Source organism: Sparus aurata, chromosome 8, assembly GCF_900880675.1.
Source record: "Sparus aurata chromosome 8, fSpaAur1.1, whole genome shotgun sequence".
Taxonomy (NCBI): Eukaryota; Metazoa; Chordata; class Actinopteri; order Spariformes; family Sparidae; genus Sparus; species Sparus aurata.
This window is the reverse complement of record NC_044194.1, coordinates 13,616,227-13,688,315: the sequence shown is the minus strand read 5'-3', so window position 1 is coordinate 13,688,315 and position 72,089 is coordinate 13,616,227. Positions and strand designations below refer to the sequence as shown.

General features: G+C 38.9%; 3 protein-coding genes across 4 annotated transcripts; 2 read left to right on the top strand and 1 right to left on the bottom strand.

Annotated features, from left to right (window-relative positions):
- Positions 1-2,582: 2,582 nt before the first annotated feature.
- saal1 (serum amyloid A-like 1) lies at positions 2,583-7,594 on the bottom strand. Its single transcript, XM_030425551.1, has 13 exons — positions 7,442-7,594; positions 6,783-6,982; positions 6,301-6,402; positions 5,623-5,706; positions 5,424-5,503; positions 5,269-5,328; positions 5,075-5,190; positions 4,429-4,594; positions 4,251-4,333; positions 3,960-4,145; positions 3,604-3,761; positions 3,389-3,481; positions 2,583-2,992 (listed from the first exon to the last, which is right to left on the bottom strand). Exons 1-13 carry the CDS (start codon positions 7,443-7,445, stop codon positions 2,915-2,917), a joined length of 1,410 nt encoding a protein of 469 aa, XP_030281411.1. The 5' UTR covers positions 7,446-7,594; the 3' UTR covers positions 2,583-2,914.
- A 4,636-nt stretch (positions 7,595-12,230) lies between these two features.
- Positions 12,231-31,997, top strand: LOC115586438 (mucin-2). 2 transcript variants are annotated; one of them, XM_030425504.1, is made up of 44 exons: positions 12,231-12,322; positions 12,469-12,724; positions 12,822-12,936; positions 13,514-13,604; positions 13,694-13,821; positions 13,919-14,135; positions 14,525-14,650; positions 14,781-14,895; positions 14,989-15,139; positions 15,253-15,366; positions 15,456-15,525; positions 16,698-16,835; positions 17,053-17,217; positions 17,368-17,462; positions 17,547-17,673; positions 17,777-18,032; positions 18,151-18,203; positions 18,291-18,394; positions 18,579-18,730; positions 18,852-18,990; positions 20,024-20,134; positions 20,256-20,435; positions 20,551-20,790; positions 20,885-21,041; positions 21,713-21,841; positions 22,276-25,992; positions 26,041-27,608; positions 27,782-27,956; positions 28,058-28,305; positions 28,473-28,656; positions 28,746-28,956; positions 29,067-29,242; positions 29,419-29,488; positions 29,635-29,735; positions 29,835-29,866; positions 29,949-30,126; positions 30,243-30,347; positions 30,436-30,476; positions 30,619-30,738; positions 30,870-30,968; positions 31,096-31,224; positions 31,305-31,344; positions 31,430-31,553; positions 31,657-31,997. In XM_030425504.1, the coding sequence occupies exons 1-44, from the start codon at positions 12,247-12,249 to the stop codon at positions 31,865-31,867; spliced, it is 11,034 nt and encodes a 3,677-aa protein (XP_030281364.1). In that variant the 5' UTR covers positions 12,231-12,246; the 3' UTR covers positions 31,868-31,997. The 2 variants fall into 2 exon arrangements, with proteins under 2 accessions (XP_030281364.1, XP_030281363.1); XM_030425503.1 differs by having other exon boundaries at positions 22,276-27,608.
- Positions 31,998-36,695: 4,698 nt separating this feature from the next.
- Positions 36,696-70,436, top strand: LOC115586568 (mucin-2-like). The gene is made up of 47 exons (XM_030425714.1): positions 36,696-36,733; positions 37,129-37,167; positions 37,271-37,532; positions 37,689-37,803; positions 38,473-38,563; positions 38,646-38,758; positions 38,842-39,055; positions 39,145-39,270; positions 39,979-40,096; positions 40,188-40,326; positions 40,456-40,560; positions 40,696-40,768; positions 40,885-41,022; positions 41,120-41,284; positions 41,370-41,464; positions 41,565-41,691; positions 41,781-42,036; positions 45,950-45,999; positions 46,103-46,203; positions 46,305-46,456; positions 46,541-46,679; positions 46,756-46,863; positions 46,958-47,137; positions 47,216-47,455; positions 47,601-47,757; positions 47,849-47,977; positions 48,224-48,374; positions 50,550-50,587; positions 50,716-50,840; positions 50,931-59,543; positions 62,428-62,599; positions 62,734-62,978; positions 63,420-63,603; positions 63,730-63,934; positions 64,029-64,204; positions 64,303-64,372; positions 64,993-65,114; positions 65,202-65,233; positions 65,319-65,487; positions 66,778-66,870; positions 66,994-67,034; positions 67,235-67,357; positions 67,924-68,025; positions 68,554-68,682; positions 68,902-68,941; positions 69,442-69,565; positions 69,717-70,436. Exons 2-47 carry the CDS (start codon positions 37,131-37,133, stop codon positions 70,012-70,014), a joined length of 14,682 nt encoding a protein of 4,893 aa, XP_030281574.1. The 5' UTR covers positions 36,696-36,733; positions 37,129-37,130; the 3' UTR covers positions 70,015-70,436.
- Positions 70,437-72,089: the final 1,653 nt, after the last annotated feature.

Genomic DNA, 72,089 nt, shown 5'->3' with positions numbered 1-72,089 from the left:
TACATGCTTGAGAGGGCATATTGTAGATCAGCCAGCCTTTTAAGGGCTTCACATTTTTTATAACTGTGTTGCTCAGGGCAAGAAAAACATGTTGACATAATGTCAGACGTTCTCAGTCTCCAAAAAAAGGCCTTTTTATCCCGCTTCATCACAGGTTAGAGCCTATTTGTTTATTAACCACATCCCTTGATTGACCTTTGCAGATATGTCAAAATATGAATAACCTTCATGGGTGTGAGAAGCAGTTTTATATTTTTTACCAGGTTATGTAAGGCCAGATGGGAAGTTTCACACAAGTGTGAGACAAAAATGGAACACGTTTCATCGTAAGGCCAAACATCGGGTCATTTAATAGTACAGCAAGTTGAGTGGGCAGAGATAAACAGAAAAAGATGTAGCTGACACTAGGCATCATCATCAGACAGGCCTGACATGCCTCAGCGTCACCGATGTGTAGAAAGCACTGGCCACACGTGGAGCGTCTCGCTGTGATGTGTGCACAGAGTCAGATCATATCAAGCCGCTGTGAAGACTGGCAGACTGACAATGAAGTTTGGCAGGGCAGCAGCAAACATCTGGGCTTCAGCCTGATCTCTGTGACATGACACGCCCGGGAGTGAGGCCTCAAGGCAGAGCACCCAGCAAAGTGCAAGTCACTGGCCACAAGCAATCATGAAAGGCCAAGCACGATTACGTCCACATCATTCGAGCCATTTACAACACAAAGACGACATGACTCGCAGATCAAGGCGCCGGCCAACTATGTGCATCAAGCTCGTGTCTAGAGACAGACAGCAAGATTAAAAAGACAGGTTTTTTTTACCCCCATAGGATGTTCTCTGCCTTACTTGAGCTTGAACCATCTCAGGATTTCCATTAGAAAGAGTGTTCTACATATCAATCCAAGCTTTAATTAAAAAGCTGTTATATTCACAGAGCCTTCATAAGCTTGCTGGAAATGCGCAGGTTGTCCTGCTCTTCTCCATGAGTGGGTGAAATGGTGCATTTGGAAACCAAATGAGTTCATTGTTGCCAGGCTCTAGCCTTTCATCTAATTTTATTGTCGTTACCGAGTGACTGTCACCCTCTGGTAAATACTTGATGCTGTCATCAGCATTAGTATCATTACTCATATGCTTGAAAGGGTGACTCAGTCCGCACTCAATGCAGGTGCTTCCTATGTAGAAAATGTATATTTTCCTCGTATAGAAAAGCATGATCAAATAATAATATATATTGTGACAGATGTATTTAATGCTTAAAGCATTACTTTACTGACAGGCCAGTGTGCCATTTTAGAGTGAAAACTGATATTTTTACAGATGAATTTCTGGATTTCTGGATGAAGATCAGACAGAGGAAATGTGCCTGCATGTGACAAGTTGATGAGGAGAGAAAAGAAGTAGTCAATAACAATATAATCATCAAAAAGGTTATACTTACATGGTAAATATTTACAATTCTGTGATGTACAATATCGATTTATTTACATTTTTCAATAAAGTGAAAAAATTTCCTCAATTTCTGCAGACTGATGTGTGTTCTGTCCAGATCTTTTTAAATGCTGTTGTTGGATGTAGCAAATGGTACGTTTGCATTATTCATTACATAGATCAGGTGTGCCTAGTTTAAGCTTAACGGCAACAAAACATGGAACAAAATCAGTAACGTATCGTATATCTTAATATGTAATCATATAGTATTGTTAAGATGCAAAAGTTCCAATAAGTAATTGACTTTCTGCACAATGTGTCACTCCACCTGCCATATTTAGATTATGAAAATAATAAGTACAAATCTTAAATATTTAAACCTATTTACCTCACAGAAAAATAAATATAGCATCAATTATGTAGAATTTTTTCACTAGAAACTTTGTATATCAAACAAAAGTTATGCATTCCAACTTTGGTCTGTGGGCCCTGCTTTGGCGAGCCCTGATGTAGATTGTATCATATTGCAGTTACACTCCACAGAATGAAACTGATAAGGATTAGTTTTTAATCTGGGGAATAGATATAGAAACTTTACTATATCATATTGAAATGTAAATTAGTGAGACTGTTCTTGTTGAACGTTATGGAAGTCCTCAGGCCTTGGTTTGGTTCAGGACACAGTCTGGTCCTTGTTTTGTTTATTAGGGGAAACATCTCAAGTATCAAATATATCAAATTATTAATTTTCTGATATCATGATGGATTAGCAGCCTCATCAATAAATGTTTCATGTGAAAACAGCTCAAAATTTCAAAGACGGGATGTAATGGTAGGACTGCATTCTGTATTACATGATTATTTGGAAGATATGACTTCCTCCTGGGATATTTTTTAGTCATAGAAAATAAAAAACAACTTTTGCCCGTACAAATATAAGTAAGACTTTTCCCATAAAGTTGACATTTTATTTTCTTTTTATTGTGGACCGAATCTCACATGTCTGTATGTCCTATCATTTAGCTTTTATCTTATTTTTCTGACATTGTATGTGTACAAGTGTTTCATGCTTCCTCGTACCAACACTTTTTTTTTTGTTTTGCTTAAAGCGTTGCATCAAGGCAACATGATAATAATGATAAAAGTTTCTAAGCACAAATTCTTCAAAGAAGGATCTTTTTTAATAAAAGACAAGTCAGTTATTTATTACAAAAATAGCATTCAATTCCCAGAGCAATAAACAAAAAAAAAATTAAGCAATTACACAATTAAATCTTAGGGAATTTTGTTAAGTTTGGCTCAAAATATGAATGAGTCTTTGTCACTTGTGACGGAGTGAAAACCTTGTCGAGTCTTCCCATCGGAAATCCATATAGTATGCATGACTTGAGGCAGGATCTTTGGAAAGGTTGCAGAGGCCACTACAAAAAAAGCAGCGACGAGAGTCTGGATGAGTGCTGAACACTGATCTGCTGGGCGCCTCAGACAGGAAACTGTTTCCTCACAACGTCTGCCAGTTGGGGATCAGTCTCTGACAACATGGACTGCAGGTGCTGAAACTGCATGAGAGGAAAAGAAAGGGCGGAAGGGTGGAAACATAGTGTTTATTTTCCACAGGAGCTCGTGGACTACAGCAGCAGTCCATCACACATCCTCATCTGACACAAGCTCTAAAATAACTCCTGTAGACTTTAATAAAACGATGGCATCACTGTTTGCACACGTGAGGACTATGCTATTCATGAAGAAATGTGTTGACAAGAAAACATCTTGTTATTAGATTAGATTTAAAATGTTCTGACTTTTACAAAAAACTTGTCTTTCACAGTAAAATGAAGACAGCATGATTATCTTCATGGATAGGCCCCCCTCAAATTTTTAAGGTTGGATATCTTTCATTCTAGCAACTCCTCATACATACACGTCGGACTGTACTTTTTCGAAAAAGCACTTACTGAAGTCTTAAAGTTCGGCACTAAACTGCTTGCGGCTGTGAGAGAAGTCTTCTCTGTAAGGTAGCCTTTCGCCACCAAATCTGCCACAGTGTCCTACAAAGAGTAAAAAAAACAAAAAAAAACCCAGAATGATTAGACACTTCTTTTGCAATCTGGTCCAGTAGGAAAACAGGGTTAGGAGGAAGCAAAACAAAGAAAGGCTCCTTTGGTTTTACCTTGGGAATCTGAATACAGATGTCAGCTAGAAACTCAGCTGTGATCTCTGCTAGAGCCTGGAGCTCTTCGTCGCTTGTGTCCTCTTTGCTGGCACTGTCATGTTTGCCCTCACTGTGGTATTGAAGCACCCGCAAAATGGTCCCAATAAGAGGAAGACCTAGAGGAAAAAGATCCCAAACATATCATAAATTTCTTTTGCTAATACCAGAGACAATATGGCTAACGCTAAATCAACATTCAGTATACCACATGCATTAAAAAGGCTGATTTCAGAGCTGGTGTCATACAATGACCGCAACTGAATCTGTGGTAAAATGTGCAAACTGAAGAACCACAGGGTTGATACAAAACTCACTTGTGTCTCTTTTGCTGCACCACTGGTCCTGGCATCTATATAGAGCATGCAGCACAGCAAATGCCTGAACCAAAATGCTCTTCTGCTCTTGCAGGACAACTGGAAGATCATTTGGCTGGCACAGGTCCTCACACACAACGTCACAGACAAAATCCCATACTGCTTTGCCGGGTCCATCAGGGGCAGCTGGAGGAAACAATCAAACAATGCCACATGTGTCTTGTGTCATCTCTTATGGTAAACACTTTTATCTTCTGAAATGATGTTACAAAGGCTGATTGTGGCACTTACCAAAACTCTGAATCCCCTCATCTATGGTGGTGAGAAGTTGGAGGGCGTGAAGGTATACCTCTAAGCCATTAGGACTCTCTGATCTGTGAAAGCAATTTAACACTGATGAATACTGAATGTCCACTAAATTATCAGCAAACACTAGGCATTCTCCAGAATTACAGTTTCTGATTCCCACCTAAGCTGCTTGGCAGCCTCAAGAAGACACGAGGCCACGTCCAGACGGCTTTCTACATCACCCCCCTCCTCTTCACTTGGCTGAGCTGTGATCCAACTCTTCATCAGCTCTTCATCAAGGTCGAACAGTTTGTTGACCAGCTCTCCAACCTTCTCAATAAGGTCGGCTGTAAAAAACACAGGGTAATGTCAAAAGAACCATTTTAGAATGCAAGGGTTACAAACATTTAAATGTGTATAACTTTGAGGTCTAACAAACGTGTCGGATTCAAGTATTTTAAATCCTGCATTGTTTGCTTGCAAGCAGTTTCTTTTCTGTTTTTGTTGGCGCATTTCAGCAAATCTTGGTGTGTTACGGCCACCTGTTAATTAGTGGAATAGTGTAAATCTATTTTGGAGGTTGTGTATCATGTCAGCCGTGTGTGCACAGGCATGCGAGTCCCGATCACACGATACACAAAACACTGAACCAATCATAATTAACACTACTGGAGGTCAGAAACTCCACAGGGAACCTTTAAGATAAACAGCTTACAGGGACTTAAGGGTAATATCATCTTGGCATGTCAAAGAGATATTTATTTTTAAACATGATTGACAGTTCGTTATCTTATTATAGGGGGAGGGATGAGTAACAACAACTGTACTGTTGGTAGAGCTGCACATGATGAAACAGAGGTTGGAGCGCACAGACGTCTGCTGTTGTATTCGCTGAAGCCACAAGGAACAGACATCTTTCTGAGAGACACAAGTCAGCAGCAATCTGCAAAATCATCAGAAGGGTCAATAATTCTGTCTCACTCTCTCTGTTTCATATGTCTACAGAAAATACAAATGTCACCTGCTTGTTTCCAGGATGGTCGGAGGATCTGTGTCTCCAAGAAGAAGCAACAGCACAGCTCTGTGGATGCACAAGGAGCTGCATTGTTTACACTGAATCACAATCATGCAACAAAGACTATTAAAGGACAATTACTCATGATGACTTCTACCCACCCCAAGTCGTCATTTTGGCTGAGAGTAAGACAAGTGTCGGGAAAACAAGCGATGTTTCCCAGGATTCCCACACAAATTTCCTGGACAAGAAAACTCTATGAAATTCTCAAAGCCAAAAAATTTGGCAACAAAACTTCCGTATATCATATAGGATAACATTTTGACACAGAGAGCTAGAACTGCACAGGGTTTCACTCACAGTGAGACGTGGACAACGAGATTTGGCTATCACCCCTAGAAGGATATCTGTAGCTTTGAATTCCTGCAAAAAACCAGCCACGTCCTGCACACAGTTGGGAAAAATCAGTCATTAGTAAATATGCCAAGCTTTAACTTTGAACTGCAACACACACAGTCACCAGTTTTCAATTCATTCTCCTTATAGAGGACACAGTTTGCAGTGCAGCTGAAGACACATGATACACTAATACACATGATAACAGGTATAAAGTTTAAACACTTTTCTAAAACAGTTTTAACATAAACTGAACATGAAAGGGACAGCTGACTCTTTTTTAGACTACATTAGTTTTAGCTAGGTGTACCTAATAAACTGTAATGCCATACGTATGTCAGACACAAACACAGTAGCAGCATAAATCCTAATTAATGGTTACATATCCGGATTTCCAAGAATGTATAGCTACAGTTAAATTTCTATATACCTGATGTATATTTTATACACCAATAAATAAACTGCAATATACAAAATTATCTACAGAATTAATAATAAAATGACACGTTTTGATCCATTTCATTTTTCTTTTAATTGTGTTGAAGTTACCTTTATGAATACAACAATTCTGTGGGAGCGAGTGTTCATTACACGTTCCAATAAGTAAAAAAGAAAGTCTTTAAGACGGATAAAGAACTTTACCTTATCCATCGCCATATCCCAGACTCTACACAGATCTTCCTCCTCATCATCAGGGAGCTGCATCTGACCCTCAGAATCCACTTCTGAATGCTCTGTGACCATCTGCAAGAACATTTTGTAAAAATTTAAGTCATGTTTTGTGTTGAGAGCGACAGCACAGAGGAACAATGAGTTGAACAGTTAAGCTGATCCCATCAACAGTAACTGGAAGCATTTTTATTCCAGCTGACTTGATCATTGATCAACATCAGTGATCGATCGAGATCAATCTTGATCTTTATATAGGTCAAGAAAATAAATGAAACTCATACTGTGTGTCACTGACTGATCTCACGCCCCATCAACTTTTTCAAACAAGTCACTTGGTTACTTTCAACCAAGTCAGTGAAGTACTACATGAAATCTCACGCTTTCATTATCAAGTGCATGGTGAAATGGCCATGCCTCAAATTTGTTGACATTATCGATAACAGGCAGCCTACATGGATGAGACGAGTCAGCGTGCTGAAAAGCCAGTGTTTGCTGTATACGGTGTCTCCAATGGCATCCAGGTCTCCGTCCTCCTCTCCGTCGGCTGTGTCTGGAGGTGGTGATGGGTTACGGTCCATGACAGGAGAGTGTATTGCAGTCGGAGATGAGGATCCCTCAGCCTCCACTTCATCAGCACCGTCACATCTACCGTCTAGGGGGGGAAGTAACAGAGTACAGGGTGTTAAGAAAACAGTGCCACAGATTAGAGTAGGGTGATATGACTATATTATGAAGAGACAGAGATTTATCAACAAGTACATATGTTATTTTGTTTTTACTAGATAGATAGATAGACAGATAGATAGATAGATAGATAACTTTCTTAATCGCTGAGGGGAAATTAGCAATCATAGCAATTAAGTACAAAGCCACTCAATATTGTAGCTCATAACTTCAGAAGGTGTAACACCATCAATGAATAGGACTTTTTTTTAAGGAAGTTTTGTTGGACGTAACGCACCACATGTTTGATGCAAACTTATCCTCGCTTAACTGAGTCGATTCAACGTTTAGGACAACAATTGGGGCTAGCAGATGCAAGTTCGCCATTAAAACGGATTACTATCTAGCTATCACACCCATAAACAGTACTTCTAGCATGTTAACTCACCCATAGTGACCGCTCTCTACACAAACTAACTCTAACTGGTAAATATGAAACACATTATCATCGTGTGTAGTCACTCTTCACAGTCCAGCAACCGGTCTCCAGGCGACATTTCAAGCAGCCTCCATTTAGTACAGGGAAGCTGAATGCGCATGCGCAAGCTTCTTCGTGTAGTCTGCCAAGTCAGGTTAAAATGAATGGCGCCACCTGCAGTGCGCTGCGCGAACGACAGGCTGTGCAGGGGACTGCGCGTCCTATCTGGGCTGCATTAACATTTAAGTTTTAGCGATTTATCGAGAAAAGTGTTAATGTCAGGCGGCTGCAAAGTAACAGTATTATTTATATATTAATATATACAATATTAATGTTTATTACAGATTTGATATACTGTAAAAGGGTAATGGATCGAAAGTCATCACTAAATGTCAATTGAAAAAAAAAACCTCAATTGTCATTATGTTCAAACCTGGACCTGTCAGCTTTTATTCATTAAGAAAATATTGCCTTGTAAGGCAGGTAAGACTGATGCTGCTAAGTGTTTTACAATGCCCCTTTTCAATGTGTAAGCAGCCTGAATAATTTTGTTCAAGTTAATCTCATTGGGGTGGCGGCAGACATGCTAAGACAGGACACTGGTGTAAGGGACAACAATTTATTTGGTGGATAGATGCCAACTGGAGCAGGTTTGTGATTGTTTTATGATATGTTCATGAAACAACAGGACTCGACACAATGGTCCTCAAATATTTGCCTTCTCTAACGCCAGATATGTTAGCCAGCCACCAATGGCGGTTAGCTAGTCTGGGCAGCCATCTTGTCAGCAAATTTTAGTTCAACCAGAGACGTTCTACTATTGTTGACTGCTAATGGTTCCTCGGTTTGTAAGTAAGTTAGCTCCTAGCTTACAGAAATGTTTGGCTAATTTTAATCATTTTCAGTTTTACACGGTTATCTTCAGTGTTGTACAGAAATATTCACACTGGCATAAATTAAGTAAATTTAGACATTCTTTGGTTTTCACAGCTGTAATCTTCATTAGCTCCGTGTCAAAGCCACAAATAGAGTGTGCATTTTTCAGAGCTGAAGTCTTATTTTCACTTGTTTTTCAAATTTGACAAAAGCAAAGCTAATATTACTTGTCGGACAACAAGTAATTTCACGATTAAAAAATAATATTAAGATTTTAATATCATAATAGCATGTCTTGCAAATTTAAGACGTAATATGGTGATGTAATAATAACAAATACTGAAATGACTGAATCATTAGTCTAGACATACAAAACTTATCTACAACAATTATGATAATTAACTAATTGTACAGGAATTTTACCCAAAAATGTCATAAATGCACTACTAGCAGCTTCTAAAAATGTATATTAACTGGTTTCCTTAACTAGTTAGTCTTATGTGACAGCTGTCCTGAGGGGAAAATTACAGATTACTGTTTGAGGCTAGAAACTTGGCAGTGTCTGTCAAATATAAAGTAAAACAGTATGAAATTACGTTTTCTTTTAAAGTCAGTTTGTTTATTCAGTTTACACAGTCATGAAAACTTTTGTTTATTTACTTTGTTTAGACATAAAAAAAAATGATGGTCTTTCTCTTAAGATTAAAATATCTTCCCAAAACGACATAGTGCAGCTTTAAAGTAGACTCAATCCATTTATTGATGAAAATAATATTTAGTTGCAGTCCCAGTATTTACTTAAGCTTTAGCAACAGGTGTATATGACTGCTCAACAAATAGGGCTTAGGGTTAGTTTTATACAACCAAGCTTTCATGCAAAGCACACCAACTTAATGACTTTGTTTGGTTTCTCTTTGTTTCTCTTTGTTGTAACAACGTGTAACACATGTAGTGTTGTCTTTGCATAAGGTCCTGCAAACAGAAAAGCTAGCTCTGTATGAGTTGTGACACAGTTGTTTTATTTCAACATCCTGACTAAAAGCATACAAAGTATTTCTTTTGTAGGCCTATCTACTTTTTTATTACTTCATACTTACCTTTTAATAATAATTATCTTTCTCCTCCTCCTCCTCCTCCTCTTCCTACTGCTACCAGTAATGATAATAATAATAATAATAATAATACCACTTTCTGTTTCCTTCCTGTTCTATTTCAAATCTTGTATTGTATTCTGACACACCACTGTGGTTAAGGTGTCATTTCAGTCTGTGTCATGGGGAATGAAGAAAGTTAAACAGTAATATACCAACATAGATTACAAATATTTAATTGTCCCACCTCTAATCAAAACTGTCCTCTGGTAATTTGGCGAGTATAATGTCCTCCCTGTATCAACATAGTGTGTTGCGTCAGGCAGAAATAACAAGACACGTTCCCCATCATGCAGCTGTCCTGCTGTGGGATCAGCCCTGTTTACACTTGGAGGGGCATCCAGTGAGCAGCAATTTGCAAACATGAAAAATGACTTTATGTTTGTTTTCCAAAGTGGAAGGTGCTTGATCAGATGTTAAAGGTCAACCTGCAACCTTTAGTAATCAATAACCTCCTAAACTTTTAAGATATTTAACAGAAGTGAGTACTCTGTTTAAGCATCTGTCACAGTCTGTTGTCGTCACTTTAAGAGTTGGAAAGTTCACAGCTTGGTATGATGCCAAGTCTCATATGTACTGACGTGACACTTCAGGTAGAGGATGACTGCAATCAAGGATGTAATACAGTCAGTTAAAGTGCATATCCTGGGCTTCTCAAGATACAAATGCAATTAAGATAATGCAGTCTGTTCTCTTACCACAACTATTGACTTTAAGTTGTATGATTGTACATGAGTATTTTAAAAATGGGTTTCATTATTGGTTGAGTGTCCTGATTGTATCATAATCACAATTTTCAACAAAAAAAAGATGGTATTTAGATTACATATACAGTATATCAGCCCATATAGACACTTCTTCAAAGAGCATTGATTAATGCAGGTATTGAAATAATTAACTTTTGTTTCAAAATCTGCCTTTCTTCCTTTCTTTTGCTGTATTTCTATGCAAATAGTGCATTAACTGTCAGATTAAATGTGTATTGCGTCACCCAGCTGCTCATTAGTGTCATGGTCATGTCTGTCTCGTCTTACTGTGTTTTTTGTGGCATTTCTTACGATTCCCTTCTGTGTTCTTGTTCTTGTCCCTGTCCTGTTTCTCCTCCTACACCTGCCCTGCATCAGCCTCATTGGCCCTGCACTGTTCCCAGTGTTCATCACAGCCATGTTCATCTTCTCATGTTTCTTTACCTCATTCCCCTCAACTGTGTTCCTCTGCCAATCTTTCCACCTGCACCTCATCCACTTGTCAAATTATTTTGTGTTTAAATCAAGTTGTCAGATCATTTTTTTTTCAAGTCTTCTGTTCTGTTTACATGCCACTGTCTACTGCATCTTGATCCGCTTTATGTGACCAAAACATTACTCCACAGCACTGCTATCAGTCAAAACTTCACAGGTTACCTTTAGTGTATTTCAGTTTTTGTTTTACTAGGTAATCTACAAAAAGGTGAAGTAATATCTGTAATATTTTGGAGAAATGTGGCTAAATGATGACATTGTTAATATTAAATATTTTTTGTGATTTATATTTGTTTAACACATCAGCATTTTTTTCCTGCCACATTACAGAATCTCACAGGTCATATTGGCATCACACCAGCTTAGATGTTTCTGGAGGATCATCCTGAGATCAAGTAGTGTGGATGGTAGACAGAAAAAAACAAAATAATGTAGGTACAAGTGACCTGACGACATGTTTTGACTGATACCATCGTCAAAATGAACTCATGTGGTAGTATTTATGGTTTCATTAAAAATTGCAAATCACAGTCCTCCTGAATCTAAAAAATATTGAAGGAATTGCTTTAGATGCCCCAAGGAAACCGAAACATGAACCGCTAAATACATTTTCATCAGCTCAGGATATGTAGCATAATGATATTGTCAAAGCCTTCGATGAATATGATTTGGAATAGAAAGTAACTGCTCTGAAAAGAATAAGATCCTTCATGGAAACACTGAATCCTGGTAACATTTAACATTGTTTGATAGTTTAATGATCCACCGCCTATCAAACGTAAGCAGATGGTGTGACGCAGGCTCTGTTTGAATCACTTTTGTGCTCATCACATTTTTTATATTTTTATGAATTTATCTAATTCTGTATGCATTGATATTTTACATAATTATTAGTTGACATAGTTATGAATATCATTAGAACATATGCTTCAAAGTTTGCTGAAAATAAAATATAATTTTGTGTTTTTGACACAGAGGCTGTTCATACATCTGATCTACAGCTGCTTATCAAAGCTGACATTGGGTGTGATGGTGTTTGACAGTAATCCAATATTTCTAATATTATTTCCTACCCAATCATAATTCTCAATCACGGCTAAGACATTTTTATCACTAAATTAGATTGTTGAATAGTACAGAAATCTGTCATAGCATGGCCTCTTCAAGACTTCATTCAGATGTTTCTCCTTTTAAAAAAACTTGCATAAACCTTTCATCAAACTTTTTTTTTTATAGCTGCCCATTCATTGAGGAATAAATATTCTTAATCAAAGTGCAAACATATTTGTTCATATTTGTAAGAGATAAGGAAGATGTAATGGTAATTGTACTTGTGAAGGGCGTGAGACATCCATTCAGCACATGTTTGCTATGGCCTGGCAATAAATCCTCACCTCCCTCTTAGTAAGAGGGTGGGAGCAAAGAAATGTACCACCTTAATATAAAGGCCTGTCAGGTTTAGCCTGACTATTACCTACTTTGGCACAGTAAGCCCACGGTGGCAACGATGAGGTGGAGTTGTGTGTGGCTGTGTTTCCTTGCTTTGTCTGTTGGCAGTGTTACTGATGTCCAAGCCAGACTGGGTAAGATTCGTATAATTTTGGATTATTGGATGTATTATTCTACTTTATGAATACAGGTAAATTAATAATGAATAGCACTGTCTGTAATGTCAATGATTTAGAGCATTTGTAACAAACTTTTTTATGCACTCTAAAATCTTCTGTAGTTCGCAACCATGTCAGCAGCATCTGCAGCACATGGGGCAGAGAGCACTTCAAGACGTTTGATGGAGATGTGTATCAGTTCCCTGGTACATGTGAATACAACCTGGCCTCCGACTGCCATGAGACCTTCCAGGAGTTCTCAGTGCATATGAAAAGGAAAGAGCATGATGGAAACCCCACAGTCAGTTATGTGGTGGTCACCATCAACGACCTTTCATTTCACCTTGGCAAGAGTCTGGTCACTGTGAATGGCATCCCGTGAGTAAAAAGCTGTGTTTTCTCCAAAAGCAACTGTACTTTTTGTTTCTGTGATAATTTTGCACTGAAATATATAAAACTTTCTCTTTTTCCCTAGTGTCAAATTGCCATACTACAATGCAGGGGTACAAGTGGAAAGAAACGTGATTTACTTGAAACTCCAATCTAAAGTCGGTCTTGTCGTCATGTGGAATGGTGATGACGCAGTCATGGTAAAAAGAAACTTGTTTTTCCTTAAATATGTTTGTTACATCCTGTGATGAACTGCTGACTTGTCCAGGGTTTACCATGCGGATGGCCCTGTGTTGGCTGTGATCAGCTCCAGCCACTAGGTGAACCTAAGTGGTTACAGACGATGGATGGATGAATGTTTTTTTGCTAAAAATGATTGTTGTGTGATACACCAGACAAAAAAACACAGACACAGCTCTCCTCAAAGCCATACACTGTTTCGTCAGGACCCTTATGATGATTCTTTTTAGTATCTAACGTTGGAACCCATTTATCTTTCATTGACATGGAATAGATCGACTCATCAGAGATACAGTCATGTTTATATGTTTTTCTTGGTGGTATTTAAATGAATTCCTCAGAATGTTGTGAAGAAACTGAGTGAGGTTAACTACTACAGCATTGGTAATTACAGTACATTAGCTCAAACTATGATTGTATCACAATTTGTATTCCATTCATGTCATTTCATAAAGCACTACATTTGAATTTAAATGTTGTTTATTGTTATATGTTATTTAAATGTGAAACTTGTAATAACCTATTGATGTGTTGCAGGTGGAAGTGGATCGTGACTATGCCAATCGTACTTGTGGACTTTGTGGAGATTTCAATGGTGTTTCTGTCTACAATGAGTTCATCCATAATGGTATTTATGCTTATTGACTTTTTATATTAATACATTTCAACAATCATCCACTGTATCTTTAACCTTTGACATATTACAATAATACGCAGATCGCAAAATCAGCTCCATTGAGTTTGGCAACAAACACAAAGTCCACCGTCCAAATGATGAATGTGAGGACCCCTATGAAGAGGAAGAGGAATCAGCTGAGGCTTCGCTGGAGTCATGCAAGGAGTTTGTGAGTTTTTTTGTATTAGCAATAGTGATACTTTGCAATATAAACATTTGCAACAGAGTAATGTTGTCTCTTTTGTTTGTCTCCTTTCCCCTTTCAGCAAACCACCTGTGACCAGATCTTGCGTTCAGAGCCCTGGAGCTCCTGCACCAATCAGATAAACCCCGAACCTTACATCCAGGCCTGCGTCCAAGACATGTGTGGCTGCACCAACAGTACAAGTGACTTCTGTCTTTGTAGCACGCTGTCTGAGTTCTCTCGACAGTGTTCCCATGCCGGAGGGCAACCTCCCAACTGGAGGACACCTCAGTTCTGTGGTAAGCATTGTGTTTTGTGATCATATCTTTACATGTGTTCATAATATATTACATATTACATATCTTTTATTTGAGAAACACATGGGTAAAAGACTTAAAGAAAGGGCAGAAATGTCTACTTTTTCTATGTGACTGTGTCAAATCAAACATCTGCATATTTTTTCCCAGTTACTGACGCTCATGGACAGCTAAAAAATAAGTTCTCTGTTGATTTGATTTGCAACAAAAATATATATAATAAATCATTTCTAATAAGTACACAATAAAATCTACTTTTGTTACACTTAAGGAAAAAATCTTCTGAGTTACTTCCAACCTTGATATACCTGAATAATTCACATACATTTACACCTACCTTTGTTTATTTCAACTGTACCATATATTCACAGCTAAACAGTGCCCATTCAACATGGTTTATGAAGAAAGTGGTTCCCCTTGCATGGATACATGCACACATCAAGATACAAGTTCCCTTTGTGAGGATCACAAAATGGACGGCTGCTTCTGTCCATCCGGTTAGTGCTGTTAACTTGTGCATACTATGATAATGTCAAATATACCATATTATATTTAATGCCACTGAAGATTCTATTGGACTTCATTGTCCTTGTCTATGAGTGTTCATGACTCGTGTGTCTACTTCAGGAACTGTCTTTGATGATATTTCTATGAGAGGGTGTATCGCTCAATCTGAGTGTCAGTGCAAACACAACAAAATCTATAACTCTGGCGAGGTTTACCGGCAGAACAGTGAGGAATGGTGTGTCAAAAAATTCATTATGTCAACAGAATTTTGAATACATGATCATTTCTTAAACTCTTTTTTGTTAACTTTAATAATCTGTTGTTTCAGTACATGTTTTGAGGGTCAATGGGCTTGTAAGAGCCTTCCAACACCTGCTACATGTGCAGTTGAAGAGGGTTCACATGTCACAACCTTTGATGGCAAAACCTACACCTTCCATGGAGAGTGTTACTACACCCTAGCCAAAGTGGAGAGCAAGGTGAATTGTTCATCATTTTGTCCAATCAAATTGCAGAAAATAAATAACCAGCTGATGTTAAACATTTTTTCATTTTATTTAATTCTACTGACACTTTGTTCTGTTTTTTTCAGGATGATGCAAGTCCAAAATTTACCCTCCTGGCTCAGTTGGCTCCATGTGCAAATCAGAAGTTTGACACTTGTCTTAAGGCTCTTAAAATCGTGCTGAACAATGACAGAAATAATGTGAGTTGAGATAGTCATTTGGAAGACTGTGGTTATCAATCAATCACACTGATGCCTGCAACACTAAGGATCAATTCTGTTTTATTCAGGTATTAATGTTCACTTCTGATGGCACAGTGAAGCAAAATATGCAGACCATCACTTTGCCATACCAGTCAGGTGGGTCAAACAATAAGAAACTCTGAAGAAAATATATTATTGTCATATTTCATTAATGCTATGACTAGGGCTGCGGTGGTGTTTCGACAATTACTGGGATTAATCAAACTTTTTCTTTTTATTACTTGATTCTTATAACAACAATTTAAATAAAGTTTTAAACCTTCTCATTTATAGTTAAATTTTTTCTTTAATCATTTTCAATCATTAACAAAGTTTTACTGGTAAACTTGTCATCCTGATAATTATCACGTTTTTGGTGGGTACAAAGAATAACTCTTAGTAGTAGTAACTAGTAACAGTCATGTTTAACCTACCGTGGCATGACAAGAGATCATAAGCAGAGTAGAACGGGGAATGAGGAAACACAACGGATATTTAGCGTTAAATGTAACTTTTACTTAGGTTCAGACTTGTCCCCTAGTTTAAAACACAGCAATGCAGGGGCGGTTCTAGGGGGGGGGGGGGGGGCAGCAGGGGCCAGTACCCCCGTAACTCTGAGTCTGGACCCCCCTGTGGCCCCCCTGACAGGGAGTCTGCATTAAGAACACCATGACAGATTTTTTGCAATGATTTTGTTCTGAAGGGAAAGGCAGAAATAAAGTGTCTCAGCAGTTTACTACCCAATCAAAATTGCTGAAATTGTAAACACTGCTTTGTCTGAATGAGGGATTTGTCCTTTTTTCCGGGTTGTATGTGCCCCCTAACAAAAAAAGCCGGCCCCAACCTGGCCCCCCTATTAAAACTGGTCTAGAACCGCCACTGCAGCAATGATCTGGCTCATCCTGGTTTTTTACTATTAATTTTAAATCTGTCGATGTGAACAAACAATCACTAGTAGGACCGCAAAAACATAGCAGCTTTGTCGTTTGGCAAACTGATCAGCGGGGGTTCCCAACACATCATACAAGCAGACCATGGAGTGATTTCCACACCAGCCTGCGCTGTTTTGCTGCACTGCCAGATCCAATGTGAATCCAGCCGCCTCGGGATGCTTCCGCTTCAGTAACTCGATTATGGCGGTAGTACTGCTTTATCCAAAGCATCAACGCATGTTGCGTAACGTGTAAAACGTAGTGTTTACGCAATCGATTGTGCCGAAGCGCTGCATCAGCCTTAGCTATGACACTAGCAACTAATTTGACTGTTGCTGTATTTCTCTTTATTCACAGTGGACATCAACATATTCCATGCTTCATCCTTTCACATCTTGCTTCAGACCAGTTTTGGGTTGCAAATTCAGATCCAGCATGTACCTATAATGCAAGTTTATGTCAGTCTGGAACAAAGCTACCGAGCAAAGACACGTGGTAAGCTTGTACATATGTCACATGAATTAATCCTATTCCTAACCCAATTAGCTATCATGTCCATTTTGAAAATGTTTTTCACAATATTTACACCTTGTATTTTCCTCTCTATGGTTTCAGCCATTTGTTTATTTTATTTAAGACCTGACTACTAATTGAATTGTAAATTAAAAAATTAAATGTTAAAATTAAATGATAAAATATTTGGTTTCTTAAGGTTTATGTGGAAACTACAACATGGTCCTGTCTGATGACATGAAGACTCCCCAGGGGATTGTGGAAGGAACAGCAGCAACTTTTTGTAACTCCTGGAAAGCTAACCTCATGTGTGGAGACAGACAGGAAAGACTTGATGACCCCTGTTCCCTCAGTGTGGAAAATGGTAAAACACACTGGCTGATTATTCTACTCTTTATCTACTTTTATTTTATTTATTCAAATAGCTGTATACACTAATTTCTTATCTTCAAGTAGACAGTGCAACACATTTAAACACATTAGAAATTAAAAATTATTGATCATCTACTCATAGAGAATTACGCCAAACACTGGTGTGCCTTGCTGCTAAGTCCAGACAGCTCCTTTGCCCAGTGCCGTTCAGCTGTGGATCCTGAGATGTACTACAAGGTATAGCAAAACCTCTCTTTGTCTATCATTTAATTACATTTTGATGGAATATGTTATTTTCTGAAAGTGTGCTATCTTCTGCAGCGATGCATTTATGCTAGCTGTAACTGTGAGAAGAGTGAGGCCTGCCTGTGTGCCGTTTTCTCTTCCTACGCACGAGCTTGTGCATCAAAGGGAGTTTTCTTGACAGACTGGAGAGAGAATGTGTGCGGTAAGGATTTTTTTCATTATGTTGTGGTAAAGCTGAGTAATTATTTCTCATTAGTTAGTCATAAAACTACTAAGTAACCATTGTCATATTGTGCACAAAACAGATAAATACACAAAGAGCTGCCCAGCATCTCAGACCTTCTCATACAAGCATCAGAGATGCCAGTTGACTTGCAGATCACTGGGCTCACAGCAGCAGAGCTGCATCTCTGACTTTTTGCCAGTGGATGGCTGCTCCTGCTCGGATGGTCTCTACCTAAACGAAAATGGCATCTGCGTTCCCATGGCAAAATGTTCCTGCTACCATGATGAAGTCTACGTTAAGCCAGGAAAGTCTATCAATATCAAAGACGAACACTGGTGAGTCAGTTTTTAGCATGATTGTAGTGCCTTCAATATATTAGATTTACTGAACAAATCCATGTTGTTTTTTAGGTAACTTTTCATCTCGTTTTAAGTTTTGTATATCTTTCTCTAGCGTGTGCACCAATGGAATGCTTCATTGTCGTTCTTGGAGAACCCGCTCATCAAGTAATTTTTGTTTTGTTTTGTTTTCCATCACTACGTGGGGTTGATAGAATGTGCTGCATATTAAATCCATTTCTACTTTTGTTGTAGCCTGCCGTTCTCCAAAAGTGTTCTTCAACTGTTCCACTGCGGGCACGGGAGAAGTTGGACTGCAGTGTGCTCGAACTTGTTTAAACCTGGACAGCGATGATTGTGTGAGTTGTTTTTGCCACTATGTCTTTAATAACTGGATCTCTCATATATGTCCTGAATTTAATGGTGGGCTGTATATTGTGGATGTAGCACACTGTGTATAGTTATACTAGTTTATACAGTTGTTTTTAACAGTAACATCAAATGTTCTTGCATTTTATCACTGTGATCTTACTGTCTTCCCAGGAATCCACAGAGTGTGAATCTGGCTGTCAGTGTCCAGCTGGGCTTCTTGATGATGGCAAAGGTTCTTGTGTTAAAGAAAGTGACTGTCCATGTCAACATGATGGGCATATTTATGCCGTTGGAAGAAAGATCCCAAACCAATGCAACACCTGGTATGACCTTAGTCATTTGTATCATATAGCATGCTGAAAAATATTACCATATCTGCATGCATGTGTTACTGTTGCTGTTAAAAAAATGTTTTGTAATTTTAACCATTTCTGATGCATCTAGTGCCTGCAAAAGTGGGAAGTGGGAGTGCACAGAGAAAAAATGTCCAGGAACTTGTGTTATTTATGGGAGCGGTCACTACAGTACATTTGACAAGAAAACATATGGGTTTCAAGGACATTGTGCCTATGTTGCTCTTAAGGTAAATAATGCATATCAAAATCATTCAAATGATGATGATGTGTCCGAATTAACTTTCCTGTTCACTGATTAGTTATCCTTGTATTAGGTGACACTCAATATTTATTTATTTATTTGATTTAAATGAGATATCTTATATCTATAACTGAGTGTCATATTTTGGGGGAGGAATTTTCTGCAGAATGTAGTTTAGATGCTATGGAAGGTATTTTTTTGTACTGTGCTATAAAGTGAATGCATTTACACATACATAATTAAGTGAATCAAATAAAATGTCAGACAGTAAATTTACTGCAGTGCACTACATAGTACATTTTGGGACAGGCTGACCTTCATGCTTTAATTTAATCCCAGGCTTAATTTTAGAAATTCATAGACATGACATTTATCCAATTCTAAGTGATAATCTTAAACATCTGACTGGAAATACAGTCAATATTTGATGTTTGCATCAACTATGCTATGTTTATGTTTCACTTAAAACTTCCAATGTGTAAGACCTGGTCAGAATCTTAGTGTAAAACATTCATTAATTAGTTTACATTACTAACTGAATATGAAAATCATAGTTTTGGCATTATGTCAAAGACGTCTGTGTTGCAGAGATGTCTGCTGACGTTGGCATCCTAACCACCTAGCCCTGGCTCCTCCCTGTGTTGTAATATCACACAGTACCTCAAGTCAGCTTAGGGCCACTAACTGCATGGCTAACTGACTCAACTAGCTAACGGCAGCTAGTAGCTACAGCAAAGAATAAAGTGACCAGCTGTTTGCGGTTACTCTGATGATGTGCTGCCCCCTATCAGTCTGGATTGATCTTCGACAGACTACTAATTCTTACATGTTGTAGCTTTAAGATGAAGTAATGAATGAAAAATGATAATTATATGATCTCCCAGGGACTTAATATGTTCTAGACTTCTTGAAATATTGTGGACTAGAAAAGGCTAAGCTGAATTTTAATGTGATCAGTGGTCTTTGTACACTATTAAGCAAAAAGACTAAACATGTTGAATGAATCTCTCTCTTTTAAGAACAAGTGCGGGAATAAAACAGTACAGGAAAACTTTGGAGTTATCACAGAAAACGTACCATGTGGCACTACAGGCACAACATGCTCCAAAACTGTCAGAGTCCAACTAGGGGTAAGGGCTCATACCAACAACTGACATGTATTCTGTTCCATAAAGTATTTAACACAAAAAAAATATTAAATACATCAAACTGCAATGAAAGCAACATAAAACATCTTTCTTAACATTACAGCGAAAGGAAGTCAAACTATCAAAGGGTACCTTTGAAGAGGTGGACCTGGAAGAAGGCTCTGTGATTGCGTACAGAGTAAGGAGGGTTGGATTGTATCTGGTGGTAGAATCTGAAATTGGTCTGGCAGTGATGTGGGATCGCAAAACAACAATTCGCATCCTCCTGGAACCACAGCACAGCGTGAGTCACAGTATTTGTTTGTTGAGTGATGATGACTAAAATCTCTCAGAAAGTATTCAGAGATTTGATATGGTATGTAAAAGAAGTAACTGACTCCCTTTCTCTGACTGGACAGGGAGAGGTGTGTGGCCTGTGTGGAAATTTTGATGGTGATGGACAGAATGACTTCACCACCAAGGGTCAGATGGTAGTGAGCAGTCTGTTAGAGTTTGCAAACAGCTGGAAAGTGTCAAGCAACTGCCCAGATGTGGAAACAATTCCTGACACCTGTGAAGCAAGACCCAATCGACACCACTGGGCAAAAATGATGTGCAGCATTATCACTGGAGAGACTTTCAGAGACTGTCACAAAAAGGTAATGACCAATTTGTCCCTAATTTGTATTATTAAATCACAGGGTCAAATATTGGACACATTTTTAAAAAATTAATAATATATTTTGACAACAGGTTGATCCCCATCCATTTTATGAAAACTGTGTGAAAGACTCTTGCGCCTGCGACTCTGGAGGAGATTGTGAGTGTTTCTGCTCAGCGGTGGCAGCTTACGCTCAGGCTTGTAACGAGGCCAGTGTCTGCGTTGCCTGGAGAACTCCAGAAATCTGTCGTAAGTATACAACAAATTTACCCTCATATTAATCTGAGCCATTTCCTGCCAAGACCCTGTCATTAGATCCACAAATTCTTATGAACCCAGCGTTTAGATATTGATGGCAAGATGTTGTATGTGTGATGTACTGTAGGTATGAATATAGTTCCTTTTCTTTATAGACAAGAAATATGATATTCATATCATATATAAATTTTTAATTGTGGTTAAATATTTCATATGTAAATAGACACCAAATGTAAGTAAAGCGGATATGTATTACAGAGACTAGTGTATGTTGCGTCAGTGCATGCTTAATGAAAAATATATCATCGAGACTGCACTGATTTCAAATAAAATTTCTAGTTCAATTTGAACTTCCAGTAAGTGTAATTTTGTATTACAAAGTATTATTGTTTTTTGTTTTTTTTTGGCCTGATGGATGTGATTCAGAACTAAACCTTTCCCTTTCTGATGTTCGGTGGTCTTTTACGTATTATGGAGTGAATGATAACTTCCCAAATCTAGCTTAAACTAGATTTAATCTTCAGTCCTAAAAAAATATGATGTGAGAATGTATCAGGGGGATTTTTAAGATTGAGTTTTCTTTAACAGAGATTGAAATATGTATCCGAATCAACAATTCCTTTGGTAAAAAAAAATGCATACCTTGTATCTTTTCCTACTAGCCGTCTTTTGTGATTACTACAATGGCCCAGAAGAATGCAAGTGGCACTACAGTCCCTGTCACACACCTTGCTACAAGACCTGCTTAAATCCACAAGGAATTTGCAGCAACCCTATACCCAACCTGGAAGGTAAGAACATCTCACCTTACTTACCTCTGGTTAGTGACTAGGTCAAGATCAACTTCATTATCCAAGGGGGGCAATTTGTTTCACAGCCAGCAGTGAACAAAAACAATGATAATCACACACACCAAGGTACACTCAATAAACACGTAAAAGAGACTGAGAATGACATGGTGCTGTCAAATCTTAAATGTCAAACTGATCCAATTTGGCTAACCTTATTTGACAAAGTAGGAAAACAATTGACCAGCTGGCCAGCTTCAGTGTTAAAGATTTAAATAAAATGTAAGCAACAATTACACCCATCAGCAAGTGGCAAAGCTGTGCTAGTAATTAGATGATCAATGATATTCACCTGTCAGAAGGTTTAATGTTCTGTCTGATTGGGGGAATTTACCCTCAAAATGTAATTTGTGTTGTTTTATGTTTTATGTTTACAGGCTGTTACCCTGTATGCCCTGAAGACAAACCCATATTTGACGAGGAGACTCAAATGTGCGTAGAGGCATGTCCCATTACAACTGTCACACCAGCTGTATCTACTGCTTCAACTACAACACCACCAACGACTGTACCTACTTCTCCAATTTCAACACCAACCACAACTACAACGTCTAAGCCACCAACAACTGCACCTACTACGCCAACTACAGAATATACAACACCACCAACAACAACTGGACCTACTTCTCCAACTACAGAATATACAACACATCCACGAACAACTGTACCTACTTCTCCAACCACAGAATATACACCACCACCAACAACAACTGGACCTACTTCTCCAACTACAGAATATACAACACGTCCACCAACAACTGTACATACTTCTCCAACTACAGAATATACAACACATCCACCAACAACTGTACATACTTCTCCAACTACAGAATATACAACACCACCAACAACTGGACCTACTTCTCCATCTACACCACTAACCACGGAATATACAACAACACCAACAACTGTACCTACTTCTCCATCTACAGCTGAAACCACACCTACAACACCAACCATAACCACAAGGTCTACACCACCAACAACCGTACCTACTACTCCAACTACAGAATATACAACACCACCAACGACTGTACCTACTTCTCCAATTTCAACACCAACCACAACTACAACGTCTACACCACCAACAACTGCACCTACTACGCCAACTACAGAATATACAACACCACCAACAACAGCTGGACCTACTTCTCCAACTACAGAATATACAACACATCCACCAACAACTGTACCTACTTCTCCAACCACAGAATATATACCACCACAAACAACAACTGGACCTACTTCTCAAAATACACCACCAACCACGGAATATACAACACCACCAACAACTGTACCTACTTCTCCATCTACAGCCGAAACCACACCTACAACACCAGCCATAACCACAAGGTCTACACCACCAACAACTGTACCTACTACTCCAACTACAGAATATACAACACCACCAACGACTGTACCTACTTCTCCAATTTCAACACCAACCACAACTACAACGTCTACGCCACCAACAACTGCACCTACTAAGCCAACTACAGAATATACAACACCACCAACAACAACTGGACCTACTTCTCCAACTACAGAATATACAACACATCCACCAACAACTGTACATACTTCTCCAACTACAGAATATACAACACCACCAACAACTGGACCTACTTCTCCAACTACACCACCAACCACGGAATATACAACACCACCAACAACTGTACCTACTTCTCCATCTACAGCCGAAACCACACCTACAACACCAACCATAACCACAAGGTCTACACCACCAACAACTGTACGTCCCACTACAATTCCTGTAACTTCTGCCACTACACCATGTTCGAAACCGTGTGAGTGGTCAGAGTGGTATGATGAACATGACCCAGCTACAGACAAAAATGACTGGGAAACATATGAGAACATCACAAATAGTGGTAAACACATATGTGCAAATCCTATCCTAATTGAATGTAGATCAACACTATATCCACACTTGTCCTTTGATGAATATCTCGATCAATCTCAGCAAGTTGTTTCTTGTAATGTGAGTTATGGTTTAATATGTAGAAAAGAAAACCAACCCATACCTCCAGCAAAGTGCTTAAACTGTGAATTCAGGGTATGTTGTGATGTATGCATTAACCAACCTACTACACCTAGTATGACAACTGAACCACCGACTACAACCACAAGGTCTACACCAACAACAACTACGCCCACTACCCCAACTACACCACCAACCACCGAATATACTACAACACCACCAACTGTACCTACTTCTCCAACGACAGCCCAAACCACACCTACAACACCAACGACAACCACAAGGTCTACACCACCAACAACTGTGCCTACTGCTCCAACTACACCACCAACCACCGAATATACTACAACACCACCAACTGTACCTACTTCTCCAACGACAGCCCAAACCACATCTACAACACCAATGACAACCACAAGGTCTACACCACCAACAACTGTGCCTACTGCTCCAACTACACCACCAACCACCGAATATACAACACCACCACCAACTGTACCTACCTCTCCAACTACAGCCCAAACCACACCTACAACACCAACCAAAACCACTAGGACTACACCACCAACAACTGTATCTACAACTCCAACTTCGCCACCAACCACCGAATATACAACACCATCACCAACTGTACCTACTTCTCCATCTACGGCCAAAACCACACCTACAACACCAACCACAACCACAACGTCTACACCATCAACAACTGCGCCTACTACCCCAACTACGCCACCAACCACCAAATATACAACACCACCACCAACTGAACCGACTTCTCCAACTACAGCCGAAAACACAGCTACAACACCAACCACAACCACAAGGTCTACGCCACCAACAACTAGACCTACTTCTCCAACTACAGAATATACAACACGTCCACCAACAACTGTACATACTTCTCCAACTACAGAATATACAACACCACCAACAACTGTACCTACTTCTCCATCTACAGCCGAAACCACACCTACAACACCAACCACAACCACAACGTCTACACCATCAACAACTGCGCCTACTACCCCAACTACGCCACCAACCACCAAATATACAACACCACCACCAACTGAACCGACTTCTCCAACTACAGCCGAAAACACAGCTACAACACCAACCACAACCACAAGGTCTACGCCACCAACAACTAGACCTACTTCTCCAACTACAGAATATACAACACGTCCACCAACAACTGTACATACTTCTCCAACTACAGAATATACAACACAACCAACAACTGGACCTACCTCTCCATCTACAGCCGAAACCACACCTACAACACCAACCACAACCACAACGTCTACACCATCAACAACTGCGCCTACTACCCCAACTACGCCACCAACCACCAAATATACAACACCACCACCAACTGAACCGACTTCTCCAACTACAGCCGAAAACACAGCTACAACACCAACCACAACCACAAGGTCTACGCCACCAACAACTAGACCTACTTCTCCAACTACAGAATATACAACACGTCCACCAACAACTGTACATACTTCTCCAACTACAGAATCTACAACACCACCAACAACTGTACCTACTTCTCCATCTACAGCCGAAACCACACCTACAACACCAACCACAACCACAACGTCTACACCATCAACAACTGCGCCTACTACCCCAACTACGCCACCAACCACCAAATATACAACACCACCACCAACTGAACCGACTTCTCCAACTACAGCCAAAAACACAGCTACAACACCAACCACAACCACAAGGTCTACGCCACCAACAACTAGACCTACTTCTCCAGCTACAGAATATACAACACGTCCACCAACAACTGTACATACTTCTCCAACTACAGAATATACAACACCACCAACAACTGGACCTACCTCTCCATCTACAGCCGAAACCACACCTACCACACCAACCACAACCACAACGTCTACACCACCAACAACTGTGCCTATTACTCCTACTACACCACCAACCACCGAATATACAACACCACCACCAACTGAACCTACTTCTCCAACTACAGCCGAAAACACAGCTACAACACCAACCACAACCACAAGGTCTACGCCACCAACAACTAGACCTACTTCTCCAACTACAGAATATACAACACGTCCACCAACAACTGTACATACTTCTCCAACTACAGAATATACAACACCACCAACAACTGGACCTACCTCTCCATCTACAGCCGAAACCACATCTACAACACCAACCACAACCACAACGTCTACACCACCAACAACTGTGCCTATTACTCCTACTACACCACCAACCACCGAATATACAACACCACCACCAACTGAACCTACTTCTCCAACTACAGCCGAAACCACACCTACAACACCAATCACAACCACAAGGTCTACACCACCAACAACTGCACCTACTACCCCAACTAAACAACCAACCACCGAATATACAACACAACCACCAACTGTACCTACTTCTCCAACTACAGCCGAAACCACACCTACCACACCAACCACAACCACAACGTCTACACCACCAACAACTGTGCCTACTACTCCTACTACACCGCCAACCACCAAATATACAACACAACCACCAACTGTACCTACTTCTCCAACTACAGCCCAAACCACACCTACCACACCAACCACAACCACAAGGTCTACGCCACCAACAACTGCGCCTACTACCCCAACTACGCCACCAACCACCAAATATACAACACCACCACCAACTGAACCGACTTCTCCAACTACAGCCGAAAACACAGCTACAACACCAACCACAACCACAAGGTCTACACCACCAACAACTAGACCTACTTCTCCAACTACAGAATATACAACACGTCCACCAACAACTGTACATACTTCTCCAACTACAGAATATACAACACCACCAACAACTGGACCTACCTCTCCATCTACAGCCGAAACCACACCTACAACACCATCCATAACCACAAGGTCTACACCACCAACAGCTGCGCCTACTACCCCAACTACACCACCGACCACCGAATATACAACACCACCACCAACTGAACCTACTTCTCCAACTACAGCCGAAACCACACCTACAACACCAATCACAACCACAAGGTCTACACCACCAACAACTGCACCTACTACCCCAACTAAACAACCAACTACAGAATATACAACACCACCGCCAACTGTACCTACTTCTCCAACTACAGCCCAAACCACACCTACAACACCAACCACAACCACAAGGTCTACACCACCACCAACTGTACCTACTACTCCAACTACGCCACCAACCACCGAATATACAACACCACCACCAACTGTACCTACTTCTCCAACTACAGCCCAAATAACACCTACCACACCAACCACAACCACAAGTTCTACGCCACCAACAACTGTGCCTACTACTTCAACTACACCACCAACCACCGAATATACAACACCACCACCAACTGTACCGACTTCTCCAACTACAGCCCAAACCACACCTACAACACCAACCACAACGTTTACTCCTCCAACAACTGTGCTAACTACTCCAACTACACCACCAACCTCAAGACCATCAACGGAACCCACTACTGCCACTACTACTACTCCACCAATAACTCTTGTTACTGGTCCCACTGCAACGCATCCGTCAACTGCCCCTGTTGTACCTGAATCTACAACCATAACATCTAAAGCTCCACCATCAACGGTGCCCCCAATCACCCCTCCTAAACCTGATTGCCCTGAATGGAACGTCGGAGTAAGAATCCTTATGTTACTAGCACACTGAAAGTATACACAATGTATAATTAAGTAGTATAGCATTTATAATAACATTGCACCTTTGCACATGACACAAGACAAGCCTTGTATGCATTTTTGCAAATGACTTCAAAGTATAATCAATTTTCCCCATGTTTTTCTTTACGTCAGACAAACGAGACCTTCCTATTGTGCAACTGCACCATGGCCAGATGCATTGAGAACAATACAGTTGAAATAATTCCATATGAGTGTCCACCGATTCAGAACATCACTTGTGCCAATGGAAAGAAACCAGTTATTTTGTATGATGAATACCACTGCTGCAATTATTCTGCTTGTGACTGTAAGCCATTCTTTGGTTAAAATGCAGTTTGACATATTTTTTGACTCATATGTTTTACTTGCTTGATTTAAGATTTGGAACTTTTTTGGGTCTTTTTTTAGGTGAATGTAAAGGCTGGGGAGATCCTCATTACATCACCTTTGATGGCTCATACTACAGTTATCAAGGAAACTGTACTTATATCCTAATGGAAGAGATTTCACCAAGAAAACATTTAACGATTTATATTGACAATGTCCTCTGTGATCCCACTGAAGATGTCTCTTGTCCACGATCGATAATTATATCATATGATTCACAAGTTATCACACTCATGAATCATAACCTAATTGGAGCTGTACAATTAGAGGTATGTATGGTCACATAAAAGTTTCATTGTACATTCTGAAAAACTCAACAGACTAACTTTGAGTAGATGATTACTGTAAGTGTAGAATAGCGATAAAATATAATTTTGTCATACTATCTATTTTTTTGTTATATAATTATCTATTAATATCTACTTTTCCCCTGTAGGCACTCAAAGATGGAGTCCGTTTGAAACTACCTTATTCACAAGGAGATGTTGAAGTCTTGAACTCTGGCCTTAACTTGATTTTTGAGATTCCTCGTCTTAACGTCATCATTACTTTCGGAATAAATGGCTTTAGTGTCAGCCTTCCATTTGAACACTTTGGCAATAACACACAAGGCCACTGTGGTAGGAACATCTCTCTCTCTCTCAAGTGGCCATATTAAGAAATTATTGAGTTCAGACTGTAATATTAACTGTTTGGGACTCTCTTTCAGGAACATGCAATAACAACCAGGCTGATGACTGCATGTTGCCTGGAGGCCAGCTGGTGGAAAGTTGTGCTGTGATGGCTGACTATTGGCCTGCAAAACATATTAACCCACCCGACTGCAAGATACCAACTCTACTGCCCACTAGTGCTCCCGAACCTCCACCAACCGTAACTCCATGCAAGCCAGATTCCATATGTGATATGCTTAAGAGCAGGTAGGCATAAAACTTCATAGTAGTTAAAATGCATCCCCATAACTTTGGCATAGCTACAGCTTAAACACCATAACTTTGTTTGTACTCTGTTTGTGTTTTACTTTCCACAGTGTATTTGAAGAGTGCCACCCCTTCGTCTCTCCAGACAGATTCTTTCAAGGTTGTGTTTTTGATAGCTGCCATGTTTCTAATGCAGAAGTGGAGTGCACAAGCTTGCAGACTTATGCTGCTGCATGTGCTCAAGAAGGAATTTGCCTTCACTGGAGAAACCACACCAAACTGTGTAGTAAGCAGCCCCTCAATATTATGACTATAAATGCTGAGATCAGTGGAATCAGGAGGTTGAAGTATTATTTTTTTACACTTTTGTTGCATCCAGCAGACATTACTCTGGCTGCTGCATATTTAATTATATACAATAGGTGGGCAATATGTATTTTAAAACATTTTCTTCACTAACAGCAAGTGACTGCCCATCTGACAAAGTATACAAGCCATGTGGTCCTGCAGAACAACCAACCTGTGATGACAAGTGAGTTTCAGCACAGTGTATTCATTTGAGAGTGTTCTTGACCACAACACAGTAGCCTAGAATGGAGTGTTTAAATTAGCTGTGTTTTTAGAGATCTTAAAGGAATGATAAAAACTGACATCTTTCTTGATGATTGAATATTACAGTTTTGATAAACCACCTTCAAAATTCACTACTGAGGGCTGCTTTTGTCCTGATGGAATGAAACTCTTCAACCAAGAGTCTGGCATATGTGTTGATAAGTGTGGTAAGTGTGCTGTAAATTTGTATGTCCTGCCAGTGAACTAAAAGTATCTAATCAATCATGAAGTCCTAGAAATGCTCATTTGTGTCCTTTGCTCAACAGGATGTATTGATCCTGAGGGCATTCCTCGTGAGGTGAGAGTGTTTAATTAAAATCCTAACCCTAACCCTTGCTTGCAAAAGAAAGTTAAGTCACAACTGTGTTGTAATCTTTCAGTTTAATGAGAGGTTTGAGTATAACTGCCAAGACTGCATCTGTGAGGAGTCAACGAAGACTGTGACATGCAAGCCTAAGGTGTGCCCAGCACCACCTCAAACAAACTGCACTGGCCCAGGGTTTGTTCTTGTCAGCCAGACTAATCCATCAGACCCCTGCTGTTCTGTCTTTGTTTGCCGTAAGACATGTAGCATCAATGCAAATTTTTCTTCTACAGTTTTCAAATTGATATAGATGACAATTCTTGAAGATGGTTTGTAACTAGTTGCTTTTACTGTTGTATCATCTCCAAAGAATGTCACAGCAACACTTGCCCAGAGACCAACATGAACTGTCCTATTGGATATAAACCAGTTTTCAGTGTTCCTGAGGGAGGATGCTGTCCGGAGCATAGATGTGGTGAGCTCATTAATTCATAGCTTGATTTATATAAAACCTCAAGACGACAGATACTTTCATGCAGTTTCCATTGTCTTACTCTTTCTAGATCCTAAGAGAGTTTGTGTGCACAAAGATATTGAATACCAGGTAAATAAGTTAGGAGTGCAAAATGATTTCTTACATAATTTGTTAACATGTCACTATTGTTATCAAATGATATTTGTTAGATTGCTTCAGTTATGAATGACTAAAAACTAAAGTATGAATACATGTCTTCTTCATTTACCAGCCTGGCATGTCAGTTCCTGCAGCTGTTTGTCAGGACTGTACCTGCTCATTTGAGGTTGATCCCAAGTCCGGTCTATTCAAGATTACTTGTAGGCTACATCAATGTAAAAGCTGTGACTTGGTAAGAGGAATTGCGCCCATCATACCCGAACACACATTGAATACTATGCAACTTGTTTTCTTAAGAATATGTTTATTGAGAGGGTGAACTTGTAAACTTTACTTGGCAACTTAACTACTCCTTTCCTTCAGGGGTATGAATATGTACAAACACATTCAGATGAATGCTGTGGAAAGTGTGTACAGACACACTGCATGGTCAATGTTAATGGTACCAAGCAGCTTGTGGCGGTAGGTTGAATCATCTATGTTGGCTGCTATTCCACCTGTTCCTCATTAATAACGTAAAGTTTCTCAGTAATAAGGTGTCTGTGTAAATTCCGGTTTATGTGTGTCCCCTCATCTCACTGCTCTCCAGCTAGGAAAAACCTGGTCACCACTTGGGAGTAATTGTGAGCTCTACAGCTGTGTTAAGAGTGGTGAGACTTTAACAACAATCAGTTCACACATTGTGTGCCCGCCATTCCAGGAGAGCAACTGCAAAACTGTAAGTATCAATTTCAACACATCTGGATAGTCATCTATGAGAAAATGAGTTTTTTTGATGTTGTGTATTTTCCTCTGTAGGAAACAATCCAGACTGCTGCAAATGGCTGTTGTAAGACTTGTGAGTATGACTGTTCTGATTTGTGTTTACATTTCTTTTAAAGGTACTTGAAAGAAATTGTGAATGTGTATCTCTTTTATAAAAGGTGTGGAGAAAGAGAAGGCCTGCAAGTTAGTAACAATGAAAACTCACATTACACACAAGAGCTGTCAGTCCTACCAGGAGGTCCAAATGCCATATTGTGAAGGATCTTGCAACACTTTCACCAAGTAAGGAGGATACTGAAAATTCTCATTCCTCTGGAAAGAAAATGTTTAGGTATCGTTTAGTGCAGATGTTTGCATTTATCAATCCCTCCTATGCCTTCTTCAGGTACTCTGAAGCAGCAGCTTCTATGCAGCATTCCTGCTCCTGCTGTAAGGAGACACGCTTCAGCAATCGCACCATTGACTTGCACTGCTTGAATGGAGAGGTGGTACCCTACACCTACATCCATGTGGAGGAGTGTGGTTGTGGCCACACAGAGTGCACCAGAGCGGTTGGACAGTCCGCTCGCAGGAGGCGAAGCTTCACTCTGGCGTAATACACAATATGTCATTACATTGATGGATGTGAAAGTTTCTTCTCATGTCGTCTTAATCATTACATCTCTTACAAAGTATTACAATTGTAGAGAATATTCGTCAATTCAAATAAAAAGATGCAACTTGAAGTATCAACTCTTTTGTCTTGTTTGTACCTATTTAAGTTGTTTTGATTTGCATTTATAAACTATCAATAATTAATTATATTCATTAAAAAAGTCCAATCATCTTTAATCAATATAATTAAAGAAGAACTTTGAAGGGTGAAGTGGAGAGGGGGATCAGTTGGTCCTGAGAAGAAGCCAGATTGCTGAATAGAAACAACACATCAGGCTTCAGTGCCAACCTAAAAAAAAAACACACACTTAGACTTGATAAGGCAAATTTCCATCAGCTGAAATCCTTGACAGACATCCGAGACAGCTCCCTAATGTTGGACAGCAATACTGTTACTGAATACTGACCATACAGTTTACAGTAATTAGTATTTTTTTTTCATGTGGGAAAATGCATTTCTCCACACTGAATTTGTATGGTATTTTCTGTATCAGCTTGCTCCAGATATTCATTTGTTAATGGTGAGTGAAATCTTCAAACCCATGACTTTGTTATTTTTCACGGTTTCAGCCTTTGCTGATGGTGAGAAAAGTTGATCATTCAGGGGGAAAAGTCATAATTACTTTGTCCTCAGTGTATAAATCTAATGTAGTTATGTGTATAATGTGTCAGGTCATTCCGGTAATGCTAGCATAGCTGGCTGTTCACAACAGTGCTAAGCTAACACGTATCTGCTAGCTAGCTCTTCTAAAAACAAATTCAAACCAAGATGGCAGCTAGAAGTTACGCACAACACATCAACAAAATTAAAATGTAATATCAGATACACCTATGTCTTGTTAGCAATTTTTTTCATTCTTTTTACTTTGTAAATTTTTGTTCAAAATATGAGTGTTTTTAATTTCTTATTCTTTCTTTCCTATTAATTTGTTTTGGATATATTTTGGAAATCCTTTTTTTAGAAGGCCATTCTTTAAAAACTTTTGTTCTCTATAAATGTCAGAAAATGTCAAGGAAAATAACTGAAGACTTTATTCATTTGGTAATAATTGGCATATTGCAGTTTACATGTAAAAATGAGATAAAGAAAATGCAGGATTTCTGTTATATTGCATATTTCCTTTTCATCTATGACAGGACATTTCAGTGGCCTATCATTTCCAGTAACCCCATGATCCAGATTTGCGCTTGGGTTTGTATACAGTTTGTGCAACACGAGACCTCAGTCCATAGGTTGTTGAGCCCAGGAGCAACCTGAGGGAAGGTTTTTTCTTGTATAAAAAAGTCCAACTAATAAAAGTGCAGAAATAAGTACAACTGCACTGTGAGACAGTGCTGTGAGCATCATCTTTATTGTGTTGTTCTCATAAAGCATGTTGCCAGTTCTCACGGAAAAGGTGGTTTGACCAAATGACTACATTGAAACTAGAGAGCGTCATCACACCATTTCAGGATGTTTTCTTTGTATCAGGCAGCTGTGACGAGGCCTACGTCAAGACGACGTCAGTTTGTTTGCTGTTTGTCCTGTCACTTTGGTTTGACTCACTCTGACATGTTTACTTAACAATGTTGCCTGAACCCTTTTGGTCCAACGCCAATTTTCTCTTGTCTGAGAACGTAAACTGTGGTCTGACATGTCCTTAAACAGTTGTAGTATGTTTTATTAATCACTTCAGCTGGTGGACCACTTTAGTTTTACAAACACTTGAAATGCTGTGTGACAAAAAAAGTCAGTGTTTGATCTTGGGTGTCTGAAAATACAACATTATTTTTCCACTTAAACGCAATGATGCACTCAAACAGCTACTCACACAGGAGCTCCTCCAATGGCAAACATGTCTTTGGACCTCTCCCACAGGTAGGCAGCAGCATGATGAGGTGAATTTCTGAGTGACAACATTAATTATGTTGATTCAAGGAGGACAGTCGATATGCCATAATATCTTCAACATGTTTTAATGAAAGGCCAGGCTGTTCAAGATGTTTTATTTGACATCAACATAATTCTATTTAACTTCTAACAAATGTTTTTGTACCTCAGAAAAACTAAAACATCACTGAGGTTGTTCAAACAAAGTAGTGTGTCAGAGTAATGTGTAGGCTTTAACATGGAAACGTTACGGGTTGAACAAGAACTGGTAAAATACATGATTACGCTTTAGTATTTCCAGTAGTATTTCTACATTCATTCAGTGCTAGCATACATTCATAAGCAAAAATCCCAAGACTAATGCAATAACATAGCAATCCAATCTTGATCCAATCACCTCAATACATCACATTTAAGTGGACACCACATTGTTAATGTGGAGCTTACTAGTTACAGCATCTTTCTATACACTATCTATCTATCCTGTCTCAGGGATAAAGAGTATTTTTGTTTGTATAGGTTGAACAAATTTTTTTAAACAACAATTATAAATTCAATATCATCCATGAAGTTAGCCTTAGTTCCTTATAGTTGATCATACATAGAAAATCTAAACTCCCAGGCTGTCTGACAAGATAAAGTGACCAGAGGATCAGTACGACAACCGGACAACTTATTTTCTGAGGACATTCTACATAAAATCTGTTTTATCTTTGTTCCTTCCAACGATGTTATTGCTTTCTTTTGCATCTCAAAGAACTAATTTGTGACTCACTCAAACTTAAAAAAAAACCTCACACTAACACATTTTTTTATCATATTTTTTTCTTTTCTTTTCTTTGGAAAAAGCAGATAACAATATAGTCGCGTACACGAACAGAGAACCTCAGACACATGTTTGAGGTTTTCCCTCGGCTCCCTGCAGCAGGCCACCAGGCTGTGTACTTCCCGGGTCCTTGTCCTTTGTCTGTCTGTCCTGTAAAACAACAAAACTACCACACACACACACACACACACACACACACACACAACACCTAGCTCCATATCACTGCCAATTCATCTGGTGCTGTTAAACTCCAGCTAACCTCTGTAATTTGACTGTATTGACAGATTAGTCAATGCAAACCTGTCTGTTTGTTATGTGTCAGAGCAAGGCATTCTCTTTGCAAGGACATATCCTAACACAACCTGTTCAAGCTGTTAAAACAAAAATATTAAATATTTTTGATTTGATTTTTAAAAAAAGTAAAGAATTTATCTCAGTTCATTTTTGAATATGAATGTATTTTAATGGTTCTCTGTCCCAATTAAATCAATCACAGATGTAGATAAATATATTACATTTTAGTATTTCCTTTTTTGGATTCTGCACACAGTGACAACCAGCCCAGCTGGTACATCTTTCTATCAGAATGATTAAAGTGAGATAACAGACATGTAAGACAACAGAGTAGACAGTTAATTTTCTCTTCATGTTTTATCCTTTCTTCAAAACATGTTTTTTTGACAGGATCCAGCATTTTTTTCTTCTGTAGTTATGTTGATTAGGGTTAGTCACTCTGTGCTGTGTGTTTCTGCGCATATCTCCAAAAAGGCCTAACAGTCGCCTTTCTGTACTCACTCATAGATTGGTCAGCCGGATTGTGAACAGTTTTTTTTACTATTTGCCACATACTCATACACAGCACTGTCTCAAATATGTTTACGCTCAAGCATTGAGTCAGACTATTTATCACATGTTTAAGCAGTTCTGTTTGAACTGCTCCTCAAACCCCACACTGCTTCCCGTAGTCTCCGCTACTCTAATGCCAACCTCTTGTCTCCACAGGACTAACAAACAGTGCTTCTCTGGAACTCTCTCCTTAAACACATCCCCACTCCATTTATTTGTTGAGAAAAAAATCCCATTGCATTCGACCACAACAGCTCACCAGTGACACCCTGCAGTTCCTGGCTCAGACATGCCGAGTCATTCTCAAGCCCTTCCTCCTTACTTGGAGTGCTTTTTTTTTTATTAGATAAAAGGTACACAGTTCTAGTAGGTTTAGTATCCTTTAAACTTGTAGTGTCAATGTTGTAGAGTTGTTGAGCATTTAGATTGTGTGAAGCGAACTTTTTTATTTTCTCTTGTGTCGAGTTACAACTTCTAAGATCCTTACATGTTGTCCCATATGAGCTTATGAAGCGTCATGTCACAAAGGGTTTTTTTCAACCAAGAGTTAAAACTAGACCAGTAATTAACACAGCCCAAACAAGGAAGCGCTTGTATGAGTATGTGTTTGCTCTCAGTTTTATTAACAGTGATACCTGATATGAGGGAGAAGATGATAGAGAGATGATGACGATGATAGACACTCAGTAAACATGTGATAAGCCCTTGGCAAATGGTTAGTTAAATAAATGGTCGAGTGATTTGATGACACATTTGAACACATTTACCGATCTTCATGGACATGGAGACACATCCTACAACTTAAAAATGCTCTGTTTCAGTGGGAAAAGCACACAATTCTTGCATGCACACGTCACAGTTAAAGCATACTGTGCATTGATTGATTAACTGAGTTTAAAGTTTGAAATATTTCCTTCACTTATAAGATATATGTTAATGTTAACTAAGGAGTAGCCTAAATAGAGCTTTGGATACAGAGAGTTGTTGATATAATATTTAATGAGTGCTGTAATAAGAAACCTCTTCACGGGTGTGATGTTCATCGAGCCAGAAACCACAGTGGTTGACACCCCAAATGTATCTTTGACCCCTCCTAAACAGCAAACATCCAATGAAGTATTTTTGTGTGACATTTATAGTTGGACATCAAACGGCTCATCCATCTCTGTCAGGACTGCTCGTTGCTCTTGAGACAAGCCAAGATGCCACCTGAACGTGCGATACCATGGCTGACCCTCTGGTTCGGACTGTCTGCGGGACTTACTGGTGAGTCCACTCAATTGGAAATAAAGAGAGCTGCGTATATTAAACTGAATCTTATTGTTCTGCACTATCATAAGTGAACTTAACCTGTGAAGACATATTCAGTGAAATAAAGGGTTTTTTTATGTGCATATTGGATAACCTGATATTCTGGGTTAATTTATGGATTGTACAGGATAGGTAAAAATAAGCCTCGGTTTCAGCCTATTCCTTTTTCAGTTACAGAGTTTGTTTAAAATTTTGTTGTGAGAAAATGTTTAGTGGAAACATGTATGGTAATATTTTGTCAGTTGATTGCACATAATTTAAGTATTTTATATTGTAACCAAAATAAAACTATTTATTCATTCATTCATTGAAATTACTAACTTAAAACATGAATGTCTTTCTTTTTTCAGTCATGGTTCAGAAGGTGGCAAAAATGCCAATAATCACAGGTGATTGTTTTTTTCCAAATATAAAAGATAGCCAAAAACAAAATACATGATTTGCGCTTCAGTGTAATAAAGGTGTATTTGTTTTTTTCTCTCCGCAAACTAGAGGTGAAAAGCTCTGAGAAAGACCAGTTCTGCAGCACATGGGGGAACTATCATTTCAAGACTTTTGACGGCGATTTCTTCCAGCTTCCCTTCACTTGCAACTACGTCCTTGCGTCCCAGTGTAAGAGTGACTATGAGCTTTTCAATATTCAGCTACAAAGACAGGTGATAAATAAGACCACTACCATCAAGAAGGTCACTATGAAGCTGGATGGGGTCGTCGTGGAGCTGGCCGACACTTCCGTCAAAGTTGATGATAAATCGTGAGAAATCTTTTCATTACCTGCTGGTTAGAATGATGTTAAATTCAAGATTCAGTTGAACATTAGTCCACACAGTTTTGTACAATGTAATGTTTTAATATCTAATTGGGTTGATTTTCTTATTTGTATTTATTCATTTATTTTTCTTGTCTCTAGTGTTACCGTGCCATTCAACCACCATGGCATCTCAATCGGAAGAACCGTGTCCTATGTCCAGATTGAGGCAAAGCTGGGTCTGATCGTCATGTGGGATGAAAAAGACTCCCTTTGGGTATGTGTATTCATTGTCTCATCATACTGTGTATAAATGATATCTCATGTTTTTTTTTGATAACTTAAAGATAAGCACATTCACTGAGCTCTGAAATTTATACACTTTATTTATATGAGAATTGACTTAGGTGAATTTATGATGAGTTGAGATTAATTAAAGAGAAGCAACTGTGAGGGCTATATAATACATTACTTCACTGTCTGTTTTGCTTTTTGACTCGCCAAGAAGTTGTTTGGAAAATTGTGTCACTGGGACAAAACCTAGTTCAGCGTCTTGATCAATACATTTCTTGACACACTGTGTATGTGAGAAAATCTATACAGACCACAATACTACCAGAGATAGACACATACTGCACTGACTCACACCAATATTAATCAAAGGCAACAGAAAAAGTGAGAGCCTTAGAGCACTTAATGTTTTAGATTTAAGGTTGTCAGTTCCTCCTTTGAGACAGTAGTTTTCAACTGATAAATTATCTAATTATATATTAGATTATATAATGATATGATAGATTATATGATAAATTATGATGTGGATGTTCAGACTTTCTATTCTCTTCTTATGTGTTAAAACAAAGGTATCAGTGAGCTACTAGGCATAAATTGTGCCAAGATTTCTTCTTTTCTGCCCTTTTTTCAAATCTAATTTCCACTTGGTTCTAAGGTTGAGCTGGATGCAAAATTCAAGAATCAGACTTGTGGCCTTTGTGGTGACTTCAACGGAGTAAAGATTTACGACGAGTTCATCGAAAAAGGTAATAACTAAATAATAAAGCCTAAAACAAACTGCGCACAGGCAGTCTTCACATTTTTGGTGAAACCTATATTTGCTTCTAGGAACAGGGGATACTTTAACTCCTGAAGATTATGGGGATGCCTGGAAAGTCAATGGTCCAACGGAAAAATGTGAAGAAATCTCATCTATTGACACAAAGAGCTGTGCAAATCAGGTATGTAAAAATGAATTTGCTTCAAAGGATTGTGTGTAAATAATTTACTGATACAATTTAAACACATTTGCTTTGACCCTCAGACAGACCACTGTAAGAACCTGCTCTCAAGACCTGAATTCCGCAGCTGTAAAGGCCTGATAAAGACTGACTCCTTCCTCAAAGCTTGTGAGAAAGACCAGTGCAACTGTGACAGCAAGAGCACTTCATGCTTGTGTTCAACCATATCAGAGTACTCCCGTCAGTGTGCTCATGCAGGCGGGAAACCACTGGAATGGAGGAGCAAACACCTGTGCGGTAAGAACAGCATTTTCATGTTGGAGCTTTGTGAATTTATATCTGAAACTCTGTTTTTATAAATCGTTCATTTTTTGTGTGCTGAATAGCAAGAACATGCCCTTTCAACAAGGTGTATAGGGAATGTGGTAGTCCCTGTACTGACACCTGCAGCAACCCCGAGAGAAGCCAAGTGTGTGATGATCACTGCATAGATGGATGCTTCTGTCCACCTGGTAAGTGTCCACATTTGAAAATCAGGACATATGATATTTGTCTATATGTATAAATAAATGTAATTTAAGTATAATTTGTTCATATAAATATTTAACTTATGCTGTCAGTTACTTAATATGTGCTGCTGTGTTACTGTCAAGTCAGAAGGGGAAATTGTAGTTTTTAGCACCAGGCTAGCACCTGTGTTTTTGTCTTCAGTTGCCTGTAAGGTCGTTACATTGATTAAATTTTTCCTTGTTCTCTCAACACTTATCTTTACACATTTGTGCTGCTACATAAGACTAAAGCTTCAAGCTTTGGCTGCTATCAGTTAGGTGCTAGCATGCAACCCTCTAGCTTAATGTACTAAAAATTGTCAGTAAAAGTTTTATAGGCCATGGATGAATAAATCTATTGAGGAGCTCAGATACTATGTTTGTTTGTTTGTTTGTTATTTGTTTGTTTCATTTGTATGGAGACATGTTAATTTACTGCCAATAATTTTATCTTTGACATTCCTTAAACATAAAACAAATAATTATATTTATGCACACAAATTATTAATTGAGAGTGCAAATAAATACATTCTCCCCGATTACACCCGCTTGGCTCGGCACACACAAAAAAAAATATATTTTGCAATACCCATGTACATGGAAGGCTTTTACAGTGTTTTCACTGTAGAGCTGTTCCGCTTCGACTAATCATGTCGCTGTGTTTCTTCCAAGGGACCGTCTTTGATGACATTACAAAACTTGGGTGTGTTGCTGTTGAGAAGTGCTCCTGCATGCACAATGGCAAGCCATACTCCCCAGGGAAAACAATCTCGAGGCAATGTAAACAATGGTAATCACTTTACTTTCAGTATAATGTTTACATTTACAACATGTCCGTCATGGTGGTCCGTCTATGTAAAGTGATTGAACTCTGTTGACAGCACCTGCACCAAGGGTCAGTGGAGCTGTAAGGATAAGAACTGTCCTGGTATCTGCTCTGTCCTGGGTGGCTCCCATATCTCCACATATGACGAGAAAACATACACTTTCACTGGAGACTGCACATATGTTCTCTCAAAAGTGAGGCATTCAAACTTTAATTCATCCTTTAATTTACAAAAAAATGACATAACCTGTAAAAAAATGATAAATAAATAAAAAAGAAAACTCTTTGTAACCAAGGGCGTTTTTTTTTCTTTTTGATTTTAGGAAACTAGTGGGCTTTTCCGTGTCCTTGGTGACCTGAAAAAATGTGAAAAATCAGATAAGGCCACCTGCCTGACTGCAGTCACTCTGCAAATTCGCAACAGCACGGTAAAATGAGAGTACACTATGGATTTCTCCTAACACAGTGAAAACATACTCATAGGATTTTCTCTGTTTCATAGCTGAAGGAGAGGTTGAGATGTACTCTGTAGTTTTTTAACATATTGTCTTCTTTCCCTGCAGCAAACGATAAAAGTTACAGCAAACGGACAAGTTGATTACCAAAAAAGTAGTGCCAAACTGCCTTATTTCGTGGGTGAGTGGATGGTTATTTTTGTGATTCATTTTTCTATTAAATAACAGACAAAATCAAGTTTTCTCAAATTGAAACTGTCTGTTCTAATTCATGTGAAAATGTTTTTTTGCCTGCAGATGACATAAAAGTCTTCAAACCATCAACATTCTTCATTGTAATCCACACCGCCCTTGGGCTTCAACTTGAGATTCAGCTCACACCCATCATGCAGGTCTACATCAAAGCCAGTGTTTCCAATAAGCGAAAACTTGCAGGTTTGTTTCACTTCTTGAGAACTTTTGATTATAGTGTAGCACACAATATGAGGAGTATTGGGGTGAGCATTAAGACAAAATCCTTATCCTCATTCAGGTCTCTGTGGAGATTTTAATGATGTGGAAGTTGATGACTTCAGAACCCGCTCTGGATTGGTTGAGGGAACAGCTGGTCCCTTTGTTAATGCATGGAAAACAGAATCGACCTGCCAGGATACGAAAAACAAATTGAAGGACCCCTGCAGTTTTAGCACAGCCAAGGGTAGGTAACAGACCTTATACTCCAAATTGTTTATATCATTCTTCACAACACTGTACAAGTTAATAAGTCTTTGTTTTCTTTGTAGAGAAATATGCCAAACACTGGTGCGCCTTGCTATCGGACCGAAAAGGGATTTTTTCCAAGTGCCATTCTGAAATAAACCCAGAGGACTATGAAGCTGTAAGCAATGATTGCATTCTATATGTTGTCTGACATATGGCCAATTTTACTTTCTTTCACACACATTTCAACTATTCATTTTTGCCGTTTCTCTCCTTAGGCTTGTACATACGATGCCTGTGCCTGTGAAAACAGTGAAGAATGCATGTGTGCTAGCTTATCTGCCTATGTCCATGCATGTGCTGCTGAAGGTGTTTTACTGAATGGGTGGAGGAACAGCGCCTGCAGTAAGTCAAACCTAAACTACCAAAGCTGAAACAATGAAGTCTATATCTATCATATTCAAACACTGAGTGAATCTTTTCCCTTTCAAAAGGGAAGTACATGACTGCCTGCCCGTCGACTTTGGTTTATGGCTACCAAATGACAAGCTGTGGACGCACCTGCCGTTCTCTCAGTCAGTCAGACTTGACATGTGGGGTTAGCTTTACCCCCCTTGATGGCTGCGGCTGTGCTGAAGGAACTTACCTAAATGAGAAGGGAGAGTGTGTGCCAGCCAATAAATGCCCCTGTGGTGAGGGAGAGACGTTGGTACATCCAAAGCAAAAGAAAACTGTCAATGGACAAACTTGGTGAGAATTTTGATTTTTCAGAGCAAATAAGGCAGAACAGTCATTTTTTTTTTAGTTTCATTAGTCAGCTGATGGTCGAGAGGTCACAGGAAAGAAGCGGGAGAGTGGAGACAGAGATGGGAAATGACACATAGCAAAGGTCTCCGTCAGGAGGCAAATTGGGAACTTTATTTTTAGCTAAACAAAAGCGACACAAGATTAGTGGGTGCTAAGTTGTGCGTCAAAGTCCCAGGAGCCAGTTGTGGGTCAACTTTGTGTACTACAGATCAAGCTCACTGCAGAGTGAGTACCGGTGTTAAGGCATGCAGTGCTCCAAAAAACCAGCTAGCCTGGCATTGCTTGCATTGCTTTTTATCTTCAACTTACTTTTTTAACAGAGGTTTGACTAGTAATACGGGAAATTCGGTTTGACTTTAAGTGAAGATTAACCAACAAAAGCAAAACCAACCTGAGTTATGTTATATGTAGGAGGGTACTGCCCCCCCTATGAAGGTAGATTTGTGTCTTTATAATTCAATCAAAAAAAGGGTTGCTTCAATCAAAATATATATTTTCAATAAAAAAACCTTCACTTCAATCAAAAAAAACCTTTTCAATCAAAGAAAAAAAGTATTTGAATGCAAAAATATAGTTGAGACTAAAAAAAATGCATTTGAACACTGTTTTTCTTTGATTGAAAATGTTTTCTTTGATAGAAGTGAAGGTTTTTTTGTTTGAAGCAACTTTTTTGATTCAAGTAATGTTGTTTTGTGTTTGGGCCATATTATGGGTAGGACATTTGTGTCTTCATAATTCAATCAAAAAAGAAGTTGCTTCAAACTAAAAAAAATATTTTCAATAAAAAAATCACTTCAATCAAAAAAAAACCTTTTTCAATCATAGAAAAAAGGTTTTTGAACAGGTCATGCAGAGCCTGAGTCTATCTTCTCACACAGCCCACATGACTGACGTCCCGTTTTGGCCGCCTGGGACGTCAGTGGATATAATACATTCACGGGGACGTCCCGTATTTTCATCATAATGATTTTGTCCCGTACGGGATGGCATATGTATGTCCCGCTCTCAAAATAAAAGCATCTGCCTCTGTGTCTGTGAGCGTTTGACTGCCTGTATGTGTGATGGTGGGGACACCACTACCTGTGAGCGAGAGAGAGAGCGGGATAGTCAAATAGCTGTAATCCTGTGGGCTGTGTGAGAAGATAGACTCAGGCTCTGCATGACCTGTTGCTGCTAAACAGGCAGCGCTGCGGGCAACAGTTGGCCTGTGGACTGTTGTTTGACCACTAATGACGTTACTTATTATAACATAACATAGCACTAGCACATAGCAAGCCTCTGTACTTAAGTGAAATAAACAATTCATTCAGTGTGCAGGGCCATCGGCTAACGTTATGAGCTAGCCGTTAGCGCACCCTGCTAGCCTGTCTGACAATATGACAGCATTAGATATCTAACACCATCACACAAATTAGTCAACGTGAACTAAGTTAGCAAGCTTTATGTTTAATCCAAATATCAAACAGAGTAGGCTAATAACATGACACCAGTCATTTTAATACTGTTTTATCTACTTACCAACAACTCCACCACTGCTCCCTGGCTTGCTGGCGACCATGACGTCAGAAAGACGTTGTTGGTGTAGACACTTGTCACTCAAACATGTCTGACCTATGGGGAAGCACCGGCCCACTGCGGGATGTTTGTGTCAAAATAATTCAATCCAAAAAAAAAATGACTTCAAAACTTTTTTTACTTCATTCAAAAAAAAAAATAAAAAATCACTTCAAATTGAAAAAAATATTTTCTATAAAAAACAACAACACTTCAAATAATTTATTATTTGGGGGGGCGGGGGTTCAATTTTATTTTTGCATTTGAGGTTTTTTTTGATTGAAAATATTTTTTTTGATTGAAGCAACTTTTTGGGGATTGAATGATTAAGACACAAATGTCCTACCCATAATATGGCCCAAACACAAAAAAGATTACTTCAATCAAAGAAAACATTTTCAATCCAAAAAAAGGGTTCAAATGCAATTTTTTGAGTCTCAAATTTTTTTTTGCATTCAACAACTTTTTTTTATGATTGAAAAAGTTTTTTTTTTTTTTATTTAAGTGATTTTATTTAATTAAAAATAATTGTTTTTGTTTGAAGCAACTTTTTTTTTGATTGAATTATGAAGACACAAATGTCCTACCCATAATATGGCCCAAACACAAAACAACATTACTTCAAAAATGTAACTTGTTCTTCTCAGTAAAGACAATGCGTCATTAACTTTAATAATAATCTATTCTTCTGATTAGGTCTATTGACATTATGCTGTAGAAACTAAACTGCCAAACTGCTTTGTGTGCCTTACTTAGTTGCGGCTCCTAGATGCAATGGTTTTAATGTAGATTTTTTTTAAGCCATATTTTCTTGGGTTTAAGGCTCAGTCTACACCTTTATGTTATTTCATATTTATATAATATATTTTATGTGTTAAAAACACAAACACAGTGACATCAGATAGACTTTGACAGACCAGTGATGGTTCAAGTATACACTGCTTTTTCTCAGTTTGCGCTAAAATAGTCCCCAGCTTCCTGCAACCTCCTCCGTTCAGAGAATGGACTGATGGACACAAGATTTTATTGGCATCAATTTGGCCTGTGTTTAGGGACAAAGACTTAACTACCACTGAGAATTGTAAATCCTAAAAAAATAAGAGCCGTTTGGAACCACTGTCTTATATTGTTTTGCTTGAGAAATAAACTGAGCTAAAACTACCAAAAATTAAAGGTACACTATGTAAGAAATCTAAAGCAACTGGCCGTAAAATCATCCTAATATGTCACAGAGACTCAGGAATAATGTCCATATAACATACGGAACTCACCAACAACAACAATGCAGCCAAAATATATCTTTTGCAGACTGCAAATCATGTTGATGTTTTGAAATCATGTTTTGGCACGTGGCGCCTCCCACCGCCGTCTACAAATCATTGCGGTCAGTAGAGTCTCAGCTGCCGAGCAACCACAGGTTGCCAGTTACGACTGAGCTACAATGGCGGAGGCAACAAAATCTAAAAGACCTCATTAAGAATCACAAAAACGCCAAGATAAAATTCGAGGCAAAGCGAGGGTCTGTATAGGAGATGTATTTGAATGGTGAAGACAGTTGAAAGCTAAGAGGATTTTGAAAATGGATGCAGAATTGGCTACCCTTCTCCTAGACGGGTAAGTTAAGCTTGGCTAACTAAGTTAGCATCATAGCTTGACGGGGATGGACATTTCGAATACTTTGAATTGTCGAGTACTAACGTTATTCATTTCGATCATAGAAACAAACGTTAGCAGCACAGCTAACGCTAGCAGCATTAGCACTGTCCTGGTACAGGCATCCAGTCTCCAGCATGCTGCTGTCCACTCGATATCCACTCGATGTCCAGCCGCTGTCCACTCGATGTCCACTCGATGTCCAGCCGCTGTCGGTGCGTTTGCCAGCAGCGGCTGGACAATACGAAATCTTTCATTTGATACTTATTCAAGTCCTCTTTAAGTCTTTGCATGTATATCGCCATAAACTATATAACGTTATAAAAGGGGAGGCAAAAATGAAGGACAGTTCTGTCAAATATCATGAATAACATTATTCCATCTTATATGTCCATCCCCTGTCAACAGCTAACGTTACCATAAATAATAATACATCTTGATCTTTACTGAGAGAACAGAATTGTGTGTACTCTGGCAACCTCGAGTCTGGAGGGGAGGGGGTGGAGGGGGAGGCGGATACGACTCGCTGCAGTATCTTGAATTTGAGTGTAGTAACCGTTTTTGGCCACATTCTTACGTATGGCGCCTTTAACAATAAAATGTATTTCTCTTCTTTGGCCTCCTTGCCTGTTTTTTCTGTGCATTTCAGCATCTGTCACAATGGAAAGCTAGAATGTAAAGGACCAACCAAAAATGACTGTAAGTACAAATCGCTCAGCTTATCCCCTATACACCAAAGCACTGTATGTGCAACATCAGGTGTACAGTGGTGTCTTTTGTAACATGCTTTCATTGTCATCAGCATGCAAGGGTCCAATGATTTACTTCAACTGTTCAAGTGCAAAGCCGGGCGTCAAGGGATCAGAGTGCCAAAAAAGCTGCCATACAGAGGACACAGAATGTGTAAGATTGAAACGCTGGTTCATGATTGTTGTTAAATCTTCTACACGTGTATACTAAAGCAGCAGGATGATGTGTTAAATACATTGCTTTATGCTGTACAGGAGAGTAAACAGTGTATCTCAGGCTGTGTGTGTCCTGCTGGCCTACTGTCAGATGGCAATGGAGGCTGCACTGCGAAGGAGCACTGTCCTTGCAAATATGATGGAAAGTCCTATAAGCCTGGACAGACAGTAACAATGGACTGCAACACCTGGTGAGCCCTCTAATCCTTTACACACTAATTTGTTTTTTAAATCTGAGATGTAACGTGACATTTCTTCATCGATATATTTCATAGCACTTGCATAAGTCAAAAATGGAATTGTACAGCTCATAAGTGTGATGGAACCTGCACCATATATGGAGAAGGGAATTACATAACTTTTGATGAAAAGAGATTCTCCTTTAATGGGGACTGCGGCTACATCTTCACGCAGGTATAGAGCAACTTCGTTTTGTCTTTTGCAATTTGTGGAAAGCTAGTCTTGGGATACTGACATCAATATCTTGCAGGATTATTGTGGGGGCAAAATGACTGGCAGCTTCAGGGTTTTGACTGAGAGCATCCCTTGTGGATCAACTGACACCATCTGCTCCACTATTATCAAGCTCTACCTAGGGGTAAATTACTCTATTATATGCATTTAAAAGCTTTTTTTTTTTTTTTAATGCTGTCTTTGCAGGACTACAAATAAGTATGTTTTGTTTCTTTCAGAACAAAGAAATTGTTCTTTCAGAGGAAAATATCAAAGTTATCAAACAAAGCAAAGGGGTGGACATACCCTATCAGGTCCACTCTTTTGGTATATATCTTGTCATTGAGGCAAAGAATGGTCTTATTCTCATTTGGAATAAGAAGACAACACTCATTATCAAACTCAGCTCGGCATTCAAGGTGAGCAGAGACACAGGTATTCAGGTAATTGTTGAAGTGGTTGCCAGTTTACAAATTAACTATTCCATTTTATCCCAGGGAAAAGTCTGTGGTTTGTGTGGGAACTTCAATGGGAATGTCAAGGATGATTTCACCACCAGAAACAAAGTAGTTGTGGCTAAAGGCCTCGATTTTGGAAACAGCTGGAAAACGTCAACTACATGCCCTGATGCAAAAGCAATAAAAAATCCCTGCAGTCTGTACTCAAACAGGAAGGCGTGGGCCTCAAAACACTGCAGCATTATCAACAGTGAAGTATTTGCTGCTTGCCATTCAAAGGTAAGGAAACAGTTGAGCAATAACACATGGCATGAAAACACAAACAACATTATTGTAGTCAGATAACTAACCACATGATTACTTTTTGTATAATACTGAATATAATTTAGCCCCTCTTACATTTACAATTTTTTCCTCCAAAAAGGTGGAGCCACAGAATTATCATGATGCATGTGTGAGAGATACGTGTGCCTGCAATACAGGAGGAGATTGTGAGTGTTTCTGCTCAGCCGTCGCAGCCTATGCAGCAGCCTGTAACAAGGCCGGAGCCTGCATAAAATGGAGAACTCCCACAATATGCCGTGAGTATTGTAATTGTGTAATTTCTTTTTTAAAAAAGTGTATTGTCAGCTTACAGAAGCTTGTTAATATTCCTTTCCTTTGTTTCATTAGCTCTATTTTGTGATTATTACAACCCTGATGGAGAGTGTGAATGGCACTATGAGTCCTGTGGGAAACCCTGCATGAAGACTTGCAAGAATCCCTCAGGAATTTGCTCCAATAAAATTCCAGCATTAGAAGGTACAAATGAAATAAAAGTCATGTGGGTATTTCATAATTAAGAGTTTATTAGGGAGAAGTGATTGAAAGCACATGCTTTTGTTCTGGCAAAGCCCACTGGTTAAGGGCAGTGGTGCTTACCATCATCCTAACAACCTTTGATTCACTTTAATCACTCAGAGACTGTCCCAGGGTTTGGGCTTGACTTCCTGTCTGTACCTATTCCGTGTTTTTTTGGTGATTTACTGTAATATTTGAATTTTTAAGGTTGCTATCCACGTTGCCCGCCTGAACGATCTTATTTGAGAGAAGATACCATGAAATGTGTATCAAAGGAGAAATGTGGCTGCTATGACAGTGAGGGGAATCATTACGAACCAGAGGAGCGTGTGCCTTCGAAGGAAAAATGCCAGTACTGGTAGGACACTTTCCATTTTATTAAGACTGACAATGGTGCAAATGTTATGCTATTCCAAAAAAATAAATTAAATTGTAAAGCTGACACAATGAAATAATTAATACTGTCATACATTCATGCTGGTAAGTGATATCATAAATTAAAAACAATTTTGTTGCAGCATGATATAGCATATATATATGTATAATAAAGTAGTGATTCGTTGTGAAGAAAATACAAATAAGACATTATGGGTACTATTTTTAAGCATTTTGCAGCACTGCACTGATCAAAGTCAAGTGCGTCTTGCTCACTCCATCAGGGGTGTTTCAAATGCATTACCTGGTCAACCTGGGGTTCACATGGACGCAGGACATACATAAAGGGTTGAATCAGACATAGTACATTATCATACATGGTAGGCTTGTTACAGCCTGTGAGAATCATGGCCAACCACATTTGTTACTTTCATTCCTGTCATGTTTAGTAATAGTTGTCATACTTCAGAAACCCTCTGGTTTTCCATTGAGGAAACGTAGGCCAATATCTATCCACACATATACAGATATGTTATTTTTAAACAGATGTTTTTCCCCATATCCATCTACATGATAACATCTCTGTATACACTGGCCAGTACCAATAAAGTCTAGGTGAGTAGGTGGCTCACTCTGATTAAATGAATAATTGCTTTTTACATACAGGTGAAACTCAAAAAATTAGAATATCGTGCAAAGGTTAGTTTATTTCATTAATTCAACTTAAAAGGTTAAACTAATATATTATATAGACTCATTACATTCAAAGTGAAATATTTCAAGCCTTGTTATAATTTTGATGATTATGGCTTACAGCTTATGAAAACCCCAAATTCAAAATATCAGAAAATTAGAATATTGTGAAAAGGTTCAATATTATAGGCTCAAAGTGTCACACTCTAATCAGCTAATTAATCCAAAACACCTGCAAAGGGTTCCTGAGCCTATAAATGGTCTCTCAGTCTGGTTCAGTAGAATTCACAATCATGGGGAAGACTGCTGACCTGACAGTTGTGCAGAAAACCATCATTGACACCCTCAACAAGGAGGGAAAGCCTCAAAAGATAATTGCAAAAGAAGATGGATGTTCTCTGGTGTTGGTCCCCTGTGCTTTATTAAGTCCAGAGTCAACGCAGCCGTCTACCAGGACATTTTAGAGCACTTCATGCTTCCTTCAGCAGACAAGCTTGATGGAGATGCTGACTTCATTTTCCAGCAGGACTTGGCACCTGCCCACACTGGCAAAAGTACCAAAACCTGGTTCAGTGACCATGGGATTGCTGTGCTTGATTGGCCAGCAAACTCGCCTGATCTAAACCCCATAGAGAATCTATGGGGCATTGCCTAGAGAAAGATGAGAGACATGAGGCCAAACAATGCAAAAGAGCTGAAGGATGCTATTGAAGCATCCTGGTCTTCCATAACACCTCAGCAGTGCCACAGGCTGACAGCATCAATGCCACGCCGCACTGAGGCAGTAATTCATGCAAAAGGGGCCCAAACCAAGTATTGAGTACATATGCATGACTATCCTTTTCAGAGGGCCGACAATTCTGTATTTACATTTTTGTTTTTATTGATTTCATGAAATATTCTAATTTTCTGAGATTTTGAATTTGGGGTTTTCATAAGCTGTAAGCCGTAATCATCAAAATTATAACAAATAAAGGCTTGAAATATCTCACTTTGAATGTAATGAGTCTATATAATATATTAGTTTCACCTTTTAAGTTGAATTACTGAAATAAATGGACTTTTGCATGATATTTAAATTTTTCGAGTTTCACCTGTATCATTGACCTACACTTTATTGACACCTTGCCACACTGGCCCAGGCTGTGAATTGACACAGATTCCACATATAAATATTTGTTTCAGTAACATTTAACATGATCACGTTTGCTGGCTGAAGAGTGTGGAATTAAGGTGGAAAGAGAGCATGAATAAAAATGGTTTTGTTGCATATGGGTGTGCCTTCACAAATAAAATGAAAGGATTTGCACTGTCACATTCCCTAACATGTCTCTCATCCCACTGGAAAGCGAGGCAAGTTGCTAAGATACCAAATTGGCATCGTGTGATGTTGTGCCAAAACCAACATATGACACTAAATGTTTATACATTGTGTTGAATCTGTTATTTTGTGCTTATCTTTTAGTGATTGTCGTTCAGCAAAGACTGGATGCATTATCCAAGGTAAGCATGGTTATGACTATTCTTGTGATTGACTATCACAACATAGAGAACAATGGAATAGAAAATATCATATGTACATTTTAACTAAAAAGATTCATGTAAGTCTCATGTAAATATTTATTTTGCAGCTTGCGAAGAACCACCTACAACAACCACAGAAACTCCCACAACAACATCCACAACCACCACTGCAACGATCACGACCACAGAAACAATTACAACCACACCAACAACAACACCTACAACAACACCAACAACCACAACCACCACTGCAACGATCACAACCACAGAAACAATTACAACCACACCAACAACAACTACAGGTACAACCACAGAAACACCTACAACAACCACAGAAACAACTACGATCACACCAACAACCACAACCACAGGATCAACCACAACCACAAGTACAAGTACAACCCCAGAAAGACCTACTTCAACCACAGAAGCAACTACGACTACACCAACAACCACAACCACAACTAGTACAACAACAGAAATACCCACCACCACAACAACTAGTACAACCACAGAAACACCCACCACCACAGAAACAACTACGACCACACAAACAACCACAACTTCAACTACAACCACAGAAACACCTACAACAACTACAGAAACAGTTACAACTACAACCACAGAAACACCCACAACAACAATTACAACCACAGAAACACCTACAACCACACCCACAACAAGACCTACAACCACACCAACGACCACAACAACAACTACAAGTACAACCACAGAAACACCTACAACAACCACAACAGCAACAACCACAGGAACACCCACAACAACACCCTGCTATGTTTGTAAGTGGTCTCATTGGACAAATAGCAATAAACCTGACAAAGGCGACCAAAACAGTGGGGATTATGAACCCATTGAAAAAATTCCTGATCTAGATCGAAATGTTTGCACAAAACCTCTGGAAATAGAATGTAGGGCAAAAGGCTTAAATACTCCTTTTAATGAACTGGGTCAAAACGTAACATGCGATGCAGAAGTTGGACTTACTTGTCGTAATAAAGACCAAGCTATACCTTACATATGTAATGACTATGAAATACGAGTAAAATGTTGTGTTAACAATTGTGTATCAACATCCCCAACCACAACAACCACAGGATCAACCACAACCACAAGTACAAGTACAACCACAGAAACAACTTCGACCACACCAACAACCCCAACTACAAGTACAACCACAGAAACATTTACAGCCACAACCACAGAAACAACCACAACCACACCTACAACAACCACAACCACAGGTACAAGTACAAGTACAACCACAGAAACACCTACGACAACCACAGAAACAGTTACAACTACAACCACAGAAACACCCACAACAACAATTACAACCTCAGAAACACCTACAACCACACCCACAACAAGTCCTACAACCACACCAACGACCACAACAACAACTACAAGTACAACCACAGAAACACCTACAACAACCACAATCACAACCACAACAGCAACAACCACAGAAACACCCACAACAACACCCTGCTATGTTTGTAAGTGGTCTCATTGGACAAACAGCAATAAACCTGACAAAGGCGACCAAAACAGTGGGGATTATGAACCCATTGAAAAAATTCCTGATCTAGATCGAAATGTTTGCACAAAACCTCTGGAAATAGAATGTAGAGCAAAAGGCTTAAATACTCCTTTTAATGAACTGGGTCAAAACGTAACATGCGATGCAGAAGTTGGACTTACTTGTCGTAATAAAGATCAAGCTATACCTTACATATGTAATGACTATGAAATACGAGTAAAATGTTGTGTTAACAATTGTGTATCAACATCCCCAACCACAACAACCACAGGAACAACCACAACCACAAGTACAAGTACAACCACAGAAACAACTTCGACCACACCAACAACCCCAACTACAAGTACAACCACAGAAACATTTTCAGTCACAACCACAGAAACAACCACAACCAAACCTACAACAACCACAACCACAGAAACAACTACGATCACACCAACAACCACAACCACAAGTACAAGTACAACCACAGAAACACCTACGACAACCACAGAAACAGTTACAACTTCAACCACAGAAACACCCACAACAACAATTACAAGCACAGAAACACCTACAACCACACCCACAACAAGACCTACAACCACACCAACCACAACAACAACAACTACAAGTACAACCACAGAAACAACTACAACAACCACAGAAACAACTATAATCACACCAACATCCACAACCACAGGAACAACCACAACCACAAGTACAAGTACAACCCCAGAAACACCTACTTCAACCACAGAAGCAACTACGACTTCACCAACAACCACAACCACAACAACTAGTACAACAACAGAAACACCCACCCCCACAACCACAGAAACAACAACCCCTAGAGTTGCAACTAATCCACCGGGCACAACAACAACAGCAAGTACTGGACCCCAAGTGAATATGTCGACAACCACAACCACAGAGACACCTACAACCACACCGACAACCACAACTACAAGTACAACCACAGAAACATCTACAACAACATCCACAGAAACACCCACAACAGCCACAGAAATACCCACATCAACAATTACCCCCATAGTAACACCCACGACAACAACTATAACCACAGAAACACCCACAACAACTACAACCACAGAAACACCCACAACAACAACTACAACCACAGAAACACCTACAGCAACTACAACCACTGAAACAATTACAACTACAACAACAGAAACTACAACAACAACCATAGAAACAACACCATCAACTTCAACCACAGAAACAACAACTACAACCACGGAAACACCCACAACAACAATTACAACCACAGAAACACCTACAACCACACCCACAACAGCACCTACGACCACACCAACAACCACAACAACAACAACAACTACAAGTACACCCACAGAAACACCTACAACAACCACAGAAACAACTACGATCACACCAACAACAACAACCACAAGTACAAGTACAACCACAGAAACACCTACGACAACCACAGAAACAGTTACAACTACAACCACAGAAACACCCACAACAACAATTACAACCACAGAAACACCTACAACCACACCCACAACAAGACCTACAACCACACCAACGATCACAACAACAACTACAAGTACAACCACACCAACGATCACAACAACCACAACCACAACTACAGAAACACCCACAACAACACCCTGCTATGTTTGTAAGTGGTCTCATTGGACAAACAGCAATAAACCTGACAAAAGCGACCAAAACAGTGGGGATTATGAACCCATTGAAAAAATTCCTGATCTAGATCGAAATGTTTGCACAAAACCTCTGGAAATAGAATGTAGGGCAAAAGGCTTAAATACTCCTTTTAATGAACTGGGTCAAAACGTAACATGCGATGCAGAAGTTGGACTTACTTGTCGTAATAAAGACCAAGCTATACCTTACATATGTAATGACTATGAAATACGAGTAAAATGTTGTGTGAACAATTGTGTATCAACATCCCCAACCACAACAACCACAGGAACAACCACAACCACAAGTACAAGTACAACCACAGAAACAACTTCGACCACACCAACAACCCCAACTACAATTACAACCACAGAAACATTTACAGCCACAACCACAGAAACAACCACAACCACACCTACAACAACCACAACCACAGGTACAAGTACAAGTACAACCACAGAAACACCTACGACAACCACAGAAACAGTTATAACTACAACCACAGAAACACCAACAACAACAATTACAACCTCAGAAACACCTACAACCACACCCACAAGACCTACAACCACACCAACGATCACAACAACAACTACAAGTACAACCACAGAAACACCTACAACAACCACAACCACAACCACAGAAACACCCACAACAACACCCTGCTATGTTTGTAAGTGGTCTCATTGGACAAACAGCAATAAACCTGACAAAGGCGACCAAAACAGTGGGGATTATGAACCCATTGAAAAAATTCCTGATCTAGATCGAAATGTTTGCACAAAACCTCTGGAAATAGAATGTAGGGCAAAAGGCTTAAATACTCCTTTTAATGAACTGGGTCAAAACGTAACATGCGATGCAGAAGTTGGACTTACTTGTCGTAATAAAGACCAAGCTATACCTTACATATGTAATGACTATGAAATACGAGTAAAATGTTGTGTTAACAATTGTGTATCAACATCCCCAACCACAACAACCACAGGAACAACCACAACCACAAGTACAAGTACAACCACAGAAACAACTTCGACCACACCAACAACCCCAACTACAATTACAACCACAGAAACATTTACAGCCACAACCACAGAAACAACCACAACCACACCTACAACAACCACAACCACAGGTACAAGTACAAGTACAACCACAGAAACACCTACGACAACCACAGAAACACTTATAACTACAACCACAGAAACACCCACAACAACAATTACAACCTCAGAAACACCTACAACCACACCCACAACAAGACCTACAACCACACCAACGACCACAACAACAACAACTACAAGTACAACAACAGAAACACCTACAACAGCCACAACCACAACCACAACAGTAACAACCACAGAAACACCCACAGCAACGCCCTGCTATGTTTGTAAGTGGTCTCATTGGACAAACAGCAATAAACCTGACAAAGGCGACCAAAACAGTGGGGATTATGAACCCATTGAAAAAATTCCTGATCTAGATCGAAATGTTTGCACAAAACCTCTGGAAATAGAATGTAGAGCAAAAGGCTTAAATACTCCTTTTAATGAACTGGGTCAAAACATAACATGCGATGCAGAAGTTGGACTTACTTGTCGTAATAAAGACCAAGCTATACCTTACATATGTAATGACTATGAAATACGAGTAAAATGTTGTGTTAACAATTGTGTATCAACATCCCCAACCACAACCACCACAGGAACAACCACAACCACAAGTACAAGTACAACCACAGAAACAACTTCGACCACACCAACAACCCCAACTACAAGTACAACCACAGAAACATTTACAGCCACAACCACAGAAACAACCACAACCACGCCTACAACAACCACAACCACAGAAACAACTACGATCACACCAACAACCAAAACCACAAGCACAAGTACAAGTACAACCTCAGAAACACCTACAACAACCACAGAAACAGTTACAACTACAACCACTGGAACACCCACAACAACAATTACAACCACAGAAACACCTACAACCGCACCAACAACAAGACCTACAACCACACCACCACCAACAACAACAACTACAAGTACAACCACAGAAACACCTACAACAACCACAGAAACAACTGCGATCACACCAACAACCACAACCACAGGAACAACCACAAGTACAAGTACAACCCCAGAAAGACCTACTTCAACCACAGAAGCAACTACGACTACACCAACAACTACAACAACAACAACAACTACAAGTACAACCACAGAAACACCTACGACAACCACAGAAACAGTTACAACTACAACCACAGAAACACCCACAACAACAATTACAACCACAGAAACACCTACAACCACACCCACAACAAGACCTACAACCACACCAACGACCACAACAACAACTACAAGTACAACCACAGAAACACCTACAACAACCACAGAAACACCCACAACAACACCCTGCTATGTTTGTAAGTGGTCTCATTGGACAAACAGCAATAAACCTGACAAAGGCGACCAAAACAGTGGGGATTATGAACCCATTGAAAAAATTCCTGATCTAGATCGAAATGTTTGCACAAAACCTCTGGAAATAGAATGTAGAGCAAAAGGCTTAAATACTCCCTTTAATGAACTGGGTCAAAACGTAACATGCGATGCAGAAGTTGGACTTACTTGTCGTAATAAAGACCAAGCTATACCTTACATATGTAATGACTATGAAATACGAGTAAAATGTTGTGTTAACAATTGTGTATCAACATCCCCAACCACAACCACCACAGGAACAACCACAACCACAAGTACAAGTACAACCACAGAAACATCTTCGACCACACCAACAACCCCAACTACAAGTACAACCACAGAAACATTTACAGCCACAACCACAGAAACAACCACAACCACGCCTACAACAACCACAACCACAGAAACAACTACGATCACACCAACAACCACAACCACAAGCACAAGTACAAGTACAACCTCAGAAACACCTACAACAACCACAGAAACAGTTACAACTACAACCACTGGAACACCCACAACAACAATTACAACCACAGAAACACCTACAACCGCACCAACAACAAGACCTACAACCACACCACCAACAACAACAACAACTACAAGTACAACCACAGAAACACCTACAACAACCACAGAAACAACTGCGATCACACCAACAACCACAACCACAGGAACAACCACAAGTACAAGTACAACCCCAGAAAGACCTACTTCAACCACAGAAGCAACTACGACTACACCAACAACCACAACAACAACAACAACTACAAGTACAACCACAGAAACACCTACGACAACCACAGAAACAGTTACAACTACAACCACAGAAACACCCACAACAACAATTACAACCACAGAAACACCTACAACCACACCCACAACAAGACCTACAACCACACCAACGACCACAACAACAACTACAAGTACAACCACAGAAACACCTACAACAACCACAGAAACACCCACAACAACACCCTGCTATGTTTGTAAGTGGTCTCATTGGACAAACAGCAATAAACCTGACAAAGGCGACCAAAACAGTGGGGATTATGAACCCATTGAAAAAATTCCTGATCTAGATCGAAATGTTTGCACAAAACCTCTGGAAATAGAATGTAGAGCAAAAGGCTTAAATACTCCTTTTAATGAACTGGGTCAAAACGTAACATGCGATGCAGAAGTTGGACTTACTTGTCGTAATAAAGACCAAGCTATACCTTACATATGTAATGACTATGAAATACGAGTAAAATGTTGTGTTAACAATTGTGTATCAACATCCCCAACCACAACCACCACAGGAACAACCACAACCACAAGTACAAGTACAACCACAGAAACAACTTCGACCACACCAACAACCCCAACTACAATTACAACCACAGAAACATTTACAGCCACAACCACAGAAACAACCACAACCACGCCTACAACAACCACAACCACAGAAACAACTACGATCACACCAACAACCACAACCACAAGCGCAAGTACAAGTACAACCTCAGAAACACCTACAACAACCACAGAAACAGTTACAACTACAACCACTGGAACACCCACAACAACAATTACAACCACAGAAACACCTACAACCGCACCAACAACAAGACCTACAACCACACCACCAACAACAACAACAACTACAAGTACAACCACAGAAACACCTACAACAACCACAGAAACAACTGCGATCACACCAACAACCACAACCACAGGAACAACCACAAGTACAAGTACAACCCCAGAAAGACCTACTACAACCACAGAAACACCCACAACAACAATTACAACCACAGAAACACCTACAACCACACCCACAACAAGACCTACAACCACACCAACGACCACAACAACAACTACAAGTACAACCACAGAAACACCTACAACAACCACAACCATACCAACAACCACAACAACTACAAGTACAACCACAGAAACACCTACAACAACCACACCAACAACCACAACAACAACCACAACCACAGGAACAACCACAACCACAAGTACAAGTACAACCCCAGAAACACCTACTTCAACCACAGAAGCAACTACGACTTCACCAACAACCACAACCACAACAACTAGTACAACAACAGAAACACCCACCCCCACAACCACAGAAACAACAACCCCTAGAGTTGCAACTAATCCACCGGGCACAACAACAACAGCAAGTACTGGACCCCAAGTGAATATGTCGACAACCACAACCACAGAGACACCTACAACCACACCAATAACCACAATTACAAGTACAACCACAGAAACATCTACAACAACATCCACAGAAACACCCACAACAGCCACAGAAATACCCACATCAACAATTACCCCCATAGTAACACCCACGACAACAACTATAACCACAGAAACACCCACAACAACAACTACAACCACAGAAACACCCACAACAACAACTACAACCACAGAAACACCTACAGCAACTACAACCACTGAAACAATTACAACTACAACAACAGAAACAGAAACAACTTCGACCACACCAACAACCCCAACTACAAGTACAACCACAGAAACATTTACAGCCACAACCACAGAAACAACCACACCTACAACAACCACAACCACAGAAACAACTACGATCACACCAACAACCACAACCACAAGTACAAGTACAACCACAGAAACACCTACAACAACCACAGAAACAGTTACAACTACAACCACAGAAACACCCACAACAACAATTACAACCACAGAAACACCTACAACCACACCCACAACAAGACCTACAACAGCTACAACCACACCAACAACCACAACCACAACTACAAGTACAACCACAGAAACATCTACAACAACATCCACAGAAACACCCACAACAGCCACAGAAATACCCAGATCAACAACTACCCCCATAGTAACACCCACGACAACAATTATAACCACAGAAACACCCACAACAACAACTACAACCACAGAAACACCCACAACAACAACTACAACCACAGAAACACCCACAACAACAACTACAACCACAGAAACACCTACATCAACTACAACCACTGAAACAATTACAACTACAACGCGAGAAACTACAACAACCATAGAAACAACACCATCAACTTCAACCACAGAAACAACAACTACAACCACGGAAACACCTACAGCAACTGAAACACCCACAACACTACCGCCCCCTGAAGACTGTTCAAGTCTCGATCCTCCTAGAAAGGTATTTGAATTTAGTTTCATAAATATGTGCTTCAAACTTGCATGTTTTTGCTTTAAATTGCTTACACCACTTTTGGTAACACATGTGGAAGGTAAACAAAGCAGCACATAGCCGTTGTGGTCTGCAAAAACCAACACAACCGCCTTCATCTACCGCCACCATAAAAGGAAATGAAAACCAAATGGATTAACTTTATTTTTAATGGAAATGTTCCCAGAACAACTGTAAAACACTTTTATGTGTGCGCTAAACTTTTTACCCTTTTTTCTGACAGCTGTCTCAAAAAGGGCCAGCATCATACAAAGCAGAGTCCTGCACAGGACTTATTTTGCAAACCCAGTACATAAATAACAGATTGTTTTTGAGTTCACTGTGGTGAAGATAGTTTTAGTTTAGATCAGGGAGGTGCACATGATTATAGAGGGGCAGGGGCTCAAAATCAGAAAAGGGCAGTACATGCGCGTGCACCACATTTTTTTCCAGGCCTTAATAACACAATATGTAGATTATTAATTAATGTAAAATTAATAAACAAAGTACTTATAGAAAGCCAACTACTTAGCTGTGCATCCTGTGTAGCTGTGAGTGATATGCAATTGCCATTTCTTTTGTGTCAACAAGTTATTGTCGACATGAGTTTATTCACATTATCATAATACTGAGGTTTGGAAGACATGCAATTCAGCTGCAATTCTTAAAAAGCAATAAAACACTGGTTTATTATTAGGCTATTTATTGGAGGGCAAGTGCAAACTAGAAATACAAGCTACACATCTAAACATGTGACAAAACCAAGAAATTACCACTGTGACTGCTACTGTGAATGTTAGTAGGAACAACAATGTTTACAACAACAAAGTCACAATAAACTCAATATCGGGAAGAACTGAAGATTTGTGGCAAGATAAACAGCCGACACAGACAGCTGTCAGATTATTCTTAACTGTCATTAACAAGCAGTTAGTTTAACAAGCACAAATGGACACTCTTCTGAAATATGACTCATATTTAAGCACGTTGCATAAGTAGAAGGTGACTTGTTAGCCCCCGCGAGGAAGTTATATTAATGGATTCATAACTCACAAAGCTTCAAGTCGCTCCACTGTCACGTCTCATCTACGTGCGTGGTGGAGTTCTGATGAGGCAGCGGCCTCTCTCTCTCTCTTTTCTCTCTCTCTCTCTTTCTCTCTTTGTCCTCAAAATAAGAGCTTTACATTGCACCCCATTGGAGTTTAGAACTGAGTTCTTAGCGGGGGGCTTTTAATTTGAAAGTAGCGACCGTTCGTAGAGAGAGAGAGAGAGCAGCAGACAGAGAAGCGGCTTTATAGACTCAACACACTCACAACACCATATTATGTACGAAATGCGTATGGTAGATAATTGTGGCGTTTTTATACCGCCGTTTTTTTTAATATCCCTTTGCACAACAGGATTTTATTTAGTCATTTAAGAAACACACAAATAGGGCACTTTATAATTGGAGGTAAAAAGGGCAGGGGCTCAAGCACCCCTTGGGCCTTATGTGTGCATGTGCCTGGTTTAGATATTTGACAGACATTCAAATGTCTCTTTAAATGTTTCTCCCAAAAAGCCCAGTCTGCTTTGATTCGATACCCAAATTTATGTGGACAAGCACTGACAGATTTCTTTTTTCAAAATATATTCCATGTAACAGGACAGATAGCCTTAAAATAACAATGCTGTCATTATGTACTGAGTTCTAAGTTTTACCTTATTTGACTTTGTTACCAGTGTCTACTTTATTAACGTCTGAGACAGTCTGAAGCAAAGCCTTTAATAATTTCTTTGATAGAAGGGAAGGACATTTGAATGGCTGTTATTCTCAGTGGGCCTCATTCATGAACCGTTCTTATGAACAAATTTGTTCTTAAGTCCCACTTACGAAGATTTTACAAAGATTGTGGCATTCATGAATGTTTTCTTATCTAAGATTTTTTCTCAGGCAAGAACAAATCCTACGAACACTCAGGAGTACTCTAACGCACATTTCAGGGCTGAAATGTTGGCATGGTTGTGTTTTCTTCTCTTGTGTAGTTCAATAAAATGCAATATTACAGTGATAATTCTGTCATTTTAATCATTTATTTATTCATTTCATATTTTTGGTAATTTACAAAGAATTTAAATTCTAAAATAAATTAAATGTGCCAATGATTTAAGATAAATCAAGTAAATTGGAAACATGCCATCAATTAGTAACCCCCCCACCCTATTTATACATGGCATTTATTCATCCAAGGCCCGCAAAACAATGGCATATATATTGCTCCTGCGGCTTTCATCAATGTAAGAACACAGCTGCGAACAATTCTGAGGCTTACGGACGCGTTGGTGAATCTGACGTAGGGTTTTCTTAAGGAACCTCTTAAGAACAACTTAAGAAAGAATCTAAGAAGATTCTTAAGAAGATATTGGTGAATGAGGCCCATTGATCTTTTGAGTTAAGTACATGTGAAGTAAAGTGCACCAACATTCAGTAGATTTAACTTGCTATTATTTATCATTTGAAATGCTCTCAATGCCAATAATATTATAACAGCCGCTTGTTTGTTTATTTTTACACCTTCCCTTCCTGGAGATAGTCTAAACTAGTGTAGGATGACACAGAATTCTGTTATATCAATAGACCTCCTCTTTAGCAGACTATTACAACAAATGTCAGTGGTTGTGACTGATAATACAACCTTTAATTAATACTACATTTCACCTCAGCATTGTACCTATGTAAAATTCTTCACTCAATTTCTGAAATATTTTCAAGATGTGTATATTGTACATGTGTCCAGCTAGTGGGCTCAAGTCTTATATTGATTTTACAAATTTTTTTGATTCTTGATTGGTAGTACTGCCTTTGCCTTTACAGCATGGTGAAACTTGGAGGGAAGACAAGTGTTCCACAAAAAAGTGTGACAATGGAAGCGAAATAAAAACACCTGTGTCATGTAAAACAGTGACCAAGCCTGTGTGTGAAAATTCGATGCCACCAGTTAGGATTTACGATGAAACAGGCTGTTGTTTCCACTACGAATGCAAATGTAAGTTCAAATGAAAGCATTTTATAAATTCACATTCAGGACATCTTAAAACTGCTGCAGATATCGGCTATTGATTATATTTGCAGTATTTCTGAGATGTAAAACTTATTGTGATCTCAACTTAATGTTTGCAGGTCTTTGCTATGGCTGGGGAGATCCTCACTATAAGACATTTGATGGCAAGTATTACAGCTTCCAGGAAAACTGCACATATGTGCTGGTCAAAGAGATCATTCCTCGATACAACATTACAATTTATATCGACAACGAAAACTGTGATCCTTCTGGAAGTGTGACATGTACAAAAGCCCTGCTTGTTTTTTACAAAAACTATAACATTACTCTTGTCCTGGAGAGAGCCCCAAAGACCAGGAGCTTGGTAAGTTTTGCCGCAATAAACTTTCTTAACTTAAATTTTAAAGACCCCCTCCACACATGTATTAAGGGTTAGGCATAGTATGTGAAATACTCTGGCATGGTTATATCTATCTATCTATATCTATCTCTCTCTCTCTCTCTCTCTCTATATATATATATATATATATATATATATATATATATATATATATATATATATATATATATCTATATATATATATATATATATATATATATAGATATATAGATATAGATATAAATATAGATATATATGTACATATATATGTACATATATATGTACATATATACTTATATACTTATATATATGACATTTTCAATGAGAACATTATTATATAATAATACTACATCAGTATATTTAGATAATATGCAATGATATCGATGAACAATACTGTTTCGCCTAAAACATGTTTAAATTGTTTAGGTGTACATCAACAACAATCAGGTAGTCCCAGCCTACTCTAATGATGACCTCCGCATAACAACTACAGGAATAAGGCTGTTGTTGAGAATCCCAGCAATTGATGCACATGTGACGCTAGCAGGATTCTCCTTCAGTGTGCAGTTGCCATTTTCCTTTTTCCACAGCAACACAGAGGGACAGTGTGGTAAGTTGATCATGAATTTGCTGTTGAAATAGGCATCAAGATTGAATATGAAAATGCCAATGGATGCATCAAATGTGGTAACAAATGGGTTGTAATATCTATCATGTTTATCTTAACTTTCACAAGGTTATTGTGACAATAACAAGGAAAATGACTGTAGATTACCAAATGGCCAGATTCATCCCTCATGCGCAGGGATGGGACAGTGGCAAGTAAATGTTACTAATAAGCCATATTGTCAGAAGCCGCCTCCTCCAACACCAATACCAGTACCAACATCATCACCTCGACCAACTTGCAAAGCTTCTATTTGTGAAATTTTGATCAGCAAGTAAGACTTTACCTAAAAATAAACAATAATCATGTAGATTCATTCTGGAGTGACACCTGGATTAACTGCCTACTTTCCTTTCATTTCCATTAAGGGTGTTTGAGGAATGCCACAAAGTAATCCCAGTAGATGACCTTTATAAGTCCTGTCAATTTGATGTTTGCCACACATCGCCACGCATCGGTTGTTCCAGTTTGGAGCTGTATGCCTCAAAGTGTGCTGAAGCGTCTATCTGTGTAGCCTGGAGGAATGCTACTAATGGATTGTGTGGTAGGAGGGTTTTTTCTTTAAGTAGAGCGCAAACAGTGTTATCTTATAGATGTCCAGATTTTTTATTTGATGTTAAAATCCACTTTCTGTTATTGTAGAATATAAGTGTCCAGCAACGAAAGTCTACAAGCCTTGTGGGCGAGGTGTTGAACCAACTTGTAATGCAAGGTAATCACTCGGTTCTATGTAGCAATTTCATAAATTAAATAATGTCAGCTGCTTGTGATTTTACAAGGCACAACCTATAGCCATGCTAATAGCTCTGAGATGCTGTACTTAGGCTCAAATGTAATGTCAGCTTGCTAACATGCTCATGAAGAAAATGCGAACATGCAGTAAGGAAGTTGTGTTTACCATGATCACCATCACTGGTGTGATAGTATTTTACATGTACAAGTACAGCCAAAGCTAATTGGAATTTCGCAGGTATTTTGGTATATTGATACTTTGGTTATAAACCAAAATTGGACAAATTAAAATTTTGATTTGATGATAGCACTAGATAAGAAGTAATTACATCTGATCATGAGGGGATTTCTCATTTCTGTACCAAGTAGTATTGTAATCCATTCAATATTTGTTGAGAACTTTCATTAAAACTGCAAATTTCAACCTTATGGTGGCAATAGTGGAAAAGTAAGGGTGTGACTAGTAATTAAGATTCTTTCTCGAGGGACCGTGAATGTCTGTGCAAAATTTCACAGCAATCAGTTAAGTATATAATACAATACAGTATATCAATTCTGAAAATATTCTGTTTGTTTTTAATCCATTTTCTTCACATTAAGATACAACAAAAAACAAGAAGAAGGCAGCCAGAAACAAGATTATACTGGATTCCAGGATGGATGTTATTGCCCAGAAGGGAAGATGTTATTCACTTCCAATTCTGACATATGCGTCTCCTCCTGTAAGAGATTCTGGTGTGAGAAAGTTTTATTTTTATTTTTAGGAATTAATTTATGTACAAATAAATTGATTGTTTTTATTGTTTAAGGCTGCACTGGACCTTATGGCGAACCTAAAGAGGTAAATGCCCACAACATGACTAACTTAAATTTTTCATTGTGTAATTATTGTGCTGTTACCACATTAAGTCTGTTTCATTAAATAGGTCGGTGATACCTGGCGGAGTGGCTGTAAGCAGTGTGTTTGTGATAAGGTCACTATGAGTGTCCAGTGTGTGCCTCTCACATGTCCCACTCAAGAGCCAATAACCTGTAATAAGGAAGGAGAGGTGTTAGTGAACCGCACTGTGGACTGCTGTGAGAGACATCAGTGTGGTGAGTTATTCAAAGTCTGCTGACATAAAAGTTTAACAGAAACTGGTATGATGTTTTTTCACAATTTTGCACACATTTACACAACCGTTTACTCATCATGAGGAGTACTTTTCTTCCCCCCTCCCCGTCTAAATACTGGCTCTCCAATGACAGAAAAAGTACACTCATTTGCCACGTCATGAGATACACCTAGCTAAATCTAGTACAATCCAATACAACTGTCCTGGAAAAAATCCACTATTCATGGAGGTTATTTTTGTCATTGTTGTTGAAAACTGCAGTTTAACTTAATTGCATTGTACAGCAAGGTGACTTTTATTTAGCTTACCCCCAGTGATGTACAGAGGGCTGGACACATTCATAGAAATTGTCAATAAAAGCACAAAAAACGGAATGAAGACCATCACAATTTCAGCAAAATGAACATTCATGAAGGTAAATTCATGACAGGGTTGTTGCATTAGACTGCATTGATTTCAGATTGGTGTATTTATTTAACTGGCAAGTGTGTGTTATGGAAAGGAAACATTAGAAATTGGGCTCACAGATTTTGGCAGATGCATTATCCACCAGGAGGGTCTAACTTTGAAGTTCAAATGTGGGAGGTGAAGGGTAGCATTTAGAGTTTAACACATAAAGGGGAATAAAGGTCAGGATATCTTGGCCTCTGCTGAACAATTTTCTCTCACAAATCCCACAGCTTCACAGAAAAGTGTTTACTATTAATTCAGATATTCAAGGGATGTGTTGAATAGGTACATACTTAAAGGCACACATAATGTCCATCAGCTGTGCAAATTTGGAGTTCTTACCATCACTGTAATCATTATTGATAATACATGTGACATTTAGCTCGTGTTAAATTCTGCATTAAAGCAGGATTCTCAAATCATGAACAAATATTATGTGCATAAAAAGGTAAAATGGAAAAAGACATGCACATTTAAATTAAATGGGAGGAATGCCCATACTGGACTTGAAGGAATTAAACAAAAGTTTTTCCCCTTGAAAAAAAATGCATTACTTCACAAAGCAAACTATAGTGTCAAATGATTGGTATGCCATTATTTTACCATTTGTCCAATTTGAAACCTAAACAGGATATTTTCGGTTGTTCTTAAAAGTTTTTTGTTTTGTTATATCAGTGAAAGATGGTATTCCTGTTACTTTTTTTGCAAATAAATAACTTTTATTATTGTGAATGTAATAGTTATTCAAGTTAATGTGTCTAACAATATTTGGTTGCTTATGGTATCCTCACCAACCCTGGAAATTTGTTTTAACCAACAGAATGTGTTAAGAGCCGCTGTTCATCACAGAAGTGCAAACTGGGATTTGAATTGAATATCCACAACTCAAATGACAGCTGCTGCCCAGCCTGTGGTAGGCTTTGAATATAGGTTTCAGTTACATTTACTAATAGTATTAGTGTGTGTAAGATGACCTTAAACTAAACTCAGCAAAGCCTTTGATGTGATCATATTTGTTACCTTTTTTTTTATCCAGTACCCAAAGGCGTATGTGTCTTCGATGAGACTGAGTACAGGGTAAGGAGTAATATACTCTTTATATTTTGAATCTCCTCAAATAAAAGTATACTTGCCTATTAAAGTGTTACTAATACTCTTCAATCTTTAAATTAAGTATACTAGAATACAATAGAATTCACTCTTCCATGCCTGAGTAATATTTGTTTTGCTGGCGTTCGTATGACACTGGCTCAGACTTGACATTTTACCGTTCACAGCCCGGTAAGGAATTCTCCAAAAGCCCATGTGAATCATGCCGCTGTACTGAAACTCAGAATACCACCAGCCAGTTGAACATCATTGAGTGTCGCCAGGAACCGTGTAACAAAACGTGTCCAAAGGTACTTAACTCTCAGAAATGCTGATACATAGATGTGTTTTTTCTAGATGAACATGATGATTGGTCTTAATCGTTTACCGATGATACCATGACTTTAGTGTAATGAAAATACCAACTTTTTTTCACATAACTAAGATGTATCTAGTATTGGGTTATACAGATATTTTGGTTTTATTGGCTCAGGTTTGTGTCTCTAAGATTTCTGCCACCATCTGAATACAGTGAAGGTGAATGGAACATTGTCCTCTGTTGACAGTTTCTTCTGAAGATTATCCAAAGTACCAGGGACATTGTTTATGGAAAATGTTGTTGCTATTGAATTCTTTTAAATGAAAAGAAAATGTTTTTTGATCTATAATCACATAATTTTAGCTGGTAGCAGAAGTCTCAGAGATGGCTACATGAAAGAAAGTGAGAAGTTTTATTTTGTAATTTGGATGAAACTATTTATTTAACTATATAATTCAGGGATGGAACTATTCCGTATGTACTAGTAATTACTTAATATGTGTGGACTTCTAGTAATTGATCAGAGATGCAGACCACACTGATTTTGGCATTTTTCAGGGCTATGTGTATGAGGACAAATCTGGACAATGTTGTGGATCATGCAAAAAGACAAGCTGTGTTTTGGTGCTCCAAGGCTTCACTTCTCCAATAATTATTCAAGTAAGTGATGTGTAATGGAAACACCTTCAGAATCAGCATCTGCAACCTCATAGGAAATGTTAAGCAAAAAAAATATATTCAGTCATATCCACTTAACCCCAAAAACCCAATAACTGCCGAGTCTGCCGAGTCCCCAAATTTATTGAGATAAGACATTATTTACATCCTTTCTTAAACTGAACACTTCATTTGCCACAAAGCTAGTGTTAGCTTTGCAACCTGTCAAAAGTGAGTTGCATGGGTCTGAGCTCGCTGCACCTCAAGGTTATATGTAACACATTTTCAAATTCATGTGCGATCTAATGGCTTAACATAGATTTAGATTATGCCAGTTGAGCTGCATTAAGCTTTTTTTTTAATCCAGCAGTTTTTTTACGTTTTGAAACAGGTCCCCAGGTACTTTCCCTAGGCATGTGGGTGGATAGATATTAAGTGAATTTTCATTTTTGGGTGAACTTTTCTTCTAAATTGCAGTATAATTCAGAATGGTTTATGTTTCCTAATCAACCTCCTCTACACCTCTAACAGCCTTCTCAGTCTTGGTCTCCACCGAATAACAACTGTACCAAGTATGATTGCCAGAAGGAGAAGGATGAGTTCAGAACCTCTGTAAACAACATAACATGTCCTGAATTTGATCCGGAGAACTGTATTCCTGTGAGTATAATCCAGTCTCTTTGTTTATAACTTTGAATTGATTATTTTACAACCTATAACCTCAAAACAGTTTAACATTTGTCAAGCAATATGAGTCGATGTATATGGTTAGAGAAATATGATATGATATGAGATGAAAGACACAAATACATCAGGAATTTTTACATTTGTCATGTTGTTTATCTGCATATGTTATAATCTGTCGTCTCTATTTTACAGGGAACTGAACAAACTGATGTGAATGGTTGTTGCAAAAGTTGTAAGTGTTCCTAGATAACATTTAAATTACACAATATTATAATTATGTTTATGTTATTACACATACATATAGACCTTCATGAACCCCATTCGCAACCACTGACATCTTTGTTTATTTAAATGATTTGACTAACATGTGAGACCTTGGTGTTTGGGGGAAATATGGAGATAATTTTGTCCTCTTTCGTCAGACCAAAAGCCAACAGAATGAGGAATTTACAATAATAAAAGACCCAGAAAGAGAGCAGGTCGACATGTTTGAGAAGCTGGAGCCAGTGAATGTTTGGCATTTTGAAATTTTATACAGATTACTATAAAACTGTTGATCATTTTTCTGTCAACCAAACATTTGATATATCAACTCACTGTTTCAGCACTAAATTTCTTTCTTCAAAGGCTAAAACTTAGATGCTTTGTTTTACTTTGCAACTGCAACAATAAATGTGTGTGAAATGTAGTTTTTGCAGAAAGATGAAAAAGATGTTCATGTGTTGAACACAGGTACTCCTCGTCACCACTGTGTAATAAAGAAGAACACCACTGTTCTGAAGATAAAGGACTGCCAGTCAGTTGTGCCAGTGGAGATGACAGCCTGTCAGGGATCCTGTGGACTGTCCTCATCAATGTAAGAAGCCAAGGATTCCAAAATAGAAACTTTTTTACTCAATCATTCTAAAACCACCCACCCAATTTTCATGTGAAGAGTAATTTCTAAGAATAATGTCTGTTTAAACTGAACGGCAGGTGACTGATATTGATCCTGTCTCAATTTACAGGTACGTTATGGAGAGCAAAAGATGGATGCATTCATGCACGTGTTGTCAAGAAACAGCCTACAGTGAGAAGAAGGTGGAGATGAAGTGCTCCGGTGGCAAAAGGAAAATGTACTCCTTTTTTTCAGTTGACAAGTGTGGTTGCCAAAAATGTTCTGAGAGCAACGTATCAATGAAAAAGGAGAAGGAAAATGAAGGGAAGGGAAAGGATAAGGGACACCACCTGGGAAAGGGACATGGACTAGGAAAGAGACACGGACTGGGAAAGGGAAAAGGAAAGGGAAAGGGAAAACATGATTAATATACTTTTATAAACTTCAACAATTCCTCTCCACAGTCTATTAGAGAATCACGACTCAGTATGTGAAGCTGAACCCTCTTTAAGCTTTGGAGAGGATTATCCTTTATCCCAATTATATCATGTGGTGTTTTCTTAGAGGGTGTTTTCTCTTCCTTTTTTAATTTAATGATTTAAGAGATTAAAGACACAATGGATTTTTCGGCCTGGAGAAAAGGGATTATATTTGTGGTAAAGGCGAAAGATCTGAAACATAGATTTGATTTTTTGTCAATGGTGTTGTTTACCATTTCAAACAGCACCATTGACAAACATTATATTGAATGTTTGAGTAAAAAAGTGTAATGAATCTTGAAACAATCATTATCCAGCATCTGATGTTTCACTCTTCTGCAAATCTTAATAAACTCTATTTTTCATGGCAATTTTTGTGTAATTTGTCTGCATGTGTTTATATTATGTATTGTTGGTAGTGAGGAGAATCTCCTCATTTCAGTAATTGTATTTATTTTGCCCACAGGGAGTGCACCATTATTTGTCATTTAAAATACACTGAGTCTTAATCTACTTATGAATCAATATTTGTATGGAATGTACAAATTTCTCTACAATAGGTGAACCATCCGAACCTCACATGAGCGTTAGTGGCTGTTAACACATTGTTTTGTCTTAGTTGAATTGACAAGGTGCTGCATTACCCTGTAAAGCAAAAATGTGTTCCAATTAATTTGAAAAACACCAACTCTATTTAGAAACAGAGCCGGGGCGCCGTCATCCACGTGGGGCGCCGAAAACGGGGGAGAAAAAAAAACAAACAAAAAAACATTAAAATGAAAAAAATATATATATATTTTTACCAGTGCCATTACTACCATTATTTCGCAATATTATATCAGCCCACTGCAATATAACGTCATAGCAAGGACTATTAAATGACGGAGAGGCCTTTTTCTGGGTTCCTGGCTCGGTGCACTGTACCTGTCCTCTGTGAGGGGGGCGGGTCGAGAGGCAAGCTGCCTGCATCTGACCGGACCGAGACCCCAAGACCCAGAGAGAGATTTTGTAGCGAAACCACAAGGTCCAAAAGACTGAAACCATCCGGCGCCCGGAGAAGGAAACGAAGGAAAGAAGAGGAAGAAAAACGTGAAGAAGATACAGGTACAGTAACGTCAATGTGATGAAGTGAATAAATTTAATAGTTTTATGATCGTTGTTGGCAGCATGGTTTAATAATCAATAAATAGCTGAGTCGACGTGTGTTAATGTTAATCCACCCTAAGTTCATCAGGGACGTTTGGAAAGTTAACCTTAGGCCTGTTCAGGTGTTTTTTACAGGTGTCTTTCCTGCTTGTATGTCAGTTAAAATGCCATGCTCCCCTTTGTAATAGTGTAGTTCTAAGCCTTTGGTTTATTGTGTCACAGTTTATGTTTGTTAAAGTTTACATCAGTGTTAAAGTGCAGTTAAAGTGTATTACTGTTAATACTCCACACCTTAGCTTTCCCATATCATTCATAGGCGAAATATATACACTGCACTTGTACTCTGGTTGGACTGAATTGCATTGCAATGACAATAAAGTTGAATGAATCTCATCACATTTTCATTATTAGTCTATGTATAGCACACATCAAGCATCTGTTGTTGTTGTTGTTGTTGTTTTAATTAAAATGTAACATGCAGTGGTCATAGATACTTCTCTTCTCTCTTCAGATGCACTTTTAACATATTTCACCACCAGCCCAGTGACACAGCACCAGGTGCTCCTGACCCTCTACCTCAGCACAGCAGAGTGACACAGCATCAGTACTAAAAGCTGACTGGACATCTCTTCTGACTGACTTAGTGAGATGAGAGCTAGTTCACAGAGGACCATTTCAAATAAAAAGCTGTTACACATTTCCCAAAAACAAAGATGGGAGAGTGTCGACATGACTTTTGTAACAGAGTCTTAGTCAATGCTGAAAAAATCAAAAGAAGCTGGCTGATGTACTCAAACAGAAATATAGCTTGCACTGCTTCTGCTGCTAAATGTTTTCTACAAAAGAGTACAGACTTAATTAGGAAGGACTAAATGACT

What these genes read in the sequence shown, in the direction of transcription:
- LOC115586438 (XM_030425503.1), top strand. Translation starts at nt 12,247, where the DNA reads ATGAGGTGGAGTTGTGTGTGGCTGTGTTTCCTTGCTTTGTCTGTTGGC. An exon ending in CATATGTGTTGATAAGTGTG is followed by an intron (nt 29,736 to 29,834) that starts GTAAGTGTGCTG and finishes TTTGCTCAACAG; the next exon opens with GATGTATTGATCCTGAGGGC. An exon ending in CTGTCCGGAGCATAGATGTG is followed by an intron (nt 30,348 to 30,435) that starts GTGAGCTCATTA and finishes TACTCTTTCTAG; the next exon opens with ATCCTAAGAGAGTTTGTGTG.
- LOC115586568 (XM_030425714.1), top strand. Translation starts at nt 37,131, where the DNA reads ATGGTTCAGAAGGTGGCAAAAATGCCAATAATCACAG. An exon ending in GTCAAAGTTGATGATAAATC is followed by an intron (nt 37,533 to 37,688) that starts GTGAGAAATCTT and finishes TCTTGTCTCTAG; the next exon opens with TGTTACCGTGCCATTCAACC. An exon ending in GCACATATGTTCTCTCAAAA is followed by an intron (nt 40,327 to 40,455) that starts GTGAGGCATTCA and finishes TTTTGATTTTAG; the next exon opens with GAAACTAGTGGGCTTTTCCG.
- saal1 (XM_030425551.1), bottom strand. An exon ending in TGAGGGGATTCAGAGTTTTG is followed by an intron (nt 4,146 to 4,250) that starts GTAAGTGCCACA and finishes TGTTTCCTCCAG; the next exon opens with CTGCCCCTGATGGACCCGGC. An exon ending in GTGCAGCAAAAGAGACACAA is followed by an intron (nt 3,762 to 3,959) that starts GTGAGTTTTGTA and finishes TTTTTCCTCTAG; the next exon opens with GTCTTCCTCTTATTGGGACC.